This window comes from Eutrigla gurnardus, assembly GCF_963514095.1.
Source record: "Eutrigla gurnardus genome assembly, chromosome: 1".
NCBI lineage: Eukaryota > Metazoa > Chordata > Actinopteri > Perciformes > Triglidae > Eutrigla > Eutrigla gurnardus.
The window spans coordinates 24,388,581-24,460,669 of record NC_139915.1 but is presented as its reverse complement, the minus strand read 5'-3'; the positions used below and the strand labels follow the sequence as shown (position 1 = coordinate 24,460,669).

The following is a 72,089-nucleotide window of genomic DNA, read 5'->3' as shown; positions in this document are numbered from 1 at the left end:
CTTTTTATATCAAAGAAACAAATGCTACCAAAACAAACTGCTCAAAAAGCAGGACTGTGATTTATAACATTCATACTTTGCTAAACTGTATAACAACTACAACAACAACCTGTTCTTATCAGAACTTCGAAACTGGGCTTACCGTTACATATTAATAATGGTACAAACTTTAGGGCAATGCCGTAGCAGCACTTCTCTGCTGTCCATCCCTATGCTCAGTATGTTTGTTGCTTGCACACTGTTGACATCTGTCTCATGCGACTGTTGTCTTCTGCTGCATTAACATTAGATGTTAACCACTGAACAGGAGTCATATTTTAGCTACAATGAGAAAAAATCTGTAATAATAATAATTGCATATATCATAAATACGTGAAGTTTTTTTTAAATATTTGGTCGAAAATATCCCATCTCATAATGTATATACAGTTATGATAGTTACTGCTTTGCTGATTTGTGCTGGTACTGTATCTGTATGAACAGAAAACTGTTTGACACCTGGAAAAATTACAATTTTCATGTGTGATTTTATTGATTTTTAGAAACTTAAAATACCCTAGGCTACAGTATATTCATGAATGTATCTAACTTTAACATATTCCCCCAAATGGTACTAAAAGTTTCTAGCTAAGAGTTTTCTCTGAAGACATATTCAAAAGCCCGATAAAGACAACTATTAAAGCTGTTCTCAGATTACAGGAGTTTTAAAATCCAACACGATTTTGGTTGTCACAGTGTACATGAAGAAGGAATTTCACTGATTTATCTGCTTGCGAATCGTGAACGCTCTCAAACTACAAGATTAGAAAATAGCAGAGCATCGCAGCCTACAGGATATTAGGAAGATTATCTTTCCAGCGGGAAGTACGCATCACCGAACTTTCTCTCACAAACATACTCATCTGTCTCCCTGTTTTTCTATCTGTACCTCTGTCACACATGCACAAACATTCTCTCACTCTGCACACTCGTTTGTTCTCACTTGCAGCTCTCCACTTTTGTTATCACTGAAAACATGATGCTACGTTTCTAAGGACCGATTTGTTCATATTCATTTTAAGATTTGTGGAAAGGTGTAAAATTGTTTAACTGCATTGGAGATCTTTGTGTCTGCAGTATGACACTAGTTTAAAACGAAACCCAAAGGGAAACTATTTCATCTGTGTACTGTATGTAAATAGGTGAGGCCACATACTCTTTAAGCTCCAAAATCTTGTTTTTATTCGAAGAAATTATGCATCGGAGCTATAAAAAATTTAATAAAAAAACCCTAGAGCATCCTTTCCAATTTGATTTACCATAATTCCATGATATAGTACCTCACATACACTTTTTCAGTCTTCTGCCACGTTCCGCTGGAACATCTCTGTTAACAGGCAGCATTTGTCTTGACCAAACAAGAAATTTAAACTTCAGTAATTGATTTAAAAAAAATTAAAAAACATGTAAATAATTCAATTGTGTCTCTTAAGGGTGTTATGAAGTTACAGGTGAATTCATTTTTGCTACACTAAGAGAAGAAAATATAACATCAAATTGCTGCAAACTACTGTGAAGTTATTCAATCAATACAATATTCTCAAATCATTTAAGGCAAAATACAAAATATAATCATTCAAAATGTATAAAATATCACTAACTGTTGATTACACAGCAGCATTAACAATCCCAGCTTGAAGGCCTGCCCAGATTTATTTCTTCTTTTTTTCATAAACAGATGGTTTGACTCCGACTGAAATGTGGATGAGAAAGAACTTTATATGTGTTTTAAAACCAGTGTTCTCAACAACAGAGTGTGGTTGTAGATCTGCTGCTTTAAAAACATTTGTTATAGTTGTGGCCTGGTCTGAATGACCAGAGAAATGCTGACATCTTTGTCCGTTGTTGTATCACAGGGACATCGAATGGAGACGTCAGTAAGGGAGGGCGCTTCAAACTCTGACTTCTCATGTGCATTGGGCATGATGTTCACTAGCTATCGAACAAACTTCCTGTCCGCCACTTAATATGTTCTTGTGGGAACTCCGAGCATAATGTTACACATCTGTTCCACACCGGACGTCCTGTACCGAACAATCCTGGTACTACTACGTGTACCGTTACACCCCTGATGTCTGGATTTACTGAAACATAATATACGTCAAAATGCAGAGTGGATGAGGAAGAACAGACTGCCTCTTCTGCTCCTTCCTGGAACGCAATATATCGTTCACCATGTGGAAGAAGAGAAAGGAGTTTATTCTCTTACTTGTTGAGAGTGACATCACAGTGTGAAAATACCATGCAATTAATGATGAATGATTGGAGCATCTTCAATGGCTTGTTGTTATTTCAGGCAAATGTTCATCTTCCAGATCTTCCACTGCTGCTTGTTTCCTGATCAATATTTAACTGATGGTTGCAGAGCTATCCTCAACATTTCTCTCTTAAATCCTGAAGCAGATGTGTAATTTAAATTTAAATAGTCAATAGATGATTTCACTCGCGTGTCTGAAAGTAAGAACAGATATACAGCACTGTGAGAATTTGGGGCCAGTGAGGATTAATCTGCTACTAAAAACGCTGGATGAATTTGAGCCCTGGTTTAGTTTATTTAACTGCTGCTGCAAGTTGGAAAACAAGCTGAAATATCACAACCCATTTCCTCACGATTGGCCATGCTTCTCAGCTGCTAAAGGGATTTAAGACACGATAATAAAGATAAAAAGGAGACATTAATAATTTTGTTATGTTAATTAAAGGCAAGAGGATTAACAACAACACAGGAGCCTTGTAAAGCAATAAACAGATGGGGGGGGTCTGACATTTTTCCAAAACCATTAATAATAAATGCATTTGGTCTCTGCCATGATCAAACAAATCATACGGGATGGGGGAAAAAGACACTTTACATTCTCACTTCCCTTGGGAGACGCTGTGAATTTGAATTCCAGGGTCTTAAAGATCTAGTAGCAGTATATACCCTGTATATTTTTTTATGTCTGCCTGACATGGAGCTATTGTCGTGGATAGAAAATGCGGCAGTCTAGTTGTTTTAAAGTGAGCTACTTTTCTCTCAAGAAAATCATTTCAGCCCGTTAATGAGGCTGTTAATCGGTCTTATAACAGACAGATGTGCAGTCTGTCTCTCTGAGACACTGTTTGCGCTTCGCCTACAGCCGTCACTGTGAATCCACCTCTCTGCACCTCAAGCTGTGTCCCAATTCCAGTTCCGGATTCACCTGAGTCAACATTTTTAAGATGGCTATAATTAGCCAGGAATGAACTCTGGTTAGTAGCCGAGGCAAGTTTTTAATCAGATGAATGCTTTGAATATATTAACCCTTAGTCCATTGTGAAACATCCTGATTCATAATCTTAGGTTTGCCGGGCCTAAATTGACTCCCTGCTGGGCCTAAGCATCAGAGAATTATGCATTTTGAAGATGAACTACTGATTTTATTTTCAACCTGAAAGTAAAGCAGCGTTCCACTGTAGTTTGATTTGTTTCTATCCATGTACATTATAATATATAAATATTCTTTACAAGAGGCGTGAGACATCACTGTCATGCATGTGTGAACAACTATTTCTTCTTCTTTTTCTTACATCTCAGGCTTTGGAAATAGGCTTGTTTTGCATGATTACCAACTACCTCAGGTTATTCTTACCTGCTCCACTTTTTAACATTAATATTTCATCTGTGGCAGTTGTCCTATTCATCATCAATTTTTTCAACATCACGTTTTGAACATGATCAAATTGTCTGTCATTTCATGTTGGTAAATGCTGTTTTTGCTCAAAAAGATAAGAATCTAGAAACAGCCCTGCTTTGATCCCAATGTGTTAATGACACTTGTTTAAAGGTTAATGATGAGCAGAGAGCTATTGATGCTTTTGTCGAGGGATGTAGACAGATTAGAATGCTAGCTGGTGAAAGATTACAGACGGTGTGAAATAGACAGAGCTGTGAGGAATGAACAATATTAGTTTAACTGCTGCAGTCACTCCAGCTGGCACATAGCAATGTGAAATTAGCACCAATGACATGAGCCTGGGGGGGAGGGGTAGCCTGCTTGATGCAGGGATGTTATATGATCGGCTCAGTGTTTTAGGGGTTAATAGGTTGAAGCTGATGGATATGTTAAGATTGATTTTACAATAGTTAGCACAATGAAAGGCCCTGGTTTAAATGATTGTATGTGGTTTTGGTTATTGACAACAAAAAGGGTGTTGAAATTTTAACAAAGGTATCGATATATGATCATGCTAGTAGCCAGAGGATGATTATGTAACACTCCAACTGTCCAATAGGGGGTCGAGTTTGAAGCCCTTGAATCCTGCAGTCAGTATCAACGGTTTGGGTCAATCGTCTTTCATATCGTCCACTTTGATTGCTTAAGATTTCTGCCAGAGGGCAGCGGCTCAGCTCAACATTTGATGGAGCTTTGGAGTAATAAAACCTTTTAAGCTATAAAACATTTATAAGAGGGAACTTTTTAATATCTCAAATGAATGCAAATTATAGTATTCAAACAACGGGTCGAGACCGCATCATAGCGCCACGTTCCATTTACTTTTATATCACAATCCAAATCATATCCATAACTGGGGCTTCACGGAATTAAAAATAATCCAGAGTCCAATTTATTGTCCTCTCTCACACGAGCGACACAACGCACTCTGTAATTGTCTATTCTCAATCCAAAAGTAAAGATTTATTGAAAAACATGTGTGGCCTGATCCTGCCGACAACGCCAAGAGTGTGGCCTGATCCTGCCGACAACGCCAAGAATGTGGCCCGTCGCTGCCGAGGCGTGCACTTGGCCCCGTCTAACTGTGAGCAGCAGATCTAGAGAATATATAACACCGACAACGCCTCCTTAGGACTTTCACCTAAAGAGTATACTCCTTTAACTTTAATATCTCAGAGGGGGTTTCCCAAAAACATCCCATACACAGGTCCGCACACAAATGAATACAGGCACATATGATGTATAAGTTAACAATCTTTATTTCTCGCAGTAAACAATTTTTATTAAGTTAGCTCTAAAACATTTATATAGTTCTTTTCTTTAATGTCAGACAAAATATGGTGTTCCACTTACACCCATCCGTAGCGGTCCAGCTAAGAGGAAGGGGCCGATAAACAGCTAGCTCCAGCAGAAGTCACTGCTGCAATACTTTCCATTTATCTCCCACTGACAACTCACGGTCTGATCTGAGCGGACAAGATTGAACTCCAGTAGCTTCAAAGCTTGTCTATGCGACAAGAGCAGTGCGACTGGTTACAGCCAAGTATGCAGAGCAACGCGACTGGTTACAGCCAAGTAACCAGAGCAACGCGACTGGTTACAGCCAAGTACGCAGAGCAACGCAACCGGTTACAGCCAAGTACACAGAGCAACGCGACTGGTTATACTTACGCAAGTTACGCGACTAGTTACAACTAAACAGAGCAACGCTAATTAAACAAAGCGAGGCTAATAAAACAGAGGCTAACTACCCAGAGCAAGGCTAATAAAAAGAGAGGCTAGGCATTAGAGGCAAGAGTTTGGAGGCAAGACAGGGCACACAGCAGCCCAACGCCAGACAAGCTTAAAAAACAAAAGCAATCGTTAGTGACAACACCTAAACAAAAATAGCAGACAAAAATAGCACTTAGCTCATAGCACGGGTTACCTGCGTCGAGCACGCATCAGCGCTTATAGCTGTTAGCAGCTACGGCGGCAGCTAACTGGACAGGGGGACACACACACCATCTCGGCCCAACGCGCCAATCTACAACAAAGGATTGTCAGCGCAGCATCTTATTACCTCGTCACGTCATGAGACTGCGCTACATACCTGCGGAACACTGCACAGACGCCGGGATACGACGGCTCGGCAGAGCTGCCAACACGCAGCACCCGCTTCGGCAGAAGAGAGGGAGAGAGACTAAATAACCGGGGGGTATATAAACCACCCCACATTAGCGGCCGAGGCCATGGCGGCACTACAGGTGCCAGAAAGGGGCGTGTCACACCTGCCGCGATCGCCATACCTGTCGCAAAACAGACTAACAGGGCGTACCCACCAAACGCGATGAACGCGATTTAATCGCGCGACAAATGAAATCGCGTCGCGCTAGACGCTCCAGTTTTGACGCCGGTCCAATATGCCAAAAAACGCCTCATCGCGGCATCGCGTCGAGCCCGCCCAAACAACAACATTTCTTCCGCCATTTCATTCTCTCGTCGATCATGGCTGAGATAACCACCATCGCTGCACTGTATCTACTCTGGAGAAGTTCCCAGCTTCGTCTGCGGGCTAGGCGCCGACGTCGGTTCAGGGTGCATGCTACCCTACGGAGGCGGCGTGAGCTCGGCGAGTTCCACCGTCTCCTGCAGGAGCTGCGCCTGGACGACGGCCGGTTCCAGCGGTACTTCAGGCTGACTGTTGCCCAGTTTGAAGACCTGCTAACCAGGGTTGGTGCCAGGATCTCCCGCCTGGATACCAACTATCGGCGCTCCATTCCAGCTGCGGAGCGCCTTTCCATCTGTCTCCGGTGAGTTTAAGTTTATCGGTTTGTCAAAATCAATCAATATTCACTGTAGTTAGCAAGACTCCGACCGGTACAGGACCGGGAGGTTTAGCGGTCACGGCGACTATCAGTGTCTCCTCCATCTTCTTCACTGGAGCGGCAAGCCGGCAAAAAGCGAGGGAACACCAGGACGTCCGTACGTCAGCACGTCGGTGACGATCTCAACGCTGATAGGCTGTCGCGGCGCGTCTTCACGCGAATTCGCCGCAAAAGTTCAATTATTTCAACTCGAGTGATGGCGCGATGAAGCGATGGCGCGATGAAGCGATTTTTCGCGTCCATCGCGTCCATCGCGCCGCGCTATCGCGTCGCCCGGCGCGATGAAGCGTCTAATCGCGTCTTTGCATTGACTTTACATGTAATCTTGTCGCGCGATGAAGTTTCATCGCGTTTGGTGGGTACGCCCTGTAACGAGGACACCAAAGAACCGAAATGAATAGATACCATATATCATCCGGTTAGATATGCAATGTAATTTTGACGATGTAATTGTGGCAAAACTCACAATGTGTTTTTGTATCAGAAAATATTCTCCATCAATCCATATATGTTGGCATTTAGCCTTTCAAAAACATTTATTATTACAAAATATGATGACTGACATAGGGCTGTCGGCTGTCATTTCTTTTTACATTTGACGCTTCGAATGAAGCTTTTAATGTAAAACAAATTTGGTACAGCCCCACTCTGTTAAATTAGCTAGTCTTATGGTGTGCAGAGTAATGTTTTTGGTGAGCAAGAGATGGCAAACTAATTTGTAATTTAAGGGTTTGAAATTCGCTTGTCCCTCGTACGCTTGTCCCTCGTACTGATTAACTCGTACTGATTAACAGCGCCCTCCACCAGAAACGTCTCTAAATGCACAGCAGGGGTGCAGAGTTTCAGAACATCTTGGTTCTGGTTGTAAGAATGGTAAAATTGCCTTATTATTGGCATAGGAAAAGCACATTGTTGATCACCCCTTCATGTTCGCCCTTTCCCTTCATCCCTTGTTATCACGGAGATGTCGATGTTTTGCATGAATATTGAGTGCTTAGCTGATCTTAATTCACAAACGGATGTTGGAGTCGGCTGTGACGATGTGCACTTTTGTTTAATTGATTTTGTCTTTAGCCTCTGCTTCAGTGGGCGGTTAAAGCTTTTTACCAGGGCAAAATAAAAGCTATCACTGTTGTGTTCAGCTATTTAGTCTATGTCCTGCACCATATTTTGAATTCAGAATCCTGGCTGGTTTTTTTGAGCAGCTGTCCTTATTTAGAGAACAGAAAGCATTATTGAAATTGTATTTACACCTGGGCAGTGGGCGGCTCTCACCATTTAAGTGATTCTAATTTCTTAAGCATTTGAATAAATGTCACAAATGCTGTATTCAGCGTTAGGATTGGCTCTCTGCTAACAGCTGGCACAAGCTGCTAGTCAGCGTGCCACAGTGGATTGTGCCCAGGATCCCACTCTCATTCCTTTTTTTTCTCCTTTTTATATCGGCAACCACACACCGTCTCTCTATCTGCCCCACGTGAGGGAGGTTTGTGTCCAATGCTATCACGAGCAGGTGTTTGGATCTGGAGGTAAGGACTACCCAGGAGTGGGTATCTGATCACAGAGCACGACAAGTTTAACGAGAAAATAAAGGAAATGGCTTTGTCCTGTGTGGAAGTATGGAACTGTGTAAAGGCTGTGGAATAAGTGAGTTGGCTAGTGGGATGACCCCCGGAGGAGCACACTGGACATACCCATAAAATGTATGAAAAATGATTATGCTGTGACTAATTACCCGTTTAGTGTCGCCGAAAGTTGTTAAACAGACCATTGCCTTTTAATACCTAAAGTAAGGAAAGGGATTAATTAAGCAGAAATGTATTCTTCTACCCTGCCAAGTCTCTTTCTCGCAGTCTCTAAAAACACTCTGCGATAGGGTTTGCACCTTGGGGAAATGGTTGGTAATGGCCTGAGAAAGGGATCTCCTTTTCTCAACTCACTACTTCTTTTTGGGTGGATGAATGAATGAATAAGTACATGAGCAGCTGTCTCTATAAAATGGAAGCTTAGGAGAAAAAGGATTCATGACTGCACAAATGTTCCTTTAAAAACGATGACCTTTAAAGGGGATGTCCATAACATTTTCTTTTTTTATATATATCATTATTATTATCCATCTGTACTATCAATGGGAGTAAAACACAAAAGTGGGGCAGTCTATTCTGTATTCTGCTGCCGATAACTGTTGATTTAGTTTATAAGGGTACACCTATTCGAGTGACAATACCAATACTATCTAACTTCATCACTTCAGTAAACACTTCCATCAGTCAATGACATTTACACTGCATACCAATGGCAAAAAGGTAAAACGAGTTTGCAAACACAAAGCTAGATGCTCCATCATCCTTGTTGCGGTGTGAATTATGAAAGCTTACGGATCGTTGCTATAATCACCTCAGCCTATCAGGTACTGCTACTTTTAATACACAAACTTGCTTTAGTCGAAAAATGAAAATGACTTAGTCATTTTAGATTGATGGGATCAATATAGAGGCATTTTCCCAGAGTCATCGGCTGTCGATCTAAAACAGTTTTCAGCTATTCTGTTATGACCCATGTGTGTGGAAGTTCTTCATCCTGGGTCAAGAAGACATAAAGCTCAGGAAATGTGCTATTATTTAAACACTACACACATTAAAAACATTATAGACAGCACCACAACACAGGGGGCCATAGTTTTGTGGTGCAGTGCAGGGTGACGCAGGGTGGCAGTTTGGTGGATCGCCTGCGCCGTGATGGGTGTGGCGGCGCAGCAGGGGGAGGCGTCACGGATTCAGCTTGGCGCAGCGGAAGTTTCGTGGCAAAAAGCCTTGCCGAGACTGCGCTGAAAGCCTGCCAGCTCCAACCTGGTCTACTCTCGGCGCAAGGCGAATTATAGCTGGCGGACTGGCAGTTTGGCTCACCGGCGCGCAGTGCGCACACGTCACCAAGACCTCACAGGCAGGTTTCCACAGTTCCAGGCACATTTAAATGCAATAAATAATCACAACAAACACTATTTAATGCAACTAATTGAATCAACACGTGAATTTATATCTATATAGATTGTCCCGTCGTCAGATCAAAGGCAGATGGCACGCGTAACGGAAACTCAGCCTGACTGAATTAACACAGCTGAACCTTGGACCTCTCGGACCAAAACATCAGTTTCATCCTGGGAAAAGTTTGGCCGTCTAGCGCTGCTGCTGCTGTCTTCTGTCCAGCGCCGCCGCTAGCCATTTTGGTGCCCTAAGCAGAATTCCTTTATGATGTCCCCCCCTACCCGAAAAACAGTGATTTAGGGGTGCGCAGGTGGCGGAGTGGTTAGAACGTAGGCTATGCCATGTATGTATACACATATGCCGCCGACCCCGGTTCGAATTCCGTCCGAAGGTCTTTTGCTGCATGTCACACCTCCCTCTCTCTCTCCTGTTTTTCATATCTATCCACTGCTAATAAAATGCGTTTATGCCTGAAAAAATCGTAAAAAAAAAAATACAGCACTTTTGGGGATTGTGTTCTGCTTGTGCGCAGCTCATGCCTGGTCTCGCGCCTCGGTCCTCCGTGTCCATGGAGAAACGCGCAACTGAAACCGGAGTTGGGGCTGCAGCTGATCTGAGCGGCACGCAAAGTCCCGGTGTCCCGCCGTTCTGGTGTTGGACGGGGAATCCGGTGCAGCTGTGGGGCGCTGATGATGAAGAAGGTGATGATGATGATGAATGGCCCGGCGGCTCGTGCAGGCACCGGGTTCTCGCCACCATTATATCTACTGCTGTGCGCCCTGACCCTGTTTTGTGATAGACATGCCTAAAATGTGCCTACAATTTCTATAGTGATATAATATTGGCATTATAATTATTTTGACTATGATGATTTTTCAGAATATTTTTGGTGCCCCCTCAGCACTTGGTGCTCATTTGATTGGTGAAGATCTGAATCGGCTGTGTTAAAGTGTAAGACCGGCAAAAATGGACCCCATAGTCTTTTTCGCCATGAAAAAACATCAAATAAATAAATAAATAAGCCATCCAGACATTTTTTTTTCAGTGATCACCCATGTACCGAGAAAGCCTCGAAAGACGCTAACAGCCCCATAGCGCTAACACTGATTAGATTGGGGCGATGCGCCTAACGCATCCACAACGGCATATTCTAACCACTAATATTGCTCAAAATAGCACCAAACCTCTTCAGTAGCATGATAAGGGTCCTTTCACATAAAACTAAGCACCAACAACGTAGTTAGCGAACCCGGAGTTTATTAAAAAAGACTAGTTTACAAGTCTGTGCCTTACCAGTAGGTCCATGTTGACAGGTAGTCCATACAAGTCGATTAGCGAATGCACTGGAGTTCAGTTCAATGAGGAAAGTCTTGGCATTTATAATTCCATGGAAAATGCATTACTTGGCTGTTTGTGATGATGTCTTTCGAGTGTTGACACGGAAATGAAAGGAAATGAAACCACAACGTTTACGTGTTATGCTGGAACAAATCATCTCCTGTTGCATTGCATTCGATAATCGACTTGTACGGACTATACTACGAGAGTACCTGGAAGTTGGGCAGTGAGTAAGTCTTTCAAAACAGTCCTTTTTAATAAACTCCGGGTTCGCCAACTACGTTGTTGGTGTTGGTTTTATGTGTAAGGACCCTTATCATGCTACTGAAGAGGTTTGGTGCTATTTTGAGCAATATTAGTGGTTAAACTATGCCGTTGTGGATGCGTTAGGCTCATCGCCCCAATCTAATCAGTGTTAGCGCTATGGGGCTGTTAGCGTCTTTCGAGGCTTTCTCGAAACATGGGTGATCACTCAAAAACTTATTTTATGTTTTTTCATGGCGAAAAAGACTATGTGGTCCATTTTTGCCGGTCTTACACTTTAATCCCACTCCACGCCTTCTCTCCTCATCTCCCACTCACGCCTTCTCTCCTCTCTCTTTCCCACTTGCAGGGGTAGGAATGACGGGAGGAGTGACAGGAGGAGTGCCTGCGCCCGACTGCGCCGTGCACGAAACTTGCAAAGTCCAGGCAAACACACCCCATCGCCGTGTCGCAGATGCGCTGTGCCCCGACTGCGCCTGGTGTACGAAACTAGGGCCCAGGGTCTCTCCCTACCACAGTCCTGCTCATAGCACAACTAACGTTAACAGAGGCTGCATTGACTTGATTATGAGTTGACTTGATGTGTTCAAGCTCTACTAAGTAAAAATTAGTGTTGAGTGAAAGATTACAACGTTGTCATGATGTGTTAAATCACAAGATTTAATTTTTCTTTTTTTTTTTGGCAGGAATCTTGAATAAACTCAGTCATGTTTTTCACACCAATATAACATATTTATTAGGGAGGGAATAATGATGTGTTCAACTTAGTAATGCGAGCTCTGTGCAGCTTCTAATAATGCCAGGAGTTTTTATTGTTTTTATTGTATTTAAAAAAAAAAAAACATGTATTAACTTCCTCATCAGGATGGCTATTGCCTTCCCTCACTTTCGATTTGTTATTGCGGCTGATGTAATCCCAGTGACAATTAGAGGTCTCACATCTTGAAAATGGATTTTGATTGTGTTTGTTACAAACTGAGGTGTAAAATACAAGCTGTGAAAATGTGAAGTATCTTATTACTGCCATTCCTCGTGCTCCTCCATATCTAGGACCCCTCCCGGCTTTACAAGCCAATGAGAATTTGATTCAGAACCGAGTAACTAGTAGTTGACAAGCTAGTCATTTGCATAACCCCTCCCCTACTCAGCCAGTTGCATCATTACCAATGGTCATTGGCAGACAAGTGGGAATATTGTGAGAGAGAGAAACATTAGTTAGCTAGCCATGTCCTTAAAAAACGTTGCATTATTCCTAGCTGCAGTGCATTACATGGATGGAATTTATTTTTGGAGATCGCATCGACCCATCAGGGTGTGTGAGTACCCAAACGGTGGGTGACAACATTTGAATGTAGTAGATTGTTAACTTTGTTGATTGAACAACTCTTTGATGCTATCCCCTACTGTTTTAGTTGGATTTTAATATTTTTCGTCTCCTGCCGAGAGGACATTGGATATTTTTGATTGCATTGTACATAGATGCCGGCACAGCGCTACTGTTACTTACGTCAACCATCAGTTTTGCCTGGCAGGCTGGCTCACTTTCTGCCGCGATAGTTTCTGGTGTATTTTGGCTGCGAACGAATCTGGCAAGAAAATGCACTGATTATCAATTAAAAGCAGTAACCACGGGGACCTTCATGCTGCCGACTGCGCTACACAGAGCTTCAGCGAGCCAGGAATGAAAGCATGCAGCCGGGCGAGCAGGTGTCAGATCTGTACAAAGCTCCCAAAGAAAAAGACGGTATGATTATAACGTCCAAAACAATGGGGTTCAGTCTGTGGTTCCATTGACATGAGAACGTATCATATAAAATGTATATGAAGTCTGCACACTATGAGGCTCCCAATAACAAATCATGTTTATTGAGTTTAGATCTGTCAGATTTTCCTCAGGACTGAGGATGATATTAAACATCAAAAGTTGGCCCATGTAAGAGAACAAGAATATTGGAGCTTAGCACTGTGTGCAGACTTTTATTTCTTTGAACTAAATATTGCAGTACTAAAAGACACACCTGCCTTTTAGAATGGCCTTCCCTAAAGCATAAAGGGGGAAACAGCCTCAAGCAAAGGAAGTTTGAGTTGACATTCAATCAATTCAATTATCACTTTTTTTGAAAGTAATCAAGTGCATTACAAAAAAAATATATAACCTGAGAACCAACTGTTGTGTTTTACATAAAAAAAACACAACATATTTATTCCACTGGCTTTACTGAAGTGAAGTTTTCCCTGACAAATCTTTACACAGTTTTCTGGTTGCGTCAGTAATTAAAACATTAAAAGTAATATGGTTCACTAGGTTTATGTGTATGAGCACATGCCCAAACTATGCTTTTTGAATCATTTTCCATTGAGGTAACTTGCAAATATATCATATTTACACATGGATGAGATAATGGCAACCCTACTACAAAAATATATATCATTGTAAGATGTTGCATTTTAAAAACGTCCGGATCTTCTCAACCTTTAAGGCACAGTAGATGACTGAATGTAATTTGTGTAGTAAACTTACTGTGGCATGCAGGCATTCATGAATTACTATTCTGTAAAGTACTGGCAGCATGGACTCCCTTTAATGGTGGTTTTAATTAATGAAGCATCATTTAATGAACAGCTGTATGTAAATATTTCAGACACAACTATTTATTGGAGCACTTGTTTCACTATTGTGTTGTAATTAAAGAATCTGTATTCGTATTGTTAATGTCCTATATTGCAAACACGCACATTGTATTAATAATCAATGTGGTAACAATCAGTTTAGCTATTTAGGGAGATGTTGTGGACATGCTTTTATGTGAAGATGTGCAATAAATGGGTAAGAGGATAGAAAAAGTTCAGATTAGACAGACTAGCAGCGTAACATGTTATTTGTGGAAGTGAGGGTTGATTGTGGACTTGTTTATTCTTACCCAATATGTCCTCTCAAAACAGCAGCTTATACGGTGACATATTTACCAATACATTCTAAATTATTGACGAGTACTTGCTTCACATCATAACTTAATATATTCTGTGGTACAGCTTCATGTAAATACACTGAGCAAAAAAGAATCACATGAAGTTGCGTCTTTATAGCATAAATAATGATATATATATATAATGTAAAAATCGAATGTGCTTCTGATTCATAGAGGCCCATAATCAGCTCTGTAAATGTGGTGGTTCAGGAAGCTGATCACATTTTCTTATGACATAAGACCATAAAACATTAAAACCATAAAACATATATTAAAGCCACATAGACCGCTTAATTATATATGACTGTGATTTTATATATATATATATATATAGGAAAAGGGTGGTAGTAAGTGTTTTTGAACACACATGGATCCCACCTTTATTTCATGTACTCAAACCCACTATGGACCTTTTTTAAAAATGTTTTATACGGTTTCATCATTTACGTAGCTGCAGCGATATGAAGCTGATAATTGTGAGGTTGCCTGAGGTATCTCCCTCTAGCACACATTCTCCACCTCGGAGGTTATCTCGCCAAGTGCCCTAAACTTTGGCAGAAGCGTAAAACATGAAAAGTAGTCCCATTTTCATAGCGCAAATGGGTTTAATGATCTGCGAAACTAGTTTAACCTATTAATTTATTTAACCTATACACTCTAAAGCAGGTGTGTCAAACTGATCCAGTAAAGGGCCGCTGTGGCTGCAGGTCCAAGCAAGAACACACCTGATCCAACCAATCAAGGTGTGAAGGCAAATCAGGTAGGTGAATAAGTCGAGTCAGGTGTGTTCTTGCTTGGTTGGAATGAAAACCTGCAGCCACAGCGGCCCTACTGGATCAGTTTGACACACCTGCTCTAAAGGCTTGAACCCAGTGCTTTCAAATATTAACTAGCACCTTCTGATGAAGTGAGGCAGGCAGCAACATTGTGCCTGCCACACCAACAGCAACTAAGAATGAAGCTTGCTTTCCTAACAACCGCCATACACTAGCTATAAATCCATCTTTAACTAAAACCTTGCATCCTAAAATAGAAACAATCAACTTACCGTCTCTCCGATCCTCCTGCAGCCATGCTTACTTATCTCAAATCTGATCCCAAGCTATGTTTGGTGTTGATCATGCCCTCTGCATGATAAACTTCTCTTTTGGTTGATTGGTTCATTATAGCCAACTTAAGGTGGCGGGAAAATGTGTATTCTTATGTTTGTATATCTTGTGTGATTATATCTGCAGCCACATATTTGAAATTAGCGGTGCACATTTAAATAGCATTGCACAATTGAACACTCCTTTTCTAACTTTCTTAATTCTTGAGCAGCCATCATCAGGTCCTTGCAAGATGAATACACAACCTGCTACAATTTGAATTTCAGTCTCCGGTCTTCATCAATTTGTTACACACGAGTCCATGCTTTATATTCGGATCCCACATGACCAACATTATGACCATCAGGCAGCTGTCACCTGTTGCTTGATCACATGCTTGACAAGTAACATATGCAGCCATAGCCTTAATTAAAATGTATACCAGTCATAGCCTTAATTAAAACGTATACCCCCCAACAGATTCTTTCATGGAACCCGACTATTAATAGATACCTCGTCTAGTTATCTGAGATGTGCATTAGGCAACCATGGAAACGCTGAAGCATGTCAGTATTTGTGTGTGTGTGTGTGTGTGTGTGTGTGTGTGTGTGTGTGTGTGAGAAAGAGGATCAAAACGAAGTCTGTTGTGCATGTTTCATACTGTGAGTAATGCGTCTGCCCCTCATTAAAACTGAGTGAAACCTAAGCAGCGACCACACTCGCTATTTGACAGTTTTCCCCAGCAGTGCCTGCAGCATTGTAATTTTAATTGCAAGACAAATAGGCCCACGGCTGTGGCAAACATGATGTCGTGCAACAGTATCACCTCAATGAATCACTTGCTGTGTAAATTAATATAATGGCATGTAAATAGAGTAATTATGGGGAGTGGTAGCTTTTTAAAATGATGCAATATTGTAAAAATGGTTTAAACCATGATCTATTCTCCATTAATATGCATTCAACTACATAGCCTGAATAGACCATGCAATGACTATTGGGGGATCGGGATGCTCGGGTTGTGCATTGTAGCCGTGACTGATGGGCCCTTTTTACTGCGGACATGTTGACATGTCAATGTTGTAGGACCTTCTACTCCTGTCAGCATGTGATATCACTCACTTAATTCCAGAATCCAACACATCCAATGATAACGTTTCTAGCTGTTATCATCTCCACTGCTGATATGCTTGCACCCCTCTCGGTTAAGGGACCGAAAGGGCCACAATGTCTTTTTTTTTTTACCGAACTTTGCTGTCTGGACCACACAAATACAGTCTTCAGTTAATACACTTTAAAACACACCTTGCACTTTTATTCGGAAAGGACAGCAAGCCTCAAGCAGAGTGTGAAGTGCATTTTGAAATGCTCAGAGGTTCTCGTGGTTCACTTTTGATATTTTATGGCCAGAGGTGTGTATGCTCAGATCTGGAGTTTTGGGGTCTAGCAGGCCTTCTGAAAGCAGTAACAGAAGATCTTATCACCTAGCACCAATCATGGGGTCAGATAGGACGTGCTGCAGCAAGCTCTCCCACACTGGACCGTGTGTGTGTTTGTGTGTCCATCTGTGTTGCTCTCAGAGCAAATGAAAGAGCAGCCAATTGAGTTTTGAAAATGTTTAAATTCAGAATTGATGCATCCTCTGATCAGCTCCTTATTGGAACTTTCTAGAGAACACTGATCAAACTATTTAGAACGTCTGATAATGAACAGCAGCCAATCAATCGGTGCACCAGAGGTGTGCAGTGTACCTGGATGCTATTAAGAGCATCCATTTACCATAAATCATCAGTGGTTGTGTCGGGGGGCCGGTACAAATATATGGCAGCCCAAGTATGACAAAGTTGTATTGGAATATGCTGCCAACACCAGATAGTGTCATAGTTAAATTCAAATAAAGTTTCTAGAGGCTTTGTTGAGTTGCTATTTCACATCAGTTTAATGGCGGTTATCCATGATTTAATCAAGAAATAAATACGGTTTAGGTTAATTACCTTGACGATGCACAGCATGTCACCCAAATTTGATACTGATGATGGAAAAGTACTAAAATAGAAAGCCATGCAAGATACAAATGGTTATTAATGTTACACATGTACATAAAAGGTGGCTCTGCACCTTTTGGAGATCTTGCAGGTGGGCCTCTGCCTTTAATTATGGAACTTGCACTGAACACTATTAAAGTGCACTTTACACAGTTTGACCTTACTCTTCAGGTTAGCAGCAGACGGTGCAAAATGCAGTCATCATCAACTACAAAATTGCACTAGATTGCCAGTTGAGCACATCTCTTACCGCACATCTCTTCCTACTTTGGTGAACTATCACACCAATCTCTGTAGGGGGAAATCACCACAAAACAGTGAAATCACCTCAGAGTTTGATAGCTGACTAGCTACTGGTACTTTTCCAAGTTTAAAATGCACATTAAATTCAGTCTTTATGAAATGTTTTCCTCATGCAAATGTTATAGACTGAGGTGTTGTGAGTTGTCACTGTTGTTAGTATCTATGAAAAAGATTTTCATAATGTCTGACATTTCTTTCTTGTTGCTACAGCTGGCTTCTTACAGCTCTGTGCTAGGTGGTAAATCCGGTCTGTACCCAGCAGAGATCAGGCTGTCAGCTGGGAGATTTACACTTTACATGCTCTTAAAGTCCTGGTCCGACACTGAGGGTGCCAGAAACCCCTGCCAGATTGCCAGACACCAGGCTAGCAAAGGGCCCACACAGCCATTTAACGGCTGTGCTTTCTAGGCTTTATAGCCCATGCTGATGCACTGAGGACACAAGGAAAAGAGAACATTGATTGACCACTTGGACAAGGCCAAGATGCCATAACTTAAAACTGCAGCCTGATTGCTTTTTATCCAAGCTACATTACAGGCCTTCTGCTGCCTAAAGATCGATTTTAAAGAACAATTTGTGATGTTTGTTTGTCTCGTAACTTGGCATGTGACGGCCCCGTATTATACCACACTGAATTCTGCTTAATACTTCCGTTGGAAGAATAATTGTGTGTTTATCTGTAGCAATGATGTCCATTGAGAGGGTCAATTATAATCAATCTTAATAGCACATTTAAATTACTAGATATGTAGAACTATATTTCCACTTTTGCAATTCTATTTAATACATAGGACACATGTAATTTAGTCTGAGATCAAATGATGCAAATTATCAATATTTCTACACTACTACACTTCGCAGACCATCAGTCTCGGATCTATGGATATCAATATGTCTTATATTGATCGTGTGATGAGTCATCACGGCAATAGAATATATTTTAGAAAATCTATAGCCTATTAACAATGTGTGCTGTTAAATTACACATTTTGTTGGACAGATATTCAATTATTTAAGTGTTTTACAATCGTATCAACTAGTGAATTCTGTTTTACAAAGAACTTTGGGCTGCAACCTTTTATTTTTTGTCCATCTTCATGATCCACTGAAAATGATCTTCAATAAAAACACTATTGCTTACACATTCAAGTGACATGATAAAGCGTAGTAAAGATCTTTTTTAGTCTCTGTGCCTAATTATGGACTAAACTTAAGGGAAAGCACTGAAGTTCTAATTAATCTATGTTTATTCCTCCTGTTTCTTTCAAGCACCTGACTTAATGGAATCCCGCAGCTATTAATCTTTTGACATACCTCTGAGCTACTTTGTCAGCAAGCCACCGTGAGAGCGCAAACCCCAGCCTGACATTTGACTAATTGCAGTCATTTGAGAACGATCACTACTGTAATTTATTGGAAATGCACAGCGGCGTAACACAACATCCAGGCACCCCTTGTCCGCCTGATGACCCACTTTACAGTCAAAATATGGAAGAAGCTGTTGAACCAACTAAAACAGAACAACAAACAACAAAAAACGTCTACTAATTGGAGTAAGTAAAGCGATGATTGCAATCAGAGGGCTCTGTCTGATTTTTCCCCGAAGACAGGATCCAATACGTGGGACGATCAATCATCCAGTGCTGCGCCGCAACCTGAATTCCAACTTAATTCCCTCCGTCCTGTTTGGTAGTGAAACCACAGAAGAATGACTCGTACCTGTCCTTGGCACCTTGCGAATTGCTGTCCGTTTGATGAAGACCTCAGTCACACCTTTCTGGACTGGAGTGAAGAGCTCATTACAGCCAGAGGAGACAAGTGCATGGGAAAGGGAGAATTGAGGAGGGTGTGCTTGTGTGTGAGCGAGCGTATTGGGTGTAGACTGTGGATGAAGTAGTAAATATGAGCAATGGGGAAAGCCCCTTGTAAGGTGAAATAAGGGCCACTTGGGGACTCGCCTTGTACATTGCACCTGTCTTATCATTTAACTCTTATTTGTTGGTCTTACTAAACTGTCAGCAATGTCCTGCCTTCTTGGCCTTTTCCTGTAAAATGCCATGGAACTGCAGACTGCCAAAGCTGACTGCTGCTGGCTTTTCTTTGACTTCTGTGATGTATCCTCAGAATTAGGTGTACACCACAGTGAGTCCACCTTTTTTAAAACACAAATGAATGCAACGGGGGTTGCTTTCCCCACTTGACTCCGTACATTCGCAATTTGTTTCTGCTGATACACGCCTCACCCGTTTTTGCAGTCTGTCAGTGATGTTTTGTGTGTAATTGTGTGTTTTTCTGGACCGATTCAATTGTCTCTTGATGCATTCCTCACTCAGCTGAGCATGTCATTACACACATCATTTGTGTGCAATTTAATGTGGTATGCAACAAGGTTACATTTCTGTGGTGGTTCAATTGGAGGACTCATAGCATTTCCTCTGCAATCATTTCTCTCTCTCCGCTGTCTCTCTTTTTCACTTGCGCTCAGAAATTGCTTCGGCTGCGTTTGGTCATGCCACAATTTTTAAGTTCACGTTGGGAGATATTCCAATTATCAGTCAGGTAATGTGATGAAAATGGTAACTTTCTCTCTTTAGCCCCGGTGTGCTGATCATTTTTTCCCCCTCAAGTGCGCTGCATTGTGAAATAATCTCATCTATCTGTTGCTTTATGTCCTTTTTCACTGTATGAAGCAATTGACAGATTTATATGCTTCTTATTGACCCTTGAATAGTGATTGTACTGGTCAGCTTGAATGCAAAGGACTGCAGTTGTCCCTGTGTCAGTAGTATTAGCCAATACATTTTTATAATAAAACTCGCTACACGGCTACAGGACAGTTTGGCACCTTACAGTCAATGCAACCAAATTTGGACAGGTACAGGAAAGTAGTCATCATTTTTAATGTCCCTTATCTGACCTGCTCTAATACAGATTCCCCGGACCAAGGTCCTGAGCAAACACAAAAAAATGATTTGGCAGCTTTATTTGATCAAGGCCGTTCAGTCGCCTCCTCTTTGACCTATCATAGAATAATTATTCCTTCCTATTACCTTTCTTTGTTTTGCTCGACACACTGTTCAATCACAATGCCACGGTGTATGTGAAAGTGACAGGATTCTCATTAACTTTAATTATTGTGTGCCAAGTCATCTGAAGGCAGTGTTTTGTCCAAGGAACCGTCCCAGCCCCCCCCCCACCCCCCCAGCCACAGGCCCCGTCCTTCATCCGCTGTGAAGGTCTAATCTTATCTGCGACCGTTGCATGGCCCTTCATTAATCACTCCCCCGGCCCAATCAAATGGTGACTGATGGTTGACGTGGCCTTGTCCGGCCATCCCTCAGGTGCTTGGAGTCGGTCTCGGATTGGCCCGGGGTGCAAATGCGGTATAGATTTGGTGGCCGATTTGTGACGGGGTGTCTGTGTGTGCATAAACACGACGGCGTCCTCTACATGGGGTGCATGGCATGCCGCGTAACCCTGGTGCCAACCATCCCGCGCCCCTGAAGTTCAACACATTGTTCTGCTGCTGTCGACCTTGTCTCATCAGGAGAAGCGAGCTCTGATCTGGTTACCCTGGAGTACACATTTGCACAATGACACAAAACTTGTTTGACCAAAACTGTGAGGTATAATTCCTGTGCCGTCTGTGTGAAACCCGGTAGAAGCTTTGCAGTGACCAGTGATATCATGAATAGGACGGGGTGTGAGGCGAAAGGAGGGTTGCATGTTGGAGATGGAAAATAAATAGTTTGTTCTCGTAGCGGCAGGATATAAATGGCGCAAAGATGAAACAAATCAACTTTAGGTAGCCCCGGCCGTTAGCCAATCCATAGTAATCAGTGAGGCTGCATTGAGCTCTCCGCTTCATGGACCCTAACCAATCAGCAGCGAAAACAGAGATCTGTCATCTGTTTTCCTCTGCTCACTGACAGGGGCACGGGGCAGTGGGAGTGAAGTGTGGTAATTATATATGAAGTGCATGTACGGAAGGGATCGGGGGCGTGAGTTTCACTGTCATAATCACCCTTTTTTTTTAAAAGTTGTTCTGCTCTGCCCTATTTGTCAGTCACTCAACAGAGGGTGTCCCGCTGGCAGCGATTAGAGGATTGATCAGGGATGTGAACTAATACATTCCCACCGCTGTCAAAGCACAGATGGCATGACTCACTTTGCGGACTTCTAAAAGAAATTTTGTTTAATCTCGTTTTATGGATATGTCCGGCCGAATGATTTCCAGAGGGGGATTCACGGCATCATCTATTTGTATTGATCTCCATTAATTGCTGTGACAGGGAAATATAAAATTAAACATGAGGTGGTGTGTAATTATGATACATCACTTATCTCCTCACACAACGTGGACATATATAGATGAAAGACTCTAACGTGTGCACGCGTACAACACCCCCCCCTCCACAACATCTGTTTTGTATTCAGCAGCATCAAAAAAATGATCTTCCTGGAAGGCAGATAATTTGGCATCAGTGTGCTCAGGTTTTCATAACCTTTGGATGCCTCCCATCCTTGTCCTACAGAGAACTGAGGACAACGCTCTGCCCTATTAGAGATGAATAATGGGCCTGTTGGCAAAAGAGACGTTGCTAATGTTTTGTCCAAATATCTTAAATCTGTCCCCAATGATAATGTATTCTGCGGCAGTGCCAAACAGCTCTATATTTCCTCGCACATATGACTTATACAATCTTTAGATTGGAAAAGCGGGGGAAAAAACACAAAATCCCCCTTGCATTGTAATGTCTGGCGGCTGTGGAGGAATCACAATAAGGGCTTAGTTTGTTTTCCTGTAATTGATGCTTTGCCTGTGTGGCGGCATAGCTTTGTTTGTTTATGCTAATGGCTGCGATGACCTGTTGGTCCGCAATCTAGCAGGGAAATGGCAGCCAATGCTTTGGGGAGTGAGCCATTGATCTCTCTTCAGTGCCTCTTTCTTCACAGGTACTTGGGATTAACTGAGCCAGAGCAACACAAAAGGAAAACGGTACAAAAGAATTAAAAACAAAAAATTGGCCAAATGTCTCCGGGTCTATATGCATGTGTAGCACACTGGCTTCAGGCACAAGTGATGCTTGTGAAGCTTCTACCAAGCTGCCGGTGTGAAAGTGCTCACTCTGCTTCCCTTATATCGGGCTCTTGAGGTACGATGCTGCCTAAACAGCATAGCTGTAATTCTCCTAAGTAGTGCACTTTGCAAAAACTGTTGACATGAACACAAAAACAAAAAGGTGTGGTGTTATGGATGTGCTTCTCCAGGGTACCGTTATATTCTACAATGTTGCATTGGCCACGATGGAAGCAGGGAATCAATGAAATACCATCACTGGGACTCAGGATGGCACCAGTCACATGCTGGTAATATGTGTAGTAGTATTTATTGTAAGCCAAACGCTCCACGGGGAAATTTAAGGTGGTTTGGTTTATGTGGTTTGCATGATATTTTGATTCATATTGTATCCAGAGTTGATGATTTGACCAGTTGGACAGTTTTATCTACATGTAAAATATGGAAATGATAAACTGACTCGTTGGTTCCACTAAAAGCAAAAATAATGACCTACGAAGTGCATTTAACCAGAAAAAGTTTCATTTGGAGGTAAAAAGGGCTTTCTCAGATGATTATTTACTGCATATAATATGAGGACATTTCACAGTGTTCAACTACACGGATCACTGTGGAAACCAATTCCCCAAAACCCCTTACCACACACGGAAGCGTTAAATATACTCAGGTATGTGCACCAATAATATTCTTTGAGCATCTCTGCCTACTTCGGAAGGTTAAGTCCACATTAGGTGATCAGAGGCACAAAGGTCAGCTTTCACAGGAGTTCGCAAGGAATTACCTCTTTACGTCTGACATTGTTACTTTTTTTTTCTTTTCAAACTTGATTACACAACATTAGGAAAGTAAGGATGAGAGAGGGACCAGGGGTGCAGGCTCACAAAGCCTTTCTGCGGGGTATTATTGCTTGGTAAAAAAAAAAAAATATTTGAATAGGAACACTGGCTTTCTACCATCAGCTCTCACTCCTGGATACACGCTTTTCTTCTTTTCTTTTTTTAAATGTCAGTTCTTTAGGTCCACAGCACTAATTTTTGTTCCACTCAGTGTAAGTACTGACTGACTGTGAGTTTTTGTTCATAGATCCCAGGAGAGTGGCATGCATGCTCAGCAGAGAGACCTCTCACTGCAACCTCCCTCTAACATATCGATCGGGAGTGGCTATTGGCGTTAGCCCTGTGAATAAAACGCTGTTCTCCTGAGTTCAATTTCCCACTGGGCGACTGAATGGAGAGACAAAACCTTTAGAGGTTTTTTTTTTTGTAGACTGCTGTTGAGCTTGGATCCCAGGTCTATAATGACATCGCCGCCAGACACGAACGAAGAGGAAAAAAATTGGAAATGTCACTTTTGTGGATTGCATTCTCAAATTACTTTATAAATATATACCTATATATATATATATATATATATATATAGATAGATAGATAGATAGATAGATAGATAGATATGTGTGTGTTTTTCTGCCTGCCACTCTTTATGTTTCCGCAGCAGACCACTAAGAGATCACATTGAGATGATTCGTAAAATCAAGGGCAGGTAAGTTGTGTTGTTTTCCGGCTCTTCGCTCAAACTTGTTTGACATCAAAGAGAGGAAGAGCCTTGACATGTGCATCTAGATACATTATCCCGCTGAAAGCAACAATCCCCTTGACATTTGCAATAACATGGAAAAAAAGACAATGTTTTATACAGATTCAGAGTACACAATGTGCAGCGTTTTTTTTTATCCATATTATAGGAACAAGCATTTTCTTTTTCTTTTTTTTATGTGACTTCTATTTTTGTATGATGAGGGGAAAGGACCTCTTCATACGTTACTTTCAATTTTGAACACTTCAAATGTTCTTGTAAAAATGATTGCTTTTATAATCTGTCATTGTTTCAAATGATTACACACAGGGAATCCATTCAGCGTGTTGTTTTACCATTAGAACAGGCACTAACCTTTTGGTCCGCCAGTCACTTTCCTCTAAATGATCGGCTTTGCTTCATTTCATCCTGTTTTCCCTGAGCCTTAGAATAAACTTTAGGTAGTCGAGTGATTTCCCATATATCATTTATTTATTTAGTAATTAATTTATTTGTGTATTAATCTATGAGCTATGTATTTAATATTAAATAATGCACAGTCCTCTTCATGAGATTTATGATAAACGTGGGGCTTTCTCAGTGGTCCTTTGTTTTCTGTTTGGTTGGAATATAGGGCAGTACAGTTTGGGTGCTCTTGTCAGAGACAGTTTGTGTGCTGCTATTTCGTAACAGTTTTTTGCGGCAGCCGGGGTTTAGGAGACCTTTCCTGGGTAGTGTGTGAGCTCCCATCGTCCCCTTCATTGGCGAAGAGACATAGGAAGGGTCCAGACAGTTATGGAGGAGTGAATGCTCAGAGGAAGAACATTTGGGAGTGACTGAGCTCGACAGGAGACTGGGTTCGCTGTCGCTATCTGGTGTAGCGCAGCCACTCTTGTCTAATTCCTCTTGCTCTTCCTCCTCCTCGTCATCATCACAGCACAATGCGTGGTACAGGATTTTGTCACTGAAGCGGACTCGTTCTCTTGTGCCGGAGGTACGAGAAGTCTTGTGGCTGTGAGTGGAGCTGCTGGCCTCTTCGCTGGATGAATCCGGAGTTATAATACGGGGACCATTGGGGATGGGCAGCCCGCCGTTCATCTGGGAGTAGACCGAGGCAGTGGAGGGGGGCGGGGTGGGGGTCTGCGTCTGGGTGGGGATGGTCCCGCGGCCCAGCTCCGGTCGCAGATCTCCCGGTTGCTCGCCAGGTACACGGGCGGCGGCGCCAGCAGCCTCCAGGTAGCTGCAGAACTCCCAGCTATCAGACAGCACATCTGAATTGAGGAAGTCCAGGCGGAAGGCCTCTCCCAAGCCTCGCTCGCTGCTCGACGTGCTGCTGGCTGTGGCCACCGTCCAATCATCTGGCTCCAGGTCAAAGTCAAAGTCGGACGTTAGTTTATCGATCTGACCCACCACCTGCAACAGACAGGGGAGAGCATGAGAGAGAGAACTGACGAGACATTGTAGAGAAACAAATTTGAGGCCAGAAAGAGATTTAATTTCAGATCCAGACATTTCCATATATATTTATTTTTAGTGGCATGGGTCTAGATGGCAATTTATGTACAACTAATGGATGGATTGCCATGCCATTTTATCCAGATGTGTATTAACCAGATGTGTGGCTCTTTGTGCCACCATTGCATTGCTAATGCTATAGACCTCAAAAAGTGCAGTGGGGCTGTTTTTCGATGAGTGGGTTTTGAGTTTTGATTTGTGCATGTGCATCAGGGATATACAGTCCTAAAAGAGGTGTCACATGAATTCACTGATCAACAGGTGGCATGTACTACAAGATATGCAGCAATATTCCTGCTGATGCCAGGAACAAGACTGCAAGCTAGTAAACGTGAAGGATTTTAGATACTTATAAAAAGGGCTTTGCAAATGTTTTATGAAGAAGGGAATGCACTCGACAGGCCCCTTTAATGTTCACAGGAGGTTCATTGTAACTCATACTTTAGTACTTTCACAACCATTCCTTCTCATACATATAGTATGTAAATTGACTCGCAACGACGAAAGTTGACAAAAGTGTGAAAGGAACAAAACGTACTAATGTGAAACTCACTTTAATATAAATCTCTGTGACAGCTTACCGGATACTACATTATGTGCAATTTCCAGATGCTTTACATCCCACTGATCTCCAGGCAGGTTTAACAAAAAAGCCAAGATTTATTCCCAGCTGCTAATAGACCTGTGTTTTGCTTTTACAGCTTGTCATCACACTACTATTTATCCATAAATCCATAATTTTTTGTTCATGGTTTTAAAATTATTTTTATTTCTGCCAAGGCCTCCTGTGGACAGGTGTTGTAAATTAGCTTTATGCTACATCAAGACAGAATTAAACATCCACTGGAATGAGGGTGTAGCGGCAAAGACGTGTCGTGACTCATCAAAGAGGCTCCTTCAGCTCAGAGAGCGAGAAAAGAAGTGAAAGCAGTGGGCCTACGTCCTCGGTCCAGCAGCTGATTAATTTTGCCTTGATGTTGCAGTGCAGCTGCCGGGATGAATGAGATGAACATGGAAATATAGCTATACAGCGCAAACACTTAACCTCAATGCTTCTGATGCCTTCCAGTCGATGTATATTTTAATTCCAGCGCCAGTCAAACAAAATCAACTCAAAATGTCACTGACTGCATGGAAATGTTCCCGTGTAAGCATTTGATCCATTGTTACGTACAAAATTAACCTCAATGTGCTTCAGTCATCAGCAACCACAGCGGTGAGTGTTGAAGAATAAAAAGCACTCCAGCTGAAATCACACTGGTTTGCTGACAACACCTAAAATCCGAAAACCCTCTGTACTTGACATTTTAGCACCTTCAATCAGAATGTTCTGCTCTCCACAACAATCTGTTGTAAAAATGAAAACACTCAGCGTAAATGTGGCTTGTAAATGATACGTTTCCCCAAACCATTCAGCAATTAAGTCCAGTGCTTTATACCTCCCCCCATGTTCCTTTTTAGAAACGTTTGAAAAATAATTGCAGCTGAACAGCAGAGAGAGTGTAGTTTTACTCTGAGATTTGGGGAACATGATCCTTTTTTGTTTATGCCTCCTGTAATTATTTGCAGTATTGGCTCCTTTTCTGTCTCTCATGACTACGTCGGTGTACAATTTCAATCAACAACACAAAGTATTATTTCTCTTTGTGCAGAATTAAAATCCTTGATCAGTCTCTGTACTACTTTAAGAGAAATTAAGGATAGTGTGTGCATCAAAAGCTCAAGTGATCTCCCCTGCAGACATGGCATCCACAAGCTAAAAGATCTTCTGCAAATATCTCAAGATGATTTGAACTGAACATAAATTTGCTCACTTAATCCTTGAATCAAAAATACAGAACTGACTTCCATTACCCAGATGCAAATATAAGTGAAAGAAACTGAAAGATGCTATCATTGTCCTTACTCCTATATTCTATACAGCTCCTGAATCTGCTTACATGGAGATATTTATGCTGTCAAGTCACACTTTGTGCTTTTATATCTGGCTGTATACGTCTACATGCATGGCGCCGGCTCATCTGTCAATGAGCTTCTCTGCAGATCTGCCAGCCACGGCATCCTAAACCTCACGAGCACCTGGACCGCGCTTCTCCATTGGCAGGCTGCCCGGAGGGAATTGGGCTGTATGAATCCTCTAATCCTTGAATTACTCAATGTGTTTGCTGTGTGATTTGCCGACTTTTTACTCGTGGAGTTGTTAATGTAAGGCGTTTCTTGGGCCTAGAGGAGGCTGAGTGAGGATCAACGAGTTAAGACACTTTCTGACAAATGTATTTCGCAATCTTGCCATGACTATTTGGTCGGACAGCAGCAGACAGTGAATTTGAATTCATTTAATCTAGATCTGTATTTGGAACAATTTAGGTTCAAGGAATTGTAGGTCTTAATGTTCTGGTTGCCAAACATTACCGGGATGTTGCTGTTGTTTCTCTACAGCGGATCATGTCCCGGCTTATTTTCCAGTCTAAATTAAACCATGAGCTCCGTCAGCTGGTTATCCTTGAAGGTTTGTACCAAATCTTGCTATGTCACAATGCACTGCACGCTCTCCGCCACAACAATGGAAACTAGTCTCTGCTTTTTCTTCCCATCGGAGAATGTGTGATGTGGGAGATATGCAGTAAATTGGAGGAGCAGATTGCTTTGGCACAAAGAATGAGCGAACACATCATGCACTGTTATTAAAAATGTGCCCTACGTGTATAGAATCGGAAATGCATTGTGAAAATCTACAAATAAGGAAGGCAAATGTAATAACGTGACTTAACATTTTTAAGGAGGAACACCACCAAATGTCTCGATGAGATTCTCCTATGGTCCCATATAGTGCAACTATCAATTAACATGCCATTTAAGTAGTTGAGTAGAAAATAAATCAAACATTGCAGGTAAACACCATTAGTCCAATGCTCATTTCCTGTGCAATGATTGGCTCACGTTACTGTATGAACACTTAATGATCCTGTGCATGAGTCTAATCAGCCAGAGTAATTGAAAACACCTGTGTGGGTGGGCAACAAACGCGTTGCATGCTTAAACTGACTGATATCCTTCTGACACTTGATCTGATAGTTTCTCCTGAAATGAAGGCCTGTTGTAAATACTACTTAATAGTCAATAAGTGTTTTTTTAATTTTCCTTTTGTAGTTCCTTAAAATGCAGGCTATGCAGCTTGAGGCAGTGATACACCTCTGAAGTTGGGCTGTGTATCCCCCATGGACTTTATGGCACTACCACTCTACAAAGTTTATGATGCAGTGATGGCACATTGCGACACAGTTAAGCAGTAATGTATAGCATAACTGTGGCTAGAAGGTGCTTGGGATTGGAGTTTATCTTTAGTCTTTTATATTCTCTCAATGCCTCTTGTTGACAACTGAACTTCCTTTTTTTCTTCTTTTTTTTTACTCTAAGTGTTGTTTAGTGGCAGCTACCAAAAAAACTGTTAAGCACACAATAAACACATTTTGTTTTCCAATAATATTTCAGAATACGGTTTAGCCACTGTAGAAACTGTTGACCAACCAAACACAAAGCACACCTGAACTTGTTTATACAGTCCGTACAGAGTGGTGTTGTTACATCTATATATATATATATATTTATATTTCTTTTTCCCTGCACACTATCAGCCGGCAGCTGCGAGTCAACTGTGGCCAGTGCACCTGATCAACAGCGAGTCATTTCAGAGCTCTCTGAGGTGCTTTAAAAGAGTGGGCACCTCGGCAGCATCAGGCGAGGGTTTATTACTGTACCTTAACACCTGTCGGAGATGATTGGGCCGGGTAATTGAGGGTCAGAGTGAAAGAGGGCACTTGGAGCCCTGTCTATGACGGAAAGGTGCAGCGATGGGAAAGGCAGGCTTATATAGAGTGCTATGGTCAGTAATGTAAAAAATCTCAGAAGAGCTTCTTCTCGGGTGAAATAGTGATTTCATTCCATACTGTCACTATCATTACAATTACTATCATTAATATTCAGCTCCACATGGTATCACGGTTTATTTATCGCGACTAGGTAGCTGTTCTCCCAAGTGTGAGCCTGTCCTCTGTCAATGCTAATTGAAAATGTTCTCAATCATTAATACTGGAATAACTTATTCCACTGCTAACATTATAGTTCTTATCACACTGTTGATATTTAAATATACGTAAAGGGAGTAGCTTTTTCATAACGACACCGATGGCTTTGATTTTTTGATAGCCAAGAATTAGCATCCTTTGCACGTCTTTTAAGTAAATGATGTAAAAGTGCACTTCATGTTTCAAGTTCAGTATCATGTTTTCTTATTTATTCATCAGCAATTAAATTGTAAAAACATGGCATCTGTAGGGACGCAGATTGTACATATGTTAAAAAATACGTCAGGTGTGAGTTACCAAAACAGATGAGACACCCTCACTGGGTTCATTTGAAATGCACGCTGTATGAAGGAATTTTCCGTGGATCGCTTCATTACGCTGTGTTCAAGTGGCCTCTCTCCATCTGTTCCTGTGCCGCCCGTTCTTCCAGGAGTCATTTTCAGAGTAGACGGAGAGAAGTTTTGCAGTGCATGTTTGTTAATTATGCTGCATCCGATGTCTAGCATGGCTTTTTTTTTCACGGCAAAATCAAAAATGTGTTCAGTGGAGCTATTCAAACACAACTAAGTGTTATTTCTTTCTCAACATGTCATAATAGATTTCCAGCCTGTCCCCATGCAGCACTTTTAGAGCTGGAAGCAGTTTATGTGAGTTAGAAAGTCTCAGCAATTATCAAAATAGCCGTGCATGCTGGCTTCTTAAGTCAAATGTTTGCTCACATTGTTTTTATGCAGTTAGCTCCTGCAGTTTTGCAGTTTCTCCTTTACTCCTTACCCCGCGCTTACTTCCCCTCAATTTAATTCCCCACAAGACTTGAAGAGGGGACCATCCAAGCCACTCACAATGTGGTGATATGGTTTATCTTATCCCCCAGAAGCTAATTCATCATCCCCGACTTGCTCTGAAAGAAAAATATTTACTGAATTCACTAGAAAAAATTGTCCAGTGACTCGTAAACGTGTGCAATCTCCTCTAGACATCTTATTCACTATTGGATGAAACAGCACTTGGGGAGCATTTTGAATGTATTGTTACGTGCTTAATATTACCCAGCGGTATTTGAAAAACATGCAGAGCAGTGCAATATGTGCACAGCGCTGTTGGCTGGAAAGCTTGAGCCACATTACATGAAAGCTCAGGGCAGATTTGTGAAGCAGCAGGCGGTCGCACATTGACCATCGCACATGAAAGTCACGTATGAAGATTGAGACAGATGCAGTTTTAAGACACATTGTTTTCAAACATGATTGTAAGAAGATCCTGAGCAAATTAATGGTTTATGGTTCATTCCGATTTTTTATTATACATGTCTGCTGTGAAAACTTGACTGAGATCCATTATAATTCATTTTATTTCAATTTGACCTCCAGTCTAAGACAGAGTAAACTACACACGTTTCAAGCTACAAAAATATTTTGATCGCCGTGCTTCGAAATCACATTCGTCAGTGCTTCTGCAGGAATGTCAGAAAGACAAATTCCTGTATGCTAATTGTACTGCTCAATTACATTGAGTGTGGTTGTGATTCTACTGCATGTGAATCTGCAGAGGTCCGGTGGCTTTGTGGACAGGAGACCTTACAGGCGAGCCAGGGGGGGGGCCTGATTTAGGTCAGGCCATGTTGATTGGTTAGATGCGTTGCATGGTGTTGGCACAGGGATGAAGTGTCCTTTGAAGTGTTCGCTGGAAGCATTTGGTGTAATTATCCTGTCATGATAGGGGCTATAAGCTGGAGACTTCATTAGGCACGTGCCCCCTGCTTTTTCATCTTTTCTCTAAAAAACAACAACAAAAAAAACGTCTTTGGAGGCCTTAGAGTGCTTGACAACGCATAGGGCCAATACCTCCTGACAGATCACTAATCAAAAGCATCATTACCAAAATTCACCACGTAATTTTTACCCTTTGGGGCTTTAAAAGAGGTGAGCTTCTCCACTCCTTGAGGTCTGGAAAATAAACCAGTGCCTTAGCCAAATGTAGCTCATTAGACTGGGCAAACTCATCCACCTGCTCTATGGCAAATTTGGAAGGTTTATACTATTATGCCGGAGAGGTTACGGCTTGTACAATCGGTGAGGGTGACGGGAACTCTGTCTTCCAGCATCGGGGAGGCAGCAGATGCAGCATGCGTTGCTGTTGGCAGAGCACGCTGATCATTTATTGAGGTTCTCCTTCATTGCTTCTATCCGTGTTGAGAGGCCTAGCGCCGGTAATGACCAGAGAAAGATGGTAGTGCCACGCTACGGGGCCCCTCAGTATGTCTGCATTCTTGAGATAGCGCTCGGATTAGGCCCGGAATACTGTCAGGTCACACTGGTCACATGCGAGGGGGGGGGAGAGGTGTTCATGTGAGCACAGCCAGCCCACACTGACCCATTTTAAATGACTCGGTAGAGTTTTCATTCACAACATGGTGAAGCGAGCGAAGGTGTAAAATGATTACAGTTTGCCACGGAGGTGTGTGTGTGTGTGTGTGTGTGTGTGTGTGTGTGTGTGTGTGTGGTGGGTCGCGAGGGTAAACGTAGTTGACCCATACTGGAAAAAAGTGGAGAATCTCTCCAGCAGGGGAGAATATAACACCACAGGAACTGGCTCAGCCCAATCCAGCAGTAAATCCCTCACCCTGACACTTCACACTGCCAGTTTGTCTACAGGCCAAACCAATAAGCAGATAAGCAGCAAGTCTACCCTGAGAGAGAGTTAGAGAGAGAGAGTGAGGTAAAAAAAAACATGGGTGGTACGGTTAAATAGCTACATGGCTTTAGCATTTTTGTCCTGGTGACTTATAATAGTCTGTTATGTAGGAAATGAATGAACATTTTAAATGCGGTTAAAATTGATTTGTTTCTATAGCAATACTTCATACAATCGACACTTCACGAAGCCAAGCCCCACTCTTTGTCAAGCTGTCAGGGCCACCATGAAGCCCACACTGTTAGAACTGCACTCCCTGCATAAATATCATCTATTTTTTTGGAGAAATCCATTTCAGAGAGAGAGGCACACAATAGGGTCTACAATATGCATTTGGTGGATATATCCAGGATGTCAAACTGACTCAGCAGCAAAAAACAAGTTTAAAAAAATAAAGATGGAAGTTCAAGCCCAAAAAGTGAACCACCACATCACAAGTGTTTCTGACAACAATTTGGAAAGGATCTGACAGAGATGGACCTTTTTTTGTAAAAGAGTAAAATCCTCTTTGTTTAACCAGAAACAGCTACGTTTTGTTCAGCAAGATAATCTTCCCAAATTAACACCAAATTTGTGATTTTTGGAGCATAATTGCAATCACTCAGAAATAAAAAGCAAAGGTGTGAAGGTGGACTAGTTGGTGTGGTTATGTTTTGTAGTCTCATTTAGCCATATTTAACCACCTCTTCTTTGCAGAGACAGACATTGCCCCATACATAAGTTATTATTGAGTGGGATTACTTTTGTAAAGGTCCATTAGTTTTTCTCTTTATTATAACAGAGTTATTATGTTGGAATAAAAACTTTGAGTGCTCCTTGGGATTTGGGTTGTTTATTGGCCTTAAATTCTTGTAGAAAGCCCCTGACCTATAAAAGCAACAGAAATAGTAGTTCACTTACAATTGGCAACATTTTGGTGAAAGAAAATGTGAGAAACTAAAAAATAATTTGAGGTGTGCTTGGTAGTTTTTGAAAATGCCAACTTAAAGTCCACATTTTAGGCTTCATTGCGATATACAAATAATGGCAAAACATGGGTTTTGGGTACATGTAACTGTAGGTAGGCGCACACACAAATTTATGTGCATAATGTATGTACTTATGTTGGTCTACTTGAAACAAACAGGCATCTATCTATGGTCACGACTTCTCACAGCCATAATGCATTCAAAGAAGGAACATAAAGAGGATGAAGGATAGCTGGAGGGAGACAGCAAGGCAGCAGGCGAAAGACTGATTGGCAGGAAAATAATCTTCATCCAAATGTATTTTCACATTTAACTCGCACAGCTTTTTAGGATCTCATTGTCAGCTTTGTTCCACTTTTGAATCTATGAGGAACATTCATATCTTTCAGAAGTAAAGCCAACGACCAAACTTGCATTCAACATCCGAGTTGATATGCACCCCGCTCGCATTATCACGCATATACAGTCACACACAGACATCAATGCCTTTATCATAAGTGAGGATGAAACTGCAAACTCCCCCCACTCAGCAAAATATGTTGCAGTATCTATTCCTTTCAGCCAACAAGACAGAATGTTCTATTTGTGGTTGTGTGATAAATGATCTATGTCTTGCATTATCATGCAGAAGCTATCACCTGCTCTCTTTCTGTAATTAAAAGTCTTTTCAGTTTCCATTGCGGCAGCAAAGGGTGTTATTTCACAATTCCAGGGGTGTAAATGGATTTACACCACCCCAAAAATCTGGAATAACACCTAGAACTTGCATTGTGTTTATTTTTTAATCACAGTACCTTTTTCCTACGAGAAAAAAGGAGATGTGACCATTCACTCTGTCGCCGGAGGATCAGATGTGTGGACGTGTGTCATGCAGCTTGGTGTTAATCACTCGGGTATCATCCATGACAGCTGTCAGACACTTGTTGACATTACTGTCACCGATGTCAACAAGTCACAGCAGGTCTCGGGAAGTAAATGATGGGGATGGGTGGTTCTCTGTGAAAATAACTTTACAGATTGGTTTCATTATTTGCATAATTTGTGTCATTCAGTGTCTGCTTAACACTGTCAACTCCTCCATAACGTCACTTTGTCTTAAACAAGCAGCAACCACCATTGCAACGTAATTACTGCAGGATGATTGGCTGCCAAAAAACCTTGACTATACTAAATAATTATGATATAAATTGAATTACTTAAAACTTCCCTCCTGATATATTTGATGATCCATGGTTACCATGGTAATAGCAAGCATGCTTAAATACTACAGTAAACGCACTTTGGATAAAAAATCATATAAAATTAAAAACACAGTATAATATATAATACAGCTCTGATGCAGAATAAGAAGAGAGTGAGCAGTATAAAACTATGTTGGATTACTGCATGTTAATACATCAAACAGCTATTGCAGAAATAAAATCTCACACTAAATTGCAGTAAAAATGTAATTTCCTTAACTGCAGGCAACAGAGTTAAATGTCATGAAAACCTTAAGGAGAATCAGATGTAAAATGTGGTCTGAATGTCATGTACCTTTTCAACTATCCTCTCCAAAACTCCTTTAGAAAACTTTTATTGGAGGTAAAACAACTTCACACTACTGCTACCTTTTTTTCTGTGGAGAGAGGACAGTCATTACTCTCATAACCTCAAAAGGTCACTTGTCAGGAAAACATGGCCAGAGGTGGTTTTAAGCTTTTGAACAACCAATGCTGTTGGCTTCCTGGTGAGGACAGGCTCTGCATTATGTACCAAAACTACATACTCGTGTAATAATATAGCAGTGAATATATACATAGAAGGTGCAAATACTTTGGAGGCTACTGTACAGAAATACTGCCATCTCCCCGCCATTACGTGTCACCGAAACAATTCAACAGACAGGCCACATCTTCAGCTCTGCTCCATATGCAATAATGGTTACGGCTGTTATAAATTATGTGAGCATGTCGCTGCTTTCATTCAACCATCAGCCATGAATCTGCTGCGCCTGGCTGTAACTGTTTAACAACTGCACTGGTCCGCTGTGTAGCGGCTGCACTTATTCGCATGCAGAACTCATATAGCCTGATGAAGTCGAGACATGTCCATCAACAACGATGACAGAAAGTATAAATCCTGCACTACAAGTCTATTGTTCCTGCCTTCACCAAACAGGAAAGCTACCCAACGTGCTTTTGGGCTCAAGGGCTTGTTTGGCATTGCTCTCTGTATTAGCAGGCTCATAGTTGATGATGCTAATTAGCTGGCACCTAGGAATATATATATATATATAAATTAACATTGATTATTGATCAATAATCACATATATATATATATATATATATATATATATATATATATATATATATATATATATATATATATATATGTGATTATTGATCAATAATCAATGTTAATTTCATCGCACCTGCCACAAGTGATTTATTTTCGGCTGCTTGTGGATTTTCATGGTAGTCTAACAACACGTTTCCGTCCAAGTTTACACCCAGCCTGTTAAAGTGAGTCACAATGAACAAGTATCGTAATATTTCAACATATCCCATAATATCAACTCACTGAAAATGAAGATTGTTTTTTTTTTTCTAACACATTTATTATAATTTACAGCAACACATATGACCCACACGATAACCAAGTAACCACCAACACTGGCTATGACGCAAGAAAGCTTCAAAGAATACAATAAAAGTTGGAGCACTGATCTACATTATTAGGCCTTGAGCAAACGTTGAGCTAAAATAGTTAGATCAAAGGTCGAGAACAGCAAACTTTTCCACCGCCGACTTTGCCGTGCTTTGCATTTCAAAGTGTTTGCTTTTTTTTCGCTTTACAGCACTTGTACCATTTTTCATTTGGTCAAAACTTGGGGTTAGTTTTCATTGTCGTCGGGCCACGACTTTGGATGAAATGTCGGGGCTAAGAGAGCAGCGACTAACCCTACTATTAATACAGGGCATGTAATCAATATGCCACTGGCATTTCTAGGTTCCCTTGGCCTGCAGTGCTTATCTTAATGGGAGTGTGCTCCCATTTTCTTTTATTGTGTGAACCCATATATCATTACCCACCAAATATAGCTGGATCTACCGTGCTGAAATGAAAACATTGAGGCTCAGAGGAAAAAACAACCTTTATGCAATTTATTTTTATTTCAACCTTCTCTTTGCTGCTTGTGGCGGCTGTGGCAGACCTCGGGAATGTATCTAGAACTATTCAATTTCTGCTCCATCTTCTTTGTTTTTGCTGTGAACTTTCCGAAACTAAGCTTCTCCCACTTTTTTTCCTCATAAACCAAACCTTATCAGTGTTGGAGGATGTGCTCTATGTTAAGCACTTGATATACAGGTAGAAACAGCTCCATCACCTGTCATCCCCACCTCACAGCAAATTCTGAGATCTTTTAAGTCCCCTATTCATTGGTGGCAATCACAAGCCCAACGATGTTTCATCTTTTAGTTAGGTAACAGTGATACAGGTGTGGATTTCTACATTCGTCGGCCATCCCCGAGGTTTGATGTCACAGTTTATTCTTGGATGCGTCTTTTCACACTAGTTTCGAGGCACCAGCCACGCTTTTGGCTTTAACAGCTCTCCTCTGACCTTTCAACAACAAAGCATTTTCGCCCTCAGGCCTGTGGCCGTGACTCACTGTCTGGAGGAGTGAGCTGTTTAAAATAAGCCTTACGGTAACACATATGCTATAACAGGGTCCCGTTTACAGTGATGCATTATCTCAAGCTATTATTGACTTCTCAAGTTGCACTCAACTTTAAAAACGACTGGCTCATGAAGACATTTCTTCAACTTCTACAGCAAATTTGTGTTCTCTACAGATAATACTAATCCTGTGATCTTAGACATATTTAATGATCCTGTTCCTTCTGAGCTGAGAGAAAAAGAGATGTAAGTAGTGAAGACTTCAAGAGGGGGGGTGGGGGGCAACCTGTAGCTTGCTCGATTAAAAAATAATTGGAGATTGAATTTGTGTACTCGTAAAATGTTTGCTTGAGCTTTTACACCCAAATGAGTTTTATCTGGTGTGGTGCTAGCAGTTACGAACCAGAAAATGTGCCCATATCTCCGTGAAATCACCCTGGCTTCTGTTACAGTGCTCACAATGTCGTACTCGCGCTCGCTCAGTGGAGCAGATCAAGGATTGCTCTCATGATGACATAAAAATAATCTCGACTTCTATTTTTTTTCTTTCTAATAATAGCATTGTGCATGTGCAAATTAGGGCTGTCCTGGAAATCCTGATGTTACGCGTCAGCACATAAAAGGCGTTGACTCAACTCCCCTGCCCAGTTAGTGTCAGCTCAGAGAACCACCCCGCACTTAACAGCCCACCAGACTCATGTTTAACCTGCCAGACCCAAGTTCAATGCAATTTCAAATAATCATTTACACTCATAAGGAGAAAGTAAAGATGTGTCATAGTTCAGTTATAAAATCATAGACTGTAAGAGGTGGATGGAGACGTCATGACTGTTGGACAATCAATGGACGGTTTGGCATTTTAGATGTTTTTTTTTTTTTTGCAACTAAGCGAAATGAGTAAGTACAAGTACAAATATATGCTGACCAAAATGGTATATTTTCTTTCACGAACTGAAAATGCATGTCCTGCTGCCCCGCCTCACGCTGTCCAGTGTCATCAACACACTTCTGTACTTCCATCTTCCATCCTTCTTCTGCCATGCTGATGCTCCCGCATCACTCTTTTACATACCTTGTCATTCAACTGACACAAAGCACGTTAACTCTGGGTCCGCTACACTGATGACTCTGATCATGGACTTTCAGGGAGTCTACATGTACTGTAACCTTGCTCTAACAGATCCACGTGAAAACATTCAAATTCAAATGAGAGGAGCTGTTGAAGAGATTTCTATACATTAACCAATCCTATTACAATTAGCAGTCCATGCAACATACTTTAGCGTGCATTAGAGCAGTTCAATTAAATGTTGAGTGCTGTTCACGTTTATTAATGATGAGCTTTTTATATATGACAACACCTTACTGCAGAAAACCCCATTTGAGAGAGGTCATGACACCAACACACGGTTATGGGAAGTGAAAGCAGAGATCTTGAGTGATGGCATGCCTCCATTCCGTTTCCCACCACCGGTCTGAAGTAGGCCACAGATATTGGCATGAGTCACTCTCCTAATTCTTTTTTTTTTTCTCAAAACAATTTGTCATTGCTTCCAGGGTTCTGCCATTTCTATCCGTGACAATCTGTAGGGCGGTCGCCTCAGAGAGTGACAAAAGCTGTCACAGTGCGTCACTTTCACTCTCTCTCCGGCAAGCGGCAGGACATCTTTGAGTCTGCAGCACCTTTATCAGATATGGCAGTTCCTAAAGCTCTGCCTATAACAGCAGGCAAGTTTGCAGGATAGGAGCCGGCGACTTTACAGGGACCTATTTGCAAACAAAATCACTGGGAGACATTTCCCACGAGGCACCATCTGGCTGCCACACATACCTGCCTCCATCGCTCCCTCACTATCGCTGGCTTTTTTCTATTTATAGACCGCTCCCCTGTCCACCCACCCACACATTGCATCTTGTAAAACAGCATCCGAAATGTAGCAAACTGAAAAGAATCTCCTTCAGGCAATCAATCATCGGGGTGACAGATGTCAACACATCCCCTCCGTAATGTGTGGATAACATCTTCCTAACAGTCTGCCGTCGCTAACAATAGAAATGAACAATCAGCCTGCTCCCTGCCAGACCTCGCCGAGACAAGTGAGGCTGGCAAACGACCTTTAGTCATTATCTGAACTCTTTGCGTATTTTTAGCTCTGCTGTGTTTCGAGTAAGTAGTGAGGTGACCTATGAAATGGAATGGGGCACCTTAAGTGTGAGGTAAGAAGCCGCTGTGGTGACGGAGTGATGATGTGATGATGTAATCTGCGCGTGCTGCAGGTTGATGCGATGCAGAAGTCGTGACTATGTGAGATGTCAGCCATCAACCACCAGTGGGCTATCAGAATTGTCAATAAAGCAATTAGTGTCTCATCGTTGAGGGGGGAGTCGACTGAATTCTGATCATTGGTATTATGTTATTGAACAAGCGTTCCCCAGCGAGGGGAATGATATTAAGAGGGCCCAACACAGAACGTGCCCTCGCAAGCCAAGTAGGCATTTGTTGCATATTGATAAGGTCCACAGTGACTATATTTTGAATGCTTTAAGAACCCTCACAGCAATGTATTACTTTGATTGCAGTGCTGAAATGTCACATGTAATTAAACTTAAGCAAGCAAGGACTGCAAAATGCTGCCTCGCTAATAGATGTTCTCTCAGCATCCAAACAGATTCTTCCATATTTATTTGTGCATTTTAACATATCCTCTCTCCATTTTTGCTCAAGCCAAGGTTTTCTCTTCTCGGAGCAAGAATGAACTGTAGCAAAATTTGAAATAAAATACAGCCTATGAATGTGAAATTAGTCATCAAGATCCAGATGTGCTGGCATGGTTCTCTATTAAGGAGCTGCAGCAGCCTCTCTCTTTCTTTCTTTTCTTTGGATGGATTTCATCAACCATCGCATGACAAGAACAATTAGTCAAAGTGGATGGATCAGCTCCTTTAATTACATATTGAAATATTACTCATAAGCTCAAAAACATATTGATTACTTGCCTGAAATCTGCAGAGAATACATATATGTTCCCCTCAGAGCAATACCACAGCATATTTTCCTCCCAACAATTCTCTTGATTTGTGCGTCTTGATAATTATAGGTTGTGGAGCTGGCAGGGAAGCATGGTGGTGTGTGGAGAAGCGCTCCCTCACTCACGCAAGCCCTTCCGGCAAGAGGAGCCTGGTAAACAAATCTCACCAAAGTAAGAGAAAACATATATTTGTTTAACTAGGTCAGTAGTTTAGTGCACTATTAATGTTTCTACTAGATTCTGGACACATTTCGGATGACTCTTGTATTCATTCTTGTTTGTGGTCGTCCGGATGAAAGCACAGATAACCGTCTCCTTCTTTGCACAATCATAAAAAAAGAAATGTCATGGTTGACTCAGTTCATTTTCATTTTACTAAAGCTAGTTGTCAAATGTGCGCCCCGTGATGGGGACAATACATGCAACTTCAGAATGGATGAATCCAGATGTAAATGGGAAGCCCATGGTGACCAACCGGGAACATAGTACATTGTAACAAGCATCATCTATCCATCAGATGTCCTCCCTGTCTGCTCCATTCTGCTCTGCTGTCTTGTTAGAAAACACATGACATAGTGGGGTTCTCTACCTGCATTCTTCAGAAACATTAAAAGGACCAATTACCACAGACAAATAAGCAATGTACAGTGAAGGTGAAGGACGGGAGAGGCAATTTTCCCTCCTTTTCTCTCCCCTTACTTCATCTCCTGCTTTCACACCTTAAATTGCCGGTCCGTAAACAGTGGGTACAGTGTACCGTGCTGTTGACACAAATTAGGAGTGAGCATGGAGATGTATTGTTCCATGTAAAGCACATTCCAATCTTTTCAATAAAGTTGGCATTCACGGGGAAGTCAGGGGCGGCATGTAATTAGTAGGTAGAGGTGTAGTACGGACGCTTCGTCGAGCCATCTGTGGGGAACATTCGCCAGGATCCACGCGACTGAGCTTCCCTCGCTTCCCTCGCTTCTTTGTCTCTGCCTGCGTTCCTCCGTGACCCTCTCCCCTATATGCTCAGCCTGCCAGCAAATCGCCTCTTCCAAACTTATCGTAGCGCCTGTTTGCAAGTCTGCGTGATGCAATAACTGGCGTTTGGCAAGGCGCCTTCTGACGCAAGCTCCCCGCTTCTCACACACCGTTCTACAAGCTTCCTAGAAACATTTGAAAAGGGGGCCGCATCAATAATCCACGCGTTCTGTGTCCGCATGTAAAAAAAACGCAGCGCCAAACATCGCGATTGCAAGTTCTCATCTGGCTGCTGTTTTGACACCTTTCAGAGTTCCTCTCTCTCACTTTGGCAGCCGAGCTTTGATTGATGACAATAAAAGGGGTGGTGAAATCTGAGGGCTGGATAGAGAGATAACTGACTGGCTGAGAATGACTCAGTCTGTTGCAGAGAGTCAGTCTGCTGCAGCCTGGAGGAGGAGGAGAGAGACACGGGAGTGCAAGAGCACGAGGGAACGGCGAAGGGGATAAGGTATTGCCGGGGTAAACGATGCCTCGCAGTTTGACGGTGCACGTGGCTTCATCATCCTTGGCTCATGTTTGGGAGGCAAACATGACTGGGCTAATGTCGCTTTATTTGAGAAGGGAAACATCACCGACAGTCAGAGTGACGTGACCAAACACACAGTGGGGGCCTCGCCAGCAGCATTCTGTCTAATCAATTTACTGTGGGAGGACAGAAAACGTGCTCACAAAGTACATTCACGCTAGAGCACACACCCACAATAGGCACACACAAAACTCCAAGCACACACACACACATGCACACTCCTGTACACATAGCCAATCTCTTCTTCTGGCATATACTCTTACACCCACGTAAACACATGCATCAATCACTAGCAATTTTTTTTCTCCTCTCAAATATAAACACCCTGTCATACACGGGCAACAGATACATATACAGCACAGGCCAAATCAGGTTGACTGCCAGACTCATGCTACTTTGATCATGATGGGAAATGGGGATTATTCTGATGGCAGTTTGTAGGTCTGACTTCAGGGTTAGAGAGTTTTATTTATAGGCCAACAATAACCCTTAAAAATGTTTACCACAGCTCTGACTGCATCTCTGACATAATCAGGCATATTCTCTCTCATGTGACCTTGGCTTTCATGCAGTGAATCAACGCAGATGCACAGAACGTGTAAAGTGATCAGGTCAGTCACGTCAGAGAAAACTGCCCCCCCCCCCCCCCCCCACGCACTTTGTAGCCATCATTTGTGTTTCGTGTTTTTTTTTTTGGTCACAAGGTAATTGCTACCAATGATGTCAGAGAGGCGGCGGACGCAGTGTGGACACTGGCGTCGGAGGGGGGGTGTTGGCGTGAGCTCCCTCTTTAAATAGCCCCAGATCTAATCTGCAGACAGCAGCAGAGTTCTGACAGATCCTGCCTCGGTGCCTCCTCCCACTAGGTGACACATTCTTTATTTATTTTTCCTCTCCTCCGCTCTTGTATTCACTCCGTGGAGCACTGGCCCCTCAAGCTATTGTCAGTTCCGTTCTCCTTCCATGTCTGAAAAACCAAATGGATTTACAGGGTTTACTGTCAACCCCTCCCTTTTCTGGGCTTATGAATGTGACACAGTCTTCTATTTCCACTCTTTTATTTCTACACTATCCGGTCCTTTATGAAGCCTTGGTCATTCTTCATAGTATGGAACGCTGCTGTGGCTGTAGTTTGTCTAAGCATGACTTTTACATGATATCATAATGTCATGACCTGTGTTCTGAGGTTAATATGGTGCAGGTTTTTGAGATGGTCATAGCAGGGTCAACAAAACAGTGGACTTTAATACAGGAGACTTCTGTTATTTCCCATTTCCTGCAGCCCAATAATAGGGCTTTCTTCATGATAATTCCGCAGTCTTATACACATCGTCACCATACCGGCGAAGGTCACCAAAACGGAACAAAGTTTTAACCAAATGTGAATATAATCATTTTTTTAAAACCTAAATCATGGACTTTCCCTAACCAAGTGCCTTAACCATACCGAGCCTCAACGATAGCATTTTCAGATTTTTTTTTTTTTTTATTGTAACAGTTTGGAATCCACTTATCCTTACTTAGAATCTACAACAATGTGTTGTTCTGTTGGGAGGGGTTCTTTAGAATACATGACTTGACTTGGATGGTTGACAATTCCAGGGTTAATTTGGTCATCTGATATCCCCAGTGCAAATAAATAAACATTTTTGATTTGAGGTGGTAAAATGGACAATTTTAGTTGGAGGCTTGCTGATTAATAAAAAAAACAACAACAACAAAAAAAAAACAAGGGAATTGTGACAAATCATGCACTCTAACCTTTTTCCTCTCTAATACCTTTTTGAGAAAAGTCCTGAATCTGCAGCTCCTCAAAGTTAGGTCTTCTCTTGGCCAACAATAGGACATTAGACTAAAAGAACATCTCCAATGTGAAGATCATAATGCTTACAGAACAGTCTTCTCCGTTCAGTTAATGTTATAAAGCGATTATCATGTCAAAAAGAATGAGTTATTTGCTTCACATATTCAAACTTATGAACTGCTTAAAGACATCATCAGCTTTGGTAATAGTTCTCCAGAGATGCATTGAATGGCCATTGGCTCTATCACACTGAACCAGTTCTATCTACACGATGATATATAAGTGCAACTAAAAGTAATCTGTACTTAATGGAGAGGGTGATCATGATAACGTTTCACTTCCTTATGATGCAGCTCTTTGATCTGTACATGCTGGCTCCACAACACATGAGATGGCATCAAAGACTTGCTCAACACCCCAGGAGCACTTAAATTTGGATTTTCTAACCCCGTCAAGTGTGGCGATCAGATATCCATGATTGATTGGCTTCCACTTAAAACTGGTTTTCAGCTGAATGGTCATGACCTTCTAATTATTATGACATATTTTACTTCCTAACGATAGCTCTAAGCAGCTTATAATACAAAATTGAAACTACTATCAACATTTATTTTTCAACTATTTCAATAGAAATTCAATTATAGGAATTTATATTTTTTTATGGTTTACAATGACTTTGGGGCAGTTAAATTCATTTTTCAGAACGGGGTGAAAAGGTTAGACTGAAGCTTTGCTGACAGTTATAGTTCTTAAAATTTAAAAAATCTGAATTGTCCAAGCAAATTGCAATTGGTGCATCACTGTTGTGAATCATGAAAAACCACATGCAGGCTTCGTTACACCGCTTCTGAATCCTATGATCACTGACACTGACTGATTCTATTTCTTAGTATGTTGAGTTTTCACAGTCTAACCCTTAAAAAGTGACATCCATTAATAATTCCTGTCAAGTTTCACCTCGTGACTTAAGTGTTTAGGCATAACCACTGCACCAAAAGACTTCAAAGCGATGGAGATAATCCTAAGGCGGTAGTCTCATCATGTTGGCTCTCATAGCCATTTGAGTATAAATGCTGTGCATACCATCCCTCTGCGCACCCTGCTGACAAGCCTGGAAATTAGCTAACATGTAATGCTGCGCCGTATCTGTGCTCTGCATTCTGTTCTTTTCTTTTCTCGCAGAGGCAGCAGCCGTGTGGACTTTGCTGGGATGAAAAAGATGAAAACGAGCAATGTAGTTTTACTTTATGCAATTGTGCGATGACATGATAAAAATCCATTTCTGCGAGATAGTCTCTCGACCCTCCTCACTCCATGCGCAATTAATTTGATACAAGCTAGAAGCATAAATCTAGATGATTATGCTGTGCTCAGGACAACAGCAATGAATATTTTCATCTTCTCAGGACTCAAGAACAGCAGGAGACAGGGAAATTAGTTTTGCTGTATTATGTAGATGCTGGCACATTCTGCAGCATCGACAGGACTCAGCAGTCGAGGTGATTGTGGGTTATATTTTTGGGGGTGGGGGGTCAAGGATGTGAAAGCAAAAAAAGACAACTAAACATAATTTTATGTTCGCTTCTTTTCTCTAAAACACATTACATTTAAAGATGGCAGGTGTTCTGTCTGGGGACAGCTGTCTTGCTGTGTCTCTTGAGCAGTGATCCTGTGAGGTGAGACTCATTGGTAACGATCAAAATTGAAATGAAATTGTAGCAGCTCCCCCCCGCCCCAGGACACAGGCACAATTAAAAGCGCTTGTCGTCGAAGCTGGAAAGTGACCAGTTGTTCTGGGTTAATAGATGGGCTTGGCCAGACGTCTGCGAGGTGACCGCTAGCTGGCAGCCTGCTGGATAAGGAGCCGACATGTACTTTGCTTTCCCTCTGTGTGCAGTTGTCGTTGGAGATGATGAAGCACCCGGAATCTGCCTCCTTTTCTATCTTCAGCACCCTCCTCTTGCCCTTATCCTAACCTTCCGAAACCCTTCTTTTTTTTCCTCCCTTTAAGGCCAAAGCAAATGTAGTGCTGACACGTAGGTACCATCTCCCCGGGCCCCTGACTTGAGACCACAGAGTGGAATGTCTCTATTGACTCAGAGGAATTCAAGGACTGAGAGAGCATGATAAAAAAGAGAGACGGAGATGGGGAGGAAGAGACAGCAGGAGCCATGCCCTTTGATAAGCCAAACGGCATCTTTCCGGGAAGAAAACCCATCATATTTCCAGCAGTGCTTACTTTGCATGAACCTAACTGTACTTCTACAAGCACGTGCTCCTCAAACCTGGAGTTAAATCAGTGGAGACACAGGCTTTGACCTGGAATGACCTGAAACGGCATAAAATATGGGCATTGCTCTAAATATTCACCCAGTGTGTCCCCATTACAGCTATTTCTTATTTCAGTGCTGCTCTGCTTAGTGGTTTCATTTGGCATCTGCTCTCATTTCCAGAGCAAAAAATAAAAAAGAGTGGGAGCAGGGTGTGCTCGGTCAGCCACAAATGTTACTCTAGATTTTCCTGTAATCTTTGTAGTAGAGCTGCAAGCAAAATGTTGGTCAGAAATGAGCAGTAAAAGCGTATGCTCCTTCTATAAGTAGCCGACTTCAATGCAAGCATTTTGGCATTAATTATCCATATGTTATGGTATGTTTTAGAAATCAAAAATTCAAACATGCTTTATTTAATATAAGCCATTAGATCACAACTTGTCTACTTGTGTAAAAATCAGCAGTGTATGTAAATATTGTAATAAACCAGCATATATTCTGAAATATGATCGAGCAAGAAGCGCACACAATGCAGATTTTCCATCTACAAACCTGTGAATTCTGAATGTGAATAAACTCTGTTCTAATCTGCGTAGTCAAACAAATAACTGATTGGGTTTCGCAAGTATTCACAGCCTTCATGCAGATTGGGAGGAAATCAGAATATATGAGCAGGGCAACAAATATTAGGTAGTGTTTGCAGAATCTCTGCTAGATCGACACGCTCATGAAATAATCATTTAATGGTGTCACGCTTTATTTGAATAGTCCGGTGTTGAAAATCGGCATCCCATTTAAGTGACTTTAATGTGTCACTGAAATACCCGGGGTGTTTCAAATCGCGGCTCATAATTGCGTGAGGAGTAGTACATCTCTGAGCTCCAGTTAAACGCATGGCTAGGGTTACTTCAGTAGTACAGTGTCCTGAAAGCATCACACTGGCCTGGTTAGTATTCTATCTGCAGCGTAGGATAAATTGAACCAATAAAAAAAATCAGGAACTGGATTCACCCCTCTGAGAGAACAGAGCTGACCGCACCTGAACTGCTTCTGTACATGCTGATCAACTAATGCATGTTTTTTTCACCCTTTGCCACCATTCTGCTGAGGGGGAGTGCTCATCAATAATACGTACATTTTCATGTTGCATGGCATTAAAGAGTCATGTTAATCAGTAGTATGAAGTATGTATGAACATGGAAACAAACCTGTATCTCCAGATAAGAGTTAGTATTAAAGGAGAAATCCGGTCATTTTTGACCCCATTTCCGTTGTCCTCAAGGTCATCCCGACTTATTAGAAGCAAAAAACCAGACAAAAATTGACGTTGCCTAGCCCGAGATCTGTACCTGCCTGGCAGCCTTCCAGACTCGCTCCAATGCTAACCCATTGGGGCACGTTATATCTGCTTTCCTGGGCCTCAGAAAACAATTCCAAGACCTATGCAACACAGGTTGGGTCCGTACGAGACACCACGGCGCTCGTTTAGCTCAAATAGTGTTGCAAAACGACATAAATATGTGTGTTTTAGCATGAAGTTACTCACCTCAAATCACCCCGTAGACATTAGCAGTAGATAGCCGAGCGCCTGTCGTCCCTCCCAGTCACCGCAGAAAGGAAAACGTTTTCCTTGTAGTTTTGATTTTGTATCCATAAAGAAACGACCGAGCAGTGCAGTCGTCCTGTCCGTAATAAATCCATGAAGCTTTTATGTCCATATGTATGACTATGTTACAACATAGCAACGACTGCTTACAGCTAAACAGTAGCCGAGAGCCAAAAGTCTCGCGCAAGTTCCCGTCTCCCGACGTCCTCACTCTGGAGCTGTTTTCAAGCCAATACAGTGACAAACTTCTTTCCATCGAGCAGTGCCGTCATGTCCATATGACAGTGTAACTAGCGCTAGCCTACATAGTAAGATTGCTTAGCCTTTGTGACAGTTGAACCTGCTACAAAGACAACAAATCTCGCGCAGTCTCAGTAGGCTAGTTGTGTTGACAGCACGAGTGGGAGTCGCGTGTGCAGACTGCAGTCTCTCATCAACAGAGTGAGATCAAAGTGACCCTCGCGCGACTGTCCAAGATTTTTCACTGTACTGGCTTGAAAACAGCTCCAGAGTGAGGACGTCGGGAGACGGGAACTTGCGCGAGACTTTTGGCTCTCGGCTACTGTTTAGCTGTAAGCAGTCGTTGCTATGTTGTAACATAGTCATACATATGGACATAACAGCTTCATGGATTTATTACGGACAGGACGACTGCACTGCTCGATTGTTTCTTTATGGATACAAAATCTACGAGGAAAACGTTTTCATTTCTGCGGTGAGTGGGACGGACGAGCGCCCAGCACGTTACTAGCTGTAAGCTATCGTTGCTATGTTGTAACATAGTCATACATATGGACATAACAGCTTCATGGATTTATTACGGACAGGACGACTGCACTGCTCGGTCGTTTCTTTATGGATACAAAATCAAAACTACGAGGAAAACGTTTTCGTTTCTGCGGTGACTGGGAGGGACGACAGGCGCTCGGCTATCTACTGCTAATGTCTACGGGGTGATTTGAGGTGAGTAACTTCATGCTAAAACACACATATTTATGTCGTTTTGCAACACTATTTGCGCTAAACGAGCGCCGTGGTGTCTCGTACGGACCCAACCTGTGTTGCATAGGTCTTGGAATTGTTTTCTGAGGCCCAGGAAAGCAGATATAACGTGCCCCAATGGGTTAGCATTGGAGCGAGTCTGGAAGGCAGGTACAGATCTCGGGCTAGGCAACGTCAATTTTTGTCGGGTTTTTTGCTTCTAATAAGTCGGGATGACCCTGAGGACAACGGAAATGGGGTCAAAAATGACCGGATTTCTCCTTTAAGAGGTCTCCATCTGTAGCTTTACAATTATCAGTTGGTCAGAGATGAAGACATAAATGGGAATATATACAGGAAATGTTATGTAACACATCAGGCAGCAGTAGCTTTTTGTGTTCCTTGCATCTCTTTTTACTCTTAACATGTCACTTAGTGTCCTCTTAAAGCAAAGCAGATGCTCCTGCAATCACTGCAGTCCACCCAATTCATTAGCCTCCAGATACCCAGCTCTGATCTCCAAAACTCACCATTCTGCTCAGAAATGAAAGTGGCAATAAATGGTTAGCGTTGGGAGAGAGTGGAAAAATAGAAAGGGCATGCATCTATCAATTAAATGACAAGGGCAGAGTGTGTGCGGTGAATTAAAAGAGTCCGATGACCTATTTTTCCTCTCCCGTCACAATTTTGATTCTAAATCGAAAATCCATCAAAATGAACTTTAGATTTTGATTTCAAACCCCACTTACTTGCACACTTTCAAGATGACAGAGCGTAGTTACCGGTAGCAACACTTTGCTTTCCCCCCTGTGAGCTATGTAAACAATGTGCCATTAACTGATATCCTACCGTTTGTAAGCTGTAGAAGAAAGCATTGCTCTATATGTTAAAGAATGTGTATGCCAACAGGGATTTAATGGTGCATTCAAGTGTACCTCGTAAACTCTGAGAAACTCAAGCTGTTGTTGTGAAATACCCTCCTGCCATCTCATGGATCTTCTTATTTACTGTTTAACATGTTGTTACCAATTGACTGGTGAAATAAATGACATATTACTTAAATTTGACCATATAGTCACTAGCTTTCTTCAGACCATGTTGCTTCCCTTTATCAAATACATAATTTGAAGATATAAATGACAGTTAGGGCACACACAAAGTCCAACATGTTTTCCAGCAGTTCAGAGGCATGAAGCCTTTCTGACAGTTATTTTGACAGCGTGGTGTGAAGTGGGCGGGCTTAGTGACGATGTTGTTAGCGGTGTCTGCGCCCGAGGCAACCTCCGATAGTTGGCTCTCTTTTTTTCTCTTTCCTTTTGAAAAAAAAATCAAATTGAAATGATCTGCTTTTTAATTTTTCGGTCTAAGATGCATTCATATTAATTTACAATTAAATCCAATTTATGAATCTTCATGGTTCAGAGGTCATTTGAAGACGATATGGTGGTATGCTGATTTCCCTCTGCACACCTCATTACAATGCTGAACTGTAGACATTGCGTTTCAATTCAAACATTGTATTTATTTTTTTGTTCAAGACTGTAAGGCTTGGTTGCAGCATATGGCTATATTCCGATACACTAGAAGTTTAACCAACAAGTTTGTTTTTTCTCAAGGATATTCACTGGTGTCTAAGGATCAGAAATCAATGAAATATCCTCTGACTCCACTAGTCTCAGTAATGGAAAAACCATATTTGTGAACTGAGAATAGGATTTATCGATTTTTTTTTGTTTTTGTTACCCCTTTTTCTATGTTCAAGTGCATAATAGAAGATTTTGATTTATGACCCAGATGACGGCAAACAGCATGGTGGGTCAAGTGGCTTTGGCACTATATTTGTATTCTCAAATGAAGGAAGAGGAGCGAGGCATTCAGCTACAGCATTAAGCCTATAACACTCATTACTAATGTAACATACATTACATTGGTAACACAAGAATCAAAGCATGTGAGCAATGGGGAAAATGCTACATCATATCACATTAAGATAACCTGTATACAAAAATGAAAATAGTAGTTGCTTATGGGTTTCCTTTGCTCTTTCGAGCTTCCACTCATACATATGTATAGTGCTGAGGCAGGCAGGCAGTCGTGGGCTGAGAAACAGCATGACACTGTGTTTTCCACCATGTATCTCTAATTGCCTGACCACCGACCGCTAAAGTGCGATTCAAATCCAATGCTCAAGTGTTTCTTGAGCTGTTTTCTACTTCCCAACCTGAAAGTCAACCATGCTGGAGTCCCCTGGAGGCGGGGCAAAAGGCACGTCCACCTGTGGCGAGCAGAGGCCACAGTCAACCTTTTATCAATCTGTCACTCAGACGGGGGACAGTCGGAGTGAATTTCAGAGCACGGAGCCCACCCGCCGCCTCTCCTGCAGAATTTGGCTTTAGAACAGTTTCCCAACTGCCAATGTTATGTCCAGGCAATTAGACCGAGGGAGAGGTAATGGTGTCACACTCCTCCAGGTGTCTGGATGGGCCGCATCTGGTCAAGCAGAGGCGAGGCCGTTTGACGAGGGGTGCACTTGTCCAGCAGTCCCGCTAAGCCTTCAAAGCAGCACATTTCTGTGTTTTTGTGCCCGGCATCAATTAGTGGAGCCGGAGGGCTTTGTGTAAGATTTAAATCCACAGCCATGATGTGTGCAAAGGTCACACTTTCTCCTGCTTGTGTCAAAGTAGCGCACTAACCAAATGTTTTGAAACTCCTTGCAAGTCCCTTTTACTGTTTTTCATTCCTCAAGAGACGGGCGACTCCCCTGATGAGCGTTTCTATTTTTCTGCACTTGAATGACAAAAAAAAAAAAAGTAATTGTCAAAATGGTTTATCTTTAGTTATTAAGGTTCTATTCAACACTGTGTCTTAAGTTCTGATACAATCAGGAGGAGCAGCGCTTACTAAGAAATGAAGCTCTGCGAGAATGAGATCCCTTTTTTTGGAAGAATCAAAGTGGGGCATCATAATGGCAACTTAGCCATGGATACAAAGCACTGTGGACTTGCTCCCAAGCAGAAAGAGAGAGTACATTGATCTGAGCAAAGTGGTATGATAAGTAGGGAAATTAGGTTTTCATTTACATAAGAAACGTGTGGAAATATGTCTATAGCTCACAGGCTTGCCAAGCATCCGTAATTCATTCTCCATAAAGAGTTTACGTGTCGCCTACCCAGTCTATTGTGTTCATGTTGTGTTCTGATCATTGAAGCAGCAATATTTTGATAGATAGATAGATAGATAGATAGATAGATAGATAGATAGATAGATAGATAGATAGATAGATAGATACACATTTATTATTTTTTTACCATATAAAAATGAGGTGTTTTATTACAAAACATTTGACTTGAAAATTTGAAAAACTTATGATTTGGTTTATTCTTAAAAACACATTGCAAGTTAGATTAAAATGCTAATCCTCATAACAAAGCAAAACCTTTCAATCAATTTGAGAATGAGAGCAGGATCCAGTCTTTTTATTTTTGATGGTGGGTGGTGGTTCAGATTTGCTGCTTTTATATATATATATATATATATATATATATATATATATTTACGGGACCGGAGACATTACATCGTCTCCGGTCCCGGTTCTACTGGTCGGGTTGTCGCCAGGACGTAGAGCTGCACGTCCATCGATGCGACTCCTGCACCGCCCAGAAAGGGCCGACCCGACGCTCTCATGCCCCTGTGCAGCAGTACCAGGTGGGGGCTCCCATGGGTGCGGGTGGGCGTCGACATCCTCGGTCCATTTCCAGTCACTGACAGTGGGAACCGGTATGTCCCAGTGGCAATGGACTACTTCACCAAGTGGCCAGAGGTGTACGCGGTTCCTGATCAGACCGCCACTACCACTGCTGAGTACCTGACCAACGAGATGTTCTGCCGGTTCGGGGTGCCAGAGGAGCTGCACAGCGACCAAGGCCGGAACTTTGAGTCCCGGGTTTTTGGGGAGGTCTGCCGGCGATTGGGGGTAAAGAAGACTCGCACGACTCCACTACACCCGCAGAGTGACGGTTTGGTGGAACGGTTCAACCGGACTCTGGCGACTCAACTCGCGATCCTGACCAGCCAGCGGCAGCAGGACTGGGACCTGCACCTCCCTATAGTTCTGTGGGCTTACCGGACGGCAGTCCAAGAGTCCACCAAGTGCACCCCGGCAGCTCTTATGTTTGGGCGCGAGCTGCGCACTCCTGTGGACCTGGTCTTCAGTCCTACTCCTGAGCCTGAGGTGGAGGGCGAACCAGGGTTGGACTACTTCTACCATCTCTGCGAACGGCTGCGGGAGGTCCACGAACTGACACGCAAGCCCCTGGCCGATGCTGGGGCCCGTCAGAAGCGGGCCTATGACTCTCGTTGCCGAGGGTCGGACTTTGCTGCAGGAGACCGGGTGTGGGTGTTTAGCCCGGAGCGAAGGAAAGGGTTGTCCCCTAAACTCATGTGCCAGTGGGTGGGGCCGTGCGTGGTATTGGAGAAACTGTCTGACGTGGTGTACCGGGTCCGGATAGTTAAGCGCAACCGGGTTGTGGCCCTTCACCGGGATAGACTGGCCCCTTACCAGCCGTTGGCGCAGGCAGTAGGGGAAGCCTCCACCCTCATTGCAGCTGAGGCCGACCCGGAGGTCCAGCCTCAGACCCTGTTACGTTCTTCTGACCCGACAGGCGCACCTTCCCAGCAGGCTCGCCGGCCAACCCAGTTGCCTCAACACCTGCGGGACTATGTGCTGGATTCTTAGGTTGCTGGGGGCAGCTAACCAGCTAGGGGGGGGCTGTGTAGCACTTTTCGAAAAGTGAGCTATCTCCGTTGTTTCTTCACACGAGCCGATATATATATATATATATATATATATATATATATATATATATATATATATATATATGCAGTGGGTGTCGTTTATTCAGCACTTCTCGTTGCGGTTCCTTGTAAAATGCCTTAAAGTCACAGAAGGATGAAAAACTCTTTTTCCATTTTGTATGCTAATTTTCCATGTAAAACATTTACATTGCAATAAATGCCCCCAAAAGTGCTCTTTAAAAAAATGCTCCTGTGGTTTTAAATCAAAATTCAATTAGAATACTAATTTAGTATTCAAATTGTGTCTTCACTCTATCACCTTTAGCCCTACATCCCATATAAAAACCCATCATTCTCTTAGATTATATTTCTGAATGATGGTCTACCTTCATATGCTGTTTCAACTGAAAAATACAGTATATAAACATTAGGAAAAAAGAGGTTCTCCGGTTGGTGTTCTGTGACTTCAAAGGTATCTGTAGTATTGTTATGTCGGCAGTGCCCTTGTTTTATTTTCTTCCATTTTACATAATTTAGACCTAAAGGTGTACTGAAAGCACAGTTCCCTTTGTGTGCCATTTAGCTACTCGCAGCCCATTTAATATCGCCTCCATTTAGGTCATAGCAGATGTCATTGACTAAATGTAGACCAAAGCTATTTTTGGTTGTTACAAATGACTCTGCAGAACAGTAGTGACACAAGGCAGATGGATCGGATGCTTTTTAAGGGCAAAGGACTCACGAAATTCCAGCCTGAGTTAAAAATAAGAGTTTTAAAATTATATATATATATTAATAAAGAGAACAACCACACAGATGGATGAAGAAAAATAGTTTGTCCTCTTCCGTGAACTCGTCAGCTCCCAGTGCAGATGCAGGAATGACAGGTGTTAAATAGCTAGATCCAGTTTTTCAGTTTTTTTTTTGCATCTGAGACTGACTTGCAGCCATAGAATTTTGGGCTGAACTGCTGACCCTTTGGCTCACGTACTCGGAGAACACTTCCTTGTGCACACAGCTCCAGCTCTGGGCAAAAAAAATAAAAATTGTTGTCTGCAGGCCAAGAGATAAGCTTTCTCTCTATTCTTTTACTCTGTCGCTCATCGGCTCCTCCTCTCCTCCCCATCTCTTTTCATTCTGCCTCCAACTCTTCCTCCTTCTCCACGTCGTCTCATGATTCTCCGTCTCTAAATATTCCCCCCACACATACACACCTCTACAGGCTACGACCCTGTGACGGACATCCAATGCCCTGATGTTGTGCTAACCCTTGTCCTATTTGTTTTGTGCTGACTAAAGCCTCCCCACAAATGCAACAATGGATGACCTGAGTGTCTTCACCCTCACCTGCCTCTGAAAGTCCTGACTGTGGGCAAACCGCTCCATCAAGTTGCCCTCTTTGCCAACGCAAACAGCTGATTCTGGGAGTTACAATTCCAGCCATGACCTTGCTCGCCCCAGTGGAGGTCATCATTGCAGCTCCACCTCTGCTTCATCACTCCCTCCCTCCATCTTCTAATACATGTCAATGGCTCCGAAGCCAGACAAGGACAGCCGTCAAACATTAGGTCAATTAGTGATGCTGTTTGGCTTTTGGCACAGATGCACACAGAATTGGTTATAAAACCTCAAGCTGCAGATTGGGCATGGTGATTTATGTGGTAGTGCCAGGACATTCAGCACTTTGGGGTCATTGCAATCATGATTAAAGGGACGGTTCGCCCCAAAATTATTTTTTTCCCCCTCTTACCTTATTCGTCAGCTTAGGTCAATTTGGTGTGAATTGCCTTTTTTGGCAGCTTCATGTAGGGACTATTCTAATATAGAAATGTAAATGTACTATTTTAATGCTTTGGAAATGTCTTTATATAAATAAGTATTTGATTAGTCAAACTAATCAAGTAAAACTAATGACCGTATAGTAACTTGAATAAAAACCCAGAATCGGTACTGATCTTATCATGTCTGAAAAACAATTCTTAGTATCTCGATCAACCATCTAATCTCCCGTGAATAAACTATGCTCAATTGGTGGGAGTCTGAAAAACTGTGAGTCATAGTTGAATTGAGGACAGTGGAGCAGCTTTACTTGTCAGAATCTTTTTTTCATACGTTCCCTACCACACACAGCATGCAAATATGGATTTTCCATTTGAAGTTAATGTTTTTGTATGTGTGCAGTACTTGCGGCTATACACGTGAGTGTGGATGAAAGTGACCATGCCCTGCATAATGGATTCACTAAAGAAATTACCATTGTTAATGATCAACTACGTAACTATATGGGATGTATTGAATATATTGTATTTTTGTGAGTGATGGAAGCACTACTTGCATGAAGTTGGTCTATCACATGTCTACATTTCATTTTACAATATCAACCAATCATTTCTACAGCTCAAATCCTAAACATAAAAAAAAAAAAAATACAACAATGTAAAGCATGGAAAATCAAATCAACAAGACCTCACATTTGAAATTGGAACCATTAAATCTTTGGCATTTGCGCTTAAAAAATGTAAGAATTAATCAATGTTTGAAATACCTGATTCATTTGCAGCTCTTATTATATTGCATGGAGATATACAATTATATTAAAATAATCTTGATTCTCTTTTTATACCGTTGTTAAAAAATGCCAACTTTGAATTAAAAAAAAAACATCCATTTAATATTGGCTACATTGCATGCCTTTGTGTGGCATCTATTTTTCACATGTATTTCTGCTATTGCAATGTTGGGTAAAGACGATGCAATGATTATGTGATATAGCTCACCAAATAATGTTATTTTTGTCCTCTAATTATTTATGTTTGTGTTGTCAAACAGCTGTGTGGTCATAAACTGGATGGTGGTAAACTAAAGAGGCTAATGGGCTGTTTTTGAGGCCATTGATCAGATCACTCTTATTATAATCATGCAGACAGAAATGGCTTCCCACAGGCCTGCAACCTCTGGTCACTGATGATTGTGTTTAGTGGAGCAAAACAGTGTTTGTCCATTTGACACTATACATATCAATCTCGATAGATCTATCTATCTATAGAGATAGATATAGATAGATGGGTAGTAAAGGTATCAACAATCCATGGAATTCAAATAATATTTAATTCTGCATTTAGCAATGGACTATAATGGATAAGTCAAAATGTTGGAAACATTGCATGGAAACAAAAGACACTCCAGAAGCTTATTAACCTTGGGAATTTGCTAATGCTTGTTCATTAGTAAATTCATCAGTAAATAATTTTTTTTCCAATCTGCTTTTTGCATAATCATAATTAGGATTTTTTCCGTCTCTAATCAGAACCTGCAGCACACGGTCTGCTGCAGCGTGCAGCAACCTGCACTCGCATCCCCAGTTAATATCCCAGTGAATAACAGTGGACCAAAAAGTCTAATTATAATTTTTACCCTCCTAGACCTTGCTGTATCATCTGCTTTGCATAAAAGTCAGAAATCTCTGGCTTCATCGTCTCGGCTGTAAACTGCCAACTGCACAGGTGACTGCGTGGATGACAAAAAGTATTAATCACCCAAACAGTTTGTTGACATGTTCTGTCCCCCGTCTGTTCTTAGCTGTGAGTCTGAATAATTAGCCTGTCCGCTCAGCTGTGCCTCTTTCATGTCGCCTTGCCCTGCGTTAGATGGTGCGTTGTCATGCCGGTGACAATGACAGTGGTGGCAGCCATCCATGCCATGCCACCGGCAAGAGTGTGAGCTGCCAGTGCAGAGCAGTACGGCAGTGAGACAGAGGGAGATTCCAGAAACATGGAGGAGCCATCTTTGAAGATGCTCGATAGGGTTTTATGTTGTGTTTTTTTTTTTTCTTGGACTCAGAGATGGGTAAAGTTGTTGCCCTTTACAGCAATTGTGGAGAAACATTATGATAAAGGTCACGTATAAGTTGAGCAAAAAGTGGCTCATAGTTGGAGACAGTCGTCATCCAATCGGAAGATCGGTAGTTAAATTCCTGGGTCCACAGTAGGGCTGGGTGTCAGTTTGCATACTCTAAAGGCTGTGCCATCCGTGTATGAATATGTGAATGTAGTGTAAAGTGCCTTGAGTGGTCGAAAGGACTGGAAAAGTGCTATAGTGCAGGTCCATTTAGCAAATACTGCCACTGCTGAAGTATAACTCATTATCATGGCCAACGTATACCTGCAGCCTCAACACCTGCCCGCCAACACTTACTGACACGCTGCATGCTGGATAGTCGGCCATCCGCCATGAAACAACAAAAGTCCACTTTGCAAGCTGAAAACGAACTCCCATTCTTCATTCGTGCAACTAACTCACAGCGTGCAAATGATTACCGTAGGCTAACAATATCTATACCAAAAAACATACACCGCTTAAGGATTCATTGTAGTCTCGTCCATTGTGGAATTCAAACATTCGCTTGCATAGTAAGTGAAAAGAAAAATATCTGATTAATTCAATAAGACGGGTCCATGACGCAGATTAACTGTGACACCCTGGGCCAAGCTCACACACTGCTTTGATATTCAGACAGACAGGCTCCTCACAAAGTGAAGTAATTAATGACATTTAAATGTTAAATGGATCTCTTGTCTACTTGGCATTTATTAGGTAGATTAGAAAATGAATCCCAGTCCGAGAATTTAATGTTTTAGCATTTCTACAGTCCAGTTGTGAAGTGCGTTACTTCTGCGTTAGCCAGTTATTCCCTTCAGTAATCTTTGATCTCGCAATCTGAGAAATGTATGCCAACTCTACTGATCCCAGCATTTTTTGCCCGGATTTGCAGTTTGATCTCTTCTTTGCAATATTTTCCAAAATAGAAGAAATGTTGAACAACAAATCTTACTTTTACCAATCCCAAGTCAAATCAAGTTGACTTCAACCTCAACCGACCAATTTACATTCCTGCTTTGCTCTCTTTAAAGTTGTGTTCTAAGGCAGTGCTTACTCTCGGGCTGTGCATCGCCTCTGACAAGCCAAACCAATCAAATTTCAACCAATTTATTTCTGAGCTTCACTACTCAGTAAGGCTGGGTGTCGTTTAACACATTACGATTCCGGTACCAGTCCTGTTTACGTGATACCGATGCCAATAGAATACTTCAGTCGATACCCATCGTGTGAATAAAGAATGCTTGCTGTGATTGGCTGCGAGCTAAACCATGCAAATACAATACTTTAGGTACTAAAGGGATCACTTGCTGGTTTTTCTTTGAATGAAGAACTTGCGACACTACCTAGTAATTGTTTTTTTGTTTTTTTTGGGCATTTTCAACTACTGACTGGGAAGAAACATAATTGTGGTGGTGGTGAAACATCAGCAAGCATATGCGTTTTCTTCAGTCATCATTATTCAAGATCAGGCTTTAATCCAGATTTTATTCATAGTAATTATTTTAATTTCTAAACATCTGTGTAAAGCAGCTGCTTTGATTTGTGCCAGTAAAATAAAACATAAAGGAATAATGTAATTATTCTGAAATGAATTTCATTATATGTATTAAGTTTATGGATCAATGTGCAGGATGCTAGTTGTTCAGTGATTTCTCTGCAGATAAGTACATGCTAAGCATCGTACAATTGCCTCGGCACAAGGATTTTCAGGGGCTAAATTCTGTTGTAGAAAACACAGCGAGACTTTGAAAACGCAGGTATCCATTTCGTCACTTTAAAAGAAAATACTATAACTATCAAATCCCGAAAGACATATTGTTGACATTTCTGCTCGTAATGGTGTTTTATCAGCAATGCAGCTCAGATCATTTAATAAACGTTGAAGGTAGAAAAGATTTTTAATTTGCTGTTTGCTGTCTGGACTCCAACAGAATCAATAAAACAAGTTTAAGTGAAGACAGGACACCCTAGCAGATGTTGTGCCAAAATTTATAGACCTTAAAAAATGAGTTTTCAACGGTAGTGTGTCCTTATTTTGTCCTCTCTCTCTCTGTGAGTTGTTGTTGTTGTTTTTCCAGGACATAAAGAAATGATGTTCGGGGAAATGTGCTTGGTAATAAATGACCAGCGTCTACGCTAATGTGAAACTCTGACAACTTTCTTATAGAATCATTGGTCGTTTGTGTTTTGAGATAATAAGATCTGAACAAATTAACTTGATGGCAATGTAAATGGGTGGCTGAGCCGCATGCTTCATAATCCCCTGAAATGTGTTCTAAAATACATCAACAAAACTGGAATGTTTCAATGTTTTTTTCCTCCCTCATAATGAATGAAAAACTTTAATGTGTCAAACCAGAAGCATCAATTGATTCTACAAGTCGGGCTAAATGTGACTTTAAGTGTATTTCTCTCATGGTAATTTCCCTGTGCTGTGTAATCGTTTTAATTATGACAAATAACTGACAAATGTTATACTAACATTCATTAGACTGCCACAATACACTGAAAAATTACACATATTTTAGTATTTTATAACAAAGAACTTGTGGAAATACTGTAACAAACTTTTGACTGCAAACATGACCTGAGCAACCAAACACCATTCTATCGTTTCGCAACTTTCCCCAAACGCAGAGCAAACCACCAGATGCAATATCAGTTAACCGAGGTGCAAATATCATTAACGTTGAATATTCATAGCACTAAAAAAAACCCACTTGTGAGTTATCAGTGTGCACCTGCTTGACCTTGTGTGTCGGTTGGAGGATGGACACGCTACGCATAAACTCGAAAGGTCAGTGGAAAGAGATGCCTTGTGTAATCTCACTTCAGCTATTTCTGCATGTTAAAACGGAACAATCCAATTTTAAAACTGGGTTGATTTACGATGCATCACAGACTACAGCTAAAAATAAAAGGAAGTACAAAAAAGGAAAAAAAAAAAGCCTCCTGATGTTCCCTCAGTATAACATAGTTCCAAAGATTGGAGCTGGATTAAGCTGCTGCACTGCCGGCCCACGCTGCCCTGAGCACTTTTTACTGGCTATGGAATAGAGGAAAATGGGAGCATCTTCACATTATTAATTTTTATCACTCATTATTCTTCACATGCTTCTGTCTTTCGTTACAAAAATGAGTCTCCACACCTGGTGAAAGAGAGTCAGTTTGACCGCTTAATGGAGAGCAAGCTGTCCCTCCTGCGTACAGTATGCTTTGACACAATAGAATGATGTTGCTATTCTCGGAGGCTGCTTGTGCACTTCGATGGATGCCATTTTTCACACCATTAACTACAGCCCACTGGTTTTATTCACAGCACAGAGATGGGCCAAAACAATCCAAAACACGCCCACGAATGAGCACAATTGCAACAATTGATCTAAGCTGTTCCACCCAGTCTGTCGCAATTCTGTGCAGCAGGAGAAACCATTATCTCCATCCACCCTTCATATCTCTCTCCCTCTGATATTCTCTGTCTTTTCTCCCCTCCCTCTGCCTTTAACTCCCTTTTTCATCCTCTTCAGCTCTATCCTTGCCTCAGGACAAGCGAAAGGGTTCGTGGCAGAATCGCAAAGTCCAAACATGAGTGGCAAAACAAAAAAAAATGCATTGCTTTATCTGGAGCTAGCTCAGCTAGTAAGCATGTTGGTTCATAGAAATCAATGAGCAAGACGAGCGCAATTTCTTGAGTGTTTACCTCGGAGGAAGTCTAAACTAAAGCCCTCATTACAGTCAATGCTGAGTGCAGAGTTCGCGCAGGGAAGCGGAGCTCAAAGGGGCCAGCTAATCCAGTGGGTCTTACAGGCATGATGGGCTAGTCAATATGCTGGGCCTGCATCCTAAATAAGCTGGAGCTCCACAGCAGAGCTAGGTAAAAGAGGCTCAGGGGAATGCTTTTTGTGATGCCGCTTTATTCTCTCCACAGCTCTCAAGGTTAGATGCCGCTAAAGTCTTAACTCGTTGTTTACCACTGCCCCCTCCCTCCTTTTTGTTTTATTCTGCTCTCCTTTCAGTCCTCGGTACTGCTTGCTTTTTGATATGGGGGTCTAGGAATTAATTTCTGATGATGCAAGCTATTCTTGGTAAAAGCTTAAGCTAAATGCAGGAGATGCTTAATTCCCCTTCCTTTCGTTGAACTAGCGATGGGCTATATTTGTATCAGGTTGCATGTGAGTCAATGGGGGTCACCACCATTGTGGTTTTTGTGCTAGCAAACATGAGTACGAGCTCCCAATCCATTTAAAATCAGCTCAACCGAGAGATGATCCGACGTTTCCACTTCAAATCCCGAAGCAGTATTTCATCAGTCTTGAGAATAATTGAGCCTCTGATTCATTCCAAGAATGGACAAATGTATTTGGAGCACAGCTCAAGGCAGCAACACAGGTGTGGAGATGGCAGGGCGTTTTATGTTCAGCAAACGGATAGATGAGGCTCGAGGTACCTTGTTCTTGTTGTTTTTTCCCGAGCAAAGTGAACTCCGCTCGAGGCGCGTCACCAAGTTTAATTTAGGAATTTAATTTCCACACACAAAGGAGGTCAGACAAGGAGGAACAAATTGACAGACACAGCAGGCGGGTACTTGTCATTTCTTCCAAATGGCTTTTAATGAGTAGAAACCCTTTGGCCCAGGTATGTCGGGTTGAAGAGCGCTTTCCTGTTTGACTGGTTAAGTTTTCAGCGAGTGGTGTTGGCCTGCCGGTTGACATGGCTACAGGTCTGAGGCTGGAGCCAAAGCCGGCCTCAATCTGAAGTAAATCAACTCTCTGGTGGAGAACAGATTGGCCATTCCTCAGTGGCAATCGTTGGGCTGTGGTCAACTGGGCAGTAAACCCACGGCACCGGCGGCCAAATGAGAATGGTTGCTTTGCGGGAAACGGTCCACGAGAACACAGCTTTGTGACCGATTGTAATTTCTGATTGTAGACTTCCATTTGGACAAGCAATTAGAACCACAATCTCATGCCAATATTATATATTAGGCCACACTTACTCATCATTAATTGTTTAATTTACAATGTAATCACTTTGGTATGCAAATGCTCATTAGAAGCTCTTCTCAGTGAAATGTACTTGTTTTCCTTATACAACCTAATACGACACCTGATATAGTGACTTGCTTGCTGATTTCTTGCTAACATTTTTAAATATTCTATTTAATATTTAATATTCTGCAGTGACCCATTTTCCTCAGATTTCCCAGCACTTTCCCACACCTTTAAACATCCTTTAAAAGTATGCCCTTGTAATAGGTTAAACTATTTAATGGAATGTAGTGTGTTTACCAGCATCTTTTATATTGTTCTACTCTGAATGAAAATGCTAATGATTTCTGGAGTCCCCCTTCATGGTAAAAGTATTCTTGCTCGGCCGTTTTCTTCTTCCCAGCCTGCTCAGCAGCAGCAGCAGCATCAGCGGCAGCAGCATCAGCAGCAGCGGGAAGAAACTCAGATTGAGGAGAGGACTTGGCACCCGCAGAAAAAAAATGGCCCTTCTGGTTTTGGTCTCCCTTGGGCTGCCTCTGGGTTTGGAACAGATTTGGCTCAGTGCTGAACGCAGCAGCTTCAGCGGAGAAGGGACCGTGTCATAACTGCTTTTAGTCTCGATAAGGGGACACCACTGGCTGGCAGACTGGCTGGCTGATCTGGGGCCAGCTGTGTGGCTTCAACAATGCAGGATTTTAGCATGCCATGAAAGAGCACCTCGCGGTAAGCCGCTCTAGATGGAATCATTCACATAGCAGTTTTCTTTTAGCACAAACACCTCGATTTGACAGCCGGGCCAATGAGATCGTGTCGCTGTTATTGGGTGACGAATGTAAATTGAATAGACCTCCCCATTTCTTCAGACTGATTAGAAAAGAGATGCACTTCTGCAGATTTAGTCGTGGGCGAAGCTAATCGAGCACAAAGTTCACCGTTTTTAGTTATTTTCTAAAAACAAGCAAATCCTAAAAGGCTGACAGTTCAGCTGCTACTCACAGGTGATTTTCAAAAGCATTCATGAAATACTTTAAAAAAAATCCATTATTAAGCTATAAAACTGCGTGGTCACCAGTCTCATTAATAAAGCTGTTACTCAGGACCTAAAAAGCTGACATTTGGAGGATGCAGCTTTCACCTGACGCTAGTTGTTTTCCCACTGCCTCCCCACCTCCATCTTCAGGTCTGTAGCAGTCAAAAGAGTGAGCCGGTCTCAAGTCCTGGACTGATAGAGGCCAGTGTCCTAGACTGCTACTAATTGCTCTTTGTCCAACTTCTATTCGCTCCTCTCATTTTGAGCTTTAATTCCACGAGCCCTGATTGCCTCCCTGTGTTCATTTGTCTTGAGCCGTGCACAGAGGCGCAGCGTTGTCTGCTGTCGTATGATTCTGCATAATAACCACATCCACATAATAACAGTCCATCATTCCTGTTTGGTTCCATATGAAGATGTCTAGCTCACTGCCATAAAATCCCCTTCCCCCCCAAGTCCATGCTGCTACATCTTTTGTTTTTTCCTGTTTTTTTTTTTTGCACTTCATTAAATGATTTCCATTTACCAGTCTGTATCTCTCTAACAACCAACATGAGTGCACTCCTACGTTTCCTATGTTGCCCTTTCTTTTTCAGTGAAATTCTGTTTTATCAAAAGGAACCACTCAACATGGGAAATTTCGGAGGTTACTTCTTTTCCCTTGTTTATCCCCAGTCTTCAAAATCCAAGGTTGAAATGATTCCTAAATGAATTATTTCCTCTAGAGTTGCCTCTCCTGCCATTGTTATTATTACAAATGGAGTAGTTTATCAGTATATTACCTTCCAATGTCCTTTCTGTTGATCCTTCTCATTTTGCCTGTCATGAAGCCTGTAATGGGATTCACAAGTAAGACGGGCTGCATTTGACTGTAACAGGCTTTTGAAGGGAGCAATCTTGGGAAACGATGTGTGCTCCGTGTTACATTTCTCTCTGACATGTAAAGGAGATTTATTGGCTGAAGCTGTACTGTAGCACAGACAAGCAGCTGTGACATTAACAACATCTCTCTAATAAAATGGCTTTATCTCTACACATTTCACATAGATCAGTTGAGTATGCTTAATTTAGTGAATGCTTAGTTGTTGGCAGCCTATAGTTTAATGTTTTTATCTACTTGCTTAGGGGGAGGTAACCATATGGCACGGTTGCTAAATGTCTGTTGATTTTAAAACACCTTCAGCGAAAGCTTAATACGTTTTATTACATGTTTGTGTGTGCAAACTGGTCTTTTAAGAGCCAATCAGGGACTTCTTTGTTATGTTATTTGCTGCTATGTTAATTTTGTGGAATAAAATTGGAACCCCTTTTACCCAGTTAGATACAAAACCTGCATTTAAGTATTGAGATGGATAACTGATGTACTAGAAAATTTGACTGAAAAAAGCACGGGCCTCACATAGTACTTAAATGGAAATTTCCTTGCTATTGCTTTTCATTTTAACATTCATTACTGAGCTTCTCTCAGGCTCCCTCAAAACGGCTGTTTGCAGAGTGTTTGCTAAAGTTTTGTCAGAAATAAGCATGCGGAATATGAAACCAGGAATTTTTTTACTTTTCAACTTTCTGGATTTCTAAATGCCAAACACTTGCCACATAGGGAAATGAATGTTATGTTTAATGGGTGTTGTTTGTAGTGATCCAAAGTCTGCATGATAAAAAAGCAAGGCACTTTGAGGTAGAATCAGTGGAGGTGAAGGGTTTTCTTGAATTGGCTCTTCTTGTTATATTCAATATTGAAATATGTATTTGTTTAAAAACTGGTACATTTATAAACAATTCAAGATATGGTGAATAATAATAATGTTAAAGCCGATGAAGACCAGACCAAAATTGACTATAATCTCCTTATAGTAAAATCTATTTAGTTCATTAATATTTAATGTTGTCTGCAGTGCAGTGATAATTGTGATGGGTTAAACATGTTTTAACTCATTTTAAATGTCAGCTTTTGATCAGTTGGAACAATGCCACTGTACATATGTGGTCCTGAGAGAAAACATTGCAACCGTCTTATTTCTGGGCACTACTTCCTCTTGAGTGTCAGCTTTAACTCCTCAGAGCACTGCAGTATCTCTAGTTCCCCAAAGACCCTGTGGGTGAAAATCAGTCATTACTGCTCCTTCATTGACTTATTTATTTCACTACATTCACATGGCAACTCATCATTTATTTATGTGACAGTTGTTATCTATTATGTTGTTCCCTTCATGTGGCCAAGAATAAGAGATTTTATGGAACATTAGGCTTTCCATGCATCTGATGGTGCTACACAGTTTCCGTCTCTTCATCTCCCTTCCGATGCCGTCTGCAATCTCGTAGGTCAGTTAATTGCGGGATATTGATACCAACATTATGACCGCCGCTGCGGCTAATATGATTTCTTAGCCATTTGAATGTGTGGGATTGTACTCTCCCAATAAAAAATGACATTTGAGCCACCATGCAGAGCCCTCTCTAATGGGGTCTGGGATAAGAATGGTAATACGTGTCGAAGCTGGCAGAGGCATAGGCCGTATTTATTTATTTTTTGTTTATAAATAGCTCCAGCCAGCATTATTCCACTTGCCGTTGTCCCATAACCATCAATCACTCTCTCGTGCGCAGGCTGGCTTCTCCTCACCAGAGAGAAAGGTGCACTACGAGCCGTGCCCTTGCACCTCCGAATGTGCAAGTACATAAAGTAGACCGTGGCGAGTGGGACAGAGCTTGGGGAGGGGAGGGGGGAGATCTGTGCAGTGATGGAGTGAGTTATGGCAACTTCACCCTGGCTGTTCAAAAAACCCCTCCTCCTCCTTCAGGTCATTACATGCACTAACATCCACCATTTCGTTTCTTCAACACATTTAGAGACACATGCACGCACGCACTCACTCCCTCTGCATCCCTGATCAGAAGCAGGTGGGAGGCATATCTTATGATGTGCTTAGAGGATGTGGGGTGGGTCAGACACAACTGTTTGCTGGGGTTTCATTTGTCTCTGTCTCACTATCTGCCTTCATCTCTTTCTTTGAAGGAGCTTTGCAGGAAGAGCTTGCGGCTTCGAGGACACTGCAGGGGGAAAGTCCCAAAGAGATGAGGGACGTTTCATACTCGCACACATGAGCAGCTGTACTCTCATAATCAGCCGTCACACACACAGTTGTTTGGTCCATACTTGAGCTGCATGCAAGGGCACACACGCTGATCCTTTTGTTCATAAAGTGGTATTGTCCATGCATACGTGCACGTGAATGTGCGTGTGCACACATCTACCAGTGTTACCATGGCTTTTGCAAAAAATACAGTAGGAATCCAGCTGATCCTTAACAAAATGGTTATATAACTATTGCGGCGCTAAGTCTTGTATCTTATTTAAGCCTGCCTCTTGGTTTTCCTTTCAGCCTGGCTTTGCTGCTTTTCAACAGCCCTTCACATCTGCTGCACCTCCCACAAGATGCCACTGAACACATTTGTAATTGGCGATAAGCAATTGTTTGATTGGAAAAGGAAGACAGCCTTGCTGTGGTTGTAATCAACAATACCCTCCTGCTACAAAACCCCCCAAAAATGTGAGATCGCATCACTTTAAAATCGTAATCAAAATCTCCACGCTGCGAAAAAAATGTTACACTTAATTAAATGCAGCCTACTTGAGAAGCACACCCACCTGGCACCCATATTACCTCCTCGCCTCCGTCTCTTACTCCCCCCTTTCCCCCCTCTCTAAATCCCCTGGAAAGCCTGAAATGTGTAAGTTGATTTTGAGTCTCACCTCCCGGAGTTCCTTGGCCACATCCTTGAGTTCTTTGAGTATGCCGTCCAGCTGGTCGATCACCATCTTCATGTGGCTGCGGATGCGTTCTCTCGGGCTGGGGGTCTCAGAGGTGTCCCGGGCCGGAGCTCTGCTGAGGGACATCCTTTACAGGGCGACGTGGGGCCAGTGGCCAACAGGCTGAGGGCGTGGGGGAGCCGAGTCGGGGTCCATGTCTTTGGCTACAAGGAGCCGCAGTGCTACTGATCCGAACAGGGGCCCCGGCCACGCAGGGAGATCTCAACATCTTAAAAGCACCTGTGCAGCCAAAACACCTTGCCTCGCCCGAACACTCGGCACAGGGTCACACTCTGACATCCATGCCCTCTGGTAGACGCGTCCAAAAATGAAGAGAAAGTGAGCATGGGCAAAGTCAAATGCTGTAAATCCATGGAAAATGAAGAAGCAAAATACATGGGCTAAAACTGGTCTGAAAACTCTTACATAATCGTGTTGAGCCAACTCATCTCGTGTGTCAGTGTGTATGTTTGAAATTGTTCCAGAAGGAGATGCTATTTAAAACGCCTGTCTATACTGGGAATAGACTTTTTCCCTCTTCCACTTGTCCTGTACAACCTTTTTTACTTGTGAAACACAGTGACATAATGGCAGGCTAACATACAAAAGTGAAAGCAGAAAAAGGGTTCAATATTAACCCTTTTATAGAGAAAGCTATCCAATATAGATAGAAAAATAGAACTCCCAGCAGTACCTCATTTTTTTTTTAAATGACAGTGTTCTACATTAGAAGTCCTTCGGTGAGGGCTACTGTCTTTTCACAGAGGACGGATCCTGTTTGGCAAAAGGGGGGTTATTCCTCTGTGCTGTGTGGCTTCTCCCCCTCAAGGAAAAAAAAAAAATCAAAATAAACTTTGCTTCACATCCATTTTCTTTGCAGATGATGACTTAACCATGTTGTCCTTCATTTCTCGTCCATGAAAGGGAGGAAGGTAGGTGTGGGTCTTTTTTCACAGAGCGTCCAATATCCCCCCAAAGCAGGGCTTATTCCAGGTGGCGTGGGATCAGAATGAATTGATTTCCAAGCCAGCGGAACGTGACTTGTGATGAGAATTTGTGGAGGGATAACAAAAAAATCATGGTGCCGATGAGACACAGTTACAAGGGAGCCGCAAGGCGAATGAGCACCTTCCTCTGGAATTTTGGGTGGCAGCTTGTCTTATGCAACAGCGCTCTCCAAGTCCTCTCAAAAAACACTGACCCACAGCAGTCCACAGGGGTGTGCCCAAAAACCAAGGGAGCAGAAACAGAAAAGGATTCTCTTCTCTTCTTCAGTTGTTGCTAAGGGAACCCGGTCTGCCTCCTTGTGCTGTGATTGGATAATTATTTTACTTCTTACCCGTGTAGTGTGTGTTTTTCTCGGTGGACGCTTTTTTTTTTCTCAGAGAGGCAGAGAGCTCAGTGCCATCCAACAGGAAGCGATAAATCCCATGAAAGCTTCCCGGAGCCTCAGAGAACAAGCAGGGGGGAGAGCTTCTCGCCAAATCCGGGGCGATGCCACTGCCACGGGGTGCGCTGGCCAATCACACATGGCACCTGGACAGACGGGAAGAAAACCAAGGACTTATTCTCTCGTGTCTCATCCCTCCCTTCCTTTCTAGTCCTCTCTCTCTCTCTTTCTCTCAATCACAGCAGCGTACCAAAAAGACAACAACAATAGAGTGGAGGAGACTCAGAGATGGGAGAGAATTAACTGCGTTGATGATTTTTTAGCTGCTGTCAGAATGCATCTCTCGCCTCAGCAGCACTTGCCTCACCTCCACACACACGCACACCAGAACACACACCTACTCACCTTTCCTGTGCATCACTTTGCTGTTGCTATGCACAGAGCTCACTGTCCACGCACAACAGGATCATTCAAGCTACACACAACCTGCTGGTTCTATAGCAGTCCCTGTCGAACACACTAACATCTTCTCCTCTCGTCCCCTTGCTGTTCTCTCTTCCTCTCTGTCTCACACACACACTCACACTCTCTCTTCCCCTCACACACACACAGTTCTCTCCCCCTACTTACTGTCTTGACAGAGGGAGAAGCTTCTATCAGCAGGGTTATTTCACTCTGAGGCTGTGGCTCATCAGAGAAGTAGTGGATGAAGCTGTGGAGGAGGAGGCAGGAGGCATGGGATGGGAACGATGAATGGCCCTGATAGCACTCTGAGAAGGGGGAGAGGAGGTCGAAGATGACTAAGAGCCAGAGCGGCGAGGAGTGCTCCTGCTTCCGTTTGCGGTGCCGCCACGGCTGCTACCATCACTCAAATAACTGCTGCCAAAAACACGCTACCCGTCATCCCCCCCCTTCAGTGTTTGCCTGCACCGGGAAACGGCTGAGCTGCTGCGAGAGAGAGGAGCACTGTGATGACAGCCTCTCCTTCTCTGCCTATCTGCCTGTTTTTGCCTCTCTCTCTCTCCCCCCCCACCTTTCTGTCACTCTTGCTCTTTCCCTTCCTCCGTCCCCGTCTCTCTCTCTGGCCCTGCACCCTCACTGTGTCCTCGCTGACTGTCGGATGAAGGGAAGCTGATGCCAGAGTTTATCGTGAGGCTCAGGCTCCTGCCAGCACCACTCGGCTGTTCTGCGCGGCTCTGTGGAGGAGGGGCACGCCGCTTTTTTAAAGGCACAGTGTAAATCGCACAGTCCCCTCCTCTCCTGTCTCCTCCTCTCTGCTGGCGTCCAACGCTCCCTCTCTATCTCCCCCTCACGCCGCCTATCTAGCCTTTGTCACACTTCTATCGAGGGTGTTGTATCTCTCTTAAATCAAGATGAAGTCTTCCTCTGCCTCCGGCCAAGCGGTCTCTGGGGACGGGGTGTCCAAAAATCCCTGGCTGTTACATCATGAATATACAAAGCAGGTTGGTGTTTGATGACCTCATCTGACTGAGAGACAGAAATAGGGAGGGAGGACCAGCATGACTTTTTTCTCCCCCCCACCCCCTCCTCTTCATCAGCATTTCCTTCAGCACAACAGCCCTGCATAACCCCACCAGATGCAATTACTCTGATATGAAATTAGTTTTCTAAAGGAGATAATGTAACGGTAAAGCAACTTCATGACGGTGACTTATTTAGCAATGCACGCTCCAGTTTCCAGAGGGTTTTTAGCAGATAACTGTACTGAACAGCCAGAGGCTCAGTGCATTCCTTAGCATAATTGTATAGAAATGCAGGGTGGATTCAGGTTAGGTGGATCTTTTATACAGATGAATTTGTTCTGTGGTCCTCTGCTTTCTACTTCAAGCATCACAGACGTCATGCTGCTGCTATTTGAAAGAATCCGCTGCAGTGTAATACATTTTCTTTTGCATGTTATCTTTGATTAATAAATGACCCAGTGGCTTTTAATATATATATATATATTATAAGTACAGTCACTGTGTCCTCTTAGGACTTCATCAAATGTTTAACATGACACCAGATTCTTAAGCACATCATGGCTCTATGTGGAGTTGGGGGCAATAGGATTTTGTGCCTCTCCGTGCATTTACAATGGCTGCTGCAGTTTTCATAGACAAGATGCTTCTCACAAACTGCTCCCTGAAAGAAACAGGTGTCCTTGAGAATGTTTCCTTTGTAGCTTGGCTGCTTACTGTAGTCTCTCTGCACATATGGGAGGCTCCCTTCTTAGAACACAGCAACAGTTTGCAGCACATTTTGTTCTTGCAATTATTTCCTCTTTTTCTTGACATTGCAAATTACCTTTTTTCCCCCCATGGATATTTATGGTGTATTTAATCGAACGCTCCCTAAAAACAGAATGTCTACTAAATGACCCCTCGGTGGAAAGGCCCAGGTGCACAGCACAGATAGCTTCATGTCAATTATGCCTTCGTTGGAAGGGAATTGGATTATTTCTCCCTTTAAAATATATATATATATATATATATATATATATATATATATATATATATATATTTGTAATGTTAAGGTCATCTCTACTCATGAGTTTTATTAGGAATCTGGAGTGGGTCCAGCTAAATAGCTGTTCCACTTAATATTTCTGCCGTGGATTTATTGTGCCATGTCATTTATAGAGACTTTTATAGAACTTTTTTTTTTCTGATTGGGCACAGGCTCACAAGTACAAATATTCATAAACACATTAATGCACACAGGCACAGACTCACAAACGCACACATCTACACCAGGATGGGCATTCTTACCCAGAGGTAACTATATTGGTAATTTGGTACCATATGAATAAAGCCCAGATTTTATTTGACTTGCCTTTTTTACCTACCTCCCAATAAGCTACACTCATATTTACTTGATACAGTGGGGGATCAGGAGACTTTATTATTGTTCTCTTGTTCCTTCTCCACATTCTGGGTTCACAGCCACTGATGCAAGATGTACACCGCGAGATGTAGAGGATTTATTTTTGATGATAAAGTAAAGAACAAGGCAAATAACAACAATCAAGACAGATACTCTTTATCCCCCCCTCTCCACACAGCGAATCACATGTATGATTACAAGGATGGATAAGATATATATTGTAGTGTTTTGACTTATTTATGAGCAGGCACACTCTGTAAATTGGATATACGATAGAAGTAAGTCTATAGAAATCATTAAATAAAATACGATGTCTCACACAAAGACAATCTCCAATATTGAAAAGGCAGCAGCTCTGTGTTCCAAATGGGTGCTTCGCATCAAAATACAAGTGCAAAATTACATTGTCTTACGATTCACTCCCTTGGTTTTTGAAATTTTGTTTCATTGTAACCTGGATTTAATTTTATTTATTTTTTGTTATTATTTTTTATGAAATTGACATACACACAATATTTAAAAAAAACATTGCTATGAAGCCCCTAAATAAGATCTCATACAACCAATTACCTTAGAAGTCACATGATTCATTAAATAATGTCCACCTGTATGCAAATTAAGAGTCACATGAGAGTTGGGCTTCATGGAATTAAGGTCAGATATAAAAACCCACCACTTAAAGAAAATAAATAGAATTAGAAACAGGTTTGGAGTTTTCCAAAAGGCATGCAAGAGATGTTTTCTCTTCTTCTTGTTCTTTTTTCTTAGCTTACAATGCCAAGGGGCATGTTTTGCAAGGTAGAAGTACGGTGACACACCAAGCACAGCAAAGGGCCAGAGTTTGGACTCGAACCTGGGCCTGCAGTAAGGACTGAGCCTGGGCACCAACCAAGTCAG

General features: G+C 42.1%; 1 protein-coding gene across 1 annotated transcript; it reads right to left on the bottom strand.

Annotated features, from left to right (window-relative positions):
- Positions 1 to 24,264: 24,264 nt before the first annotated feature.
- Positions 24,265 to 67,744, bottom strand: insyn1 (inhibitory synaptic factor 1). The gene is made up of 2 exons (XM_084038596.1): positions 66,860 to 67,744; positions 24,265 to 25,657 (listed from the first exon to the last, which is right to left on the bottom strand). The coding sequence occupies exons 1-2, from the start codon at positions 67,001 to 67,003 to the stop codon at positions 24,842 to 24,844; spliced, it is 960 nt and encodes a 319-aa protein (XP_083894722.1). The 5' UTR covers positions 67,004 to 67,744; the 3' UTR covers positions 24,265 to 24,841.
- Between the last annotated feature and the right edge of the window lie 4,345 nt (positions 67,745 to 72,089).

Excerpts from the sequence above, each read along its gene's own strand:
- insyn1 (XM_084038596.1), bottom strand. The coding sequence starts at position 67,003 with ATGTCCCTCAGCAGAGCTCCGGCCCGGGACACCTCTGAGACCCCCAGC. Across the intron at positions 25,658-66,859 it reads TGGCCAAGGAACTCCGGGAG|GTGGTGGGTCAGATCGATAA; the intron begins GTGAGACTCAAA and ends TGTCTGTTGCAG.